The 72089-nt window shown below is 45.1% G+C and overlaps 3 protein-coding genes across 3 annotated transcripts; all 3 read right to left on the bottom strand.

Annotated features, from left to right (window-relative positions):
• Positions 1-5889: 5889 nt before the first annotated feature.
• LOC109731873 (U-box domain-containing protein 45) lies at positions 5890-9177 on the bottom strand. The gene is made up of 3 exons (XM_020291050.4): positions 8225-9177; positions 7206-8124; positions 5890-6409 (listed from the first exon to the last, which is right to left on the bottom strand). The coding sequence occupies exons 1-2, from the start codon at positions 8752-8754 to the stop codon at positions 7218-7220; spliced, it is 1437 nt and encodes a 478-aa protein (XP_020146639.1). The 5' UTR covers positions 8755-9177; the 3' UTR covers positions 5890-6409; positions 7206-7217.
• A 12645-nt stretch (positions 9178-21822) lies between these two features.
• Positions 21823-23018, bottom strand: LOC109731874 (probable CCR4-associated factor 1 homolog 7). The gene has a single exon (XM_020291052.4). It carries the CDS (start codon positions 22740-22742, stop codon positions 21903-21905), a length of 840 nt encoding a protein of 279 aa, XP_020146641.1. The 5' UTR covers positions 22743-23018; the 3' UTR covers positions 21823-21902.
• A 1081-nt stretch (positions 23019-24099) lies between these two features.
• LOC109731856 (uncharacterized) lies at positions 24100-25053 on the bottom strand. Its single transcript, XM_020291034.1, has one exon. The coding sequence runs from the start codon at positions 25051-25053 to the stop codon at positions 24100-24102; it is 954 nt and encodes a 317-aa protein (XP_020146623.1).
• Between the last annotated feature and the right edge of the window lie 47036 nt (positions 25054-72089).

Genomic DNA, 72089 nt, shown 5'->3' on the forward strand with positions numbered 1-72089 from the left:
AGGACAGGTCGGAACAGTCCCATATAACAAGTAAAAGCGTTCTTGAGGACACACAGGGATTTCATCTAGTCACTTTCATCATGTTTGTTTGATTTGCGTTCGTTACTTTGATAATTTGATATGTGGGTGGACAGGTGCTTGGGTGTTATTCTTACTTGAACAAGCCTCACACTTATGATTACCCCCTCTCGCAAGCATCCGCCACTACGAAAGAAGAATTAAGATAAATCTAACCATAGCATGAAACATATGGATACAAATCAGCCCTCTTACGAAATAGCGCATAAATTAGGGTTTAAGCTTCTATCACTCTAGCAACCCATGATCTAATTACTACTCCATTCCCTTAGGCCCAAAGATGGTGAAGGCTCATGTAGTCGACGTTCACATAACACCACTAAGGGAAACAACAACATGCATATCATCAAAATATTGAACGAATACCAAATTCACATGATTACTTAATAGCAAAACATGCCCGTGTGTTGCGATGGGAGGGGAAAAAAGCATCTCTCATACACACATCCGACAACATCAGCAAACAATATTCTTTAAAAAAGTCTTTATTGACACAATTTCAAACAATATGAAAATCAACTATAAGCCACTGGTTTACATAAAACTCGTATCAACAGTTTAATGTGCATCATTGTATAGGGGTTGGTAGTGCACTGTGCGAGACAGAGAAGATGATTATGTATCTGTTTTAACCTTTAGAATATGGTAGTTGACAGGAATCAACATCCCCTAGAGTGTCAATAATAGATTATGTGAGAGCATCAAACTGTCATATCTACTAAATTTGAAAAGGGTAGAAAACATATATAATAGACATTTATTAAATACCCCCACATAGAGAAGATAGTAATTAAGTTTACATCCTAAAGCAATTTAGAAATGATTAACACGCAATATAATAGTATATTTAAAATCTACACATTTTTTGAGCTACTTTCATATATAACATGTTAGATTTGGAGATAGGGTTTGAAAGTTATGATTTTTTGAAAAATGTTTGAATCTACTAAAAACAGAAAGACTAAACATAGAGTAGCCGGGCCAAAATTGCGTGCAGCCCATCTGCCAAGTGATGCTTGCACGAGCAGTTATATACTACGCCCACCAGCATCACCAGAGAGAAAAGGAGAGAAAAAGAGAAAAAGTAGGCAGAAAGGGGGATCAAACCCGGATCTCCAAGGAGCAACGTGGACGCCCTAGCCACTGCGCTACTTATCTCTATGTGAAAGATACAGTGGGTTTCTTTAAATTAACCAAAGCGAACGTGGTTTTTGAAGGAAAAAACTGAATCATTTTTTTAACTTATGGGTGGCATCGTGGGTAATTTAAGGTAACTTTAGGGGCAAATCTTATGACGGAGGACCAGAAACACTTCGTGCTTTATTATTACGGGAGATGACAAGACTTCTCACATGTCCTCAATAACAAAAGTAACTACTCACAAATCATATTCATGTTCAAGATCAGAGGAATGTATTGAATTCCATAATGGATCTGAACATATAATCTTCTGCCAAATAAACCAGCTAGCATCAACTACAATATGTAATGAACACTACTAGCAACCCACAAGTACCAATATGAGGTTTTGATACAAAGATTGAATACAAGAGATGAACTAGGGTTTGAGATGAGATGGTGCTGGTGAAGATGTTGATGAAGATTGGTCCTCCCATGATGAGAGGGTTGTTGGTGATGACGACGGCTTCAATTTCCCCCTTCCGGAGGGAAGTATCTACGGCGTAATCGCTCGCCGGAGAGCAAAAGTGCTCCTGCCCAAGTTCCGCCTCGAGACGGCGGCGTTCTGTCCCGAAACTCCTCTCCTTTTTTTTTCTAGGGCAAATGGGCTTATATACCAGAAGATGTGTGCGCCCTGGTGCCTCGTGGGCACCTTGGTGGCCCCCTCTGGTATTTCTTTCTTCTAGTATTTTTTATATATTCCAAACTAATTCTTCGTGAAATTTCAGCTCATTTGGAGATGTGCAGAATAGGTATTTGTGACATATTTTTTAGGCCCAGAATTTAGCTACCGGCAATCTCCCTTTTTATGTAAATCTTGCAAATTAAGAAAGAAAAGGCATTAGAATGGTAATACAAAGTATTATATTGGCCAAAAACATCATAATAACAATAGAAAAACATGATGTAAAATGAACGTATCAGTGGTTTGTTTGAGAGACATCCTGAGTATATAGATACAAAGGCGTATGATCCGAATTGTCTCTAACAAAAGCATTCACCAATGTAAGAAGATAGTTCTCTGATACGTCCAAGACAAACATAGGTGTAGTTACTATTCAAACAACGTCTCATGTTAACGGATTACCGGTCAAGGATACTTGCGCGCCAAAAATATTTCAGTTTGCTGAAGATGCCAAGGAAAAGGCTTTGGTCGCCACCGTACAAAAACATTGTACAATTCAAAAGATGAATTTATTTGAGCCTTGGCCAACATACATACATGTGTTCCCATGCACACATGTATTGGAGAATCAAACACGACGTACGCATACAAGTGGGCCTTGCCAAATATTAAGCAGAAGCTATCAACCTAGAGAATTACATCAAGGGTTGTTCCGTTCTGTTAGGAACAAGTCCTATTGCTTCCCGTGGACATCAGTCTATCTCTTATTCAAACGGCAAGAGATCAAGATCAGATTTTGGTTTTATCTTTTTGCCACACAAGGAAATAAAAGGCAAGTATAGAGATTTTCCACCGTGGAGATTTTTGTGCTTGAAGCAATTTGATGGGGCCCGCCAAAAGAGACCAACGTGAATAGAGTCCAGATTTTATTGAGCAACTTCTATGACCGGTCTCTTGTTGTCGTTCGTTTTTTATTTCAAGTCAGTTTTCTTTTAGCCGTCTTAGGTACATGTGCAAGTCATGTAAAGCTATAAATAGCCAGGCATAGTCAATGTAAAGTCTAGGTTATATTTTGATAATAAACACGATGTGCTTTTTAGGATAAATACCCGTATCGAGTTTTGGGGAAGCTGCCTAAAAATCCGTAAGTATTAGAGGAAGCTTTAGAAAACCTTTGTGTTGTCACTTCTCTACGGGGAAATTGTTTTGCGCGTGAGTACCGTCGTCGAGATAGGTTTTCTCGTGGTGAGCCGCAAGGTTCAAACGCTCTATTTCGTGTACATCGCGTGCGCGGGCGAGAGGTTACTGATGCTCCTGGTGGTGTGTCGTGAAAGATCAGGCCGTAACAACATATCGGATCTCGCCATCGAGGTTCGGTCCACATCATTCTCCTCCAGGTGAATGAAACATAATATTCTATCCATCTTTTCAAAAGTAGGATTTTGTAAATTATTTCCTGGTGTGAATCATCTACCATTCATTTCGATTTCCCTCAACCCTGCTTGTTCTAGGATGACATTGAACAAGTGTGTTGGGGTATCTGTAGCATCCCGACTTTTGGCCCTTTCTTTTTCTTTTGGATTTGTTTGAATTTTTCTTTGGATTTCTTTTTCTGTGGCTCTGTGATCTGCAAACCTGGGAAGATCCTCTGTTCTCACTCTCCCAAGTGGCTTGTATTCCCCACATTCATCCCAAGACCATGCCATTTCGATCTTAGCCCAACCCAAATATTTATTTCCTGGGAATATTCCTTTTTCTATTAAAGGGATAACCCTGTTTGCCGTAGGTTGTGAAGCAACCTACATTTTTGTCTTGCCATTAATTCCAACAAAACTCTCATAAATTCTTTGGATCATGGCTACCATAGATATGTTAAAACCCTTCTTGCCTAGTTCAAAGATATTTTAAGAATATTCCTTTTCCTATTCTGTCCTAAATGGCACTTGAAGGAGCCCATTGAAGTGAGCTCTTGAAGGAGCACAGAGTCTTCAACAGATAGGAATAGGTGGAGATTTGTTTTCAAGGACAACCTAATCTTAATTTATAAGAGGATACAGTTTTGCGGCAACAATGTAAACCCATGAGAGGTCACCACGAAAACAAAACCTCACCGACCCGAAAGCAAGGAACATGCAACAGAGGATTACAAGCTATTGTTCGCAAGAGAAGAAACATTGGATTTGCATAGGGCCAGGATTCCAGTGTCAGAAATTGTGAGTGTGACAATCCCTTTGCCATATCTTGAGGACTTGTTTACGAAAATCTACTCTCTACTTGTTTCATTTTCTTGAGGAATCTACCTGTTTCATCTTGAGAGAAGCGCATATTTCAACCCTCAACTCTTGTCGCAGTCTAATTTACATTCCCCAACTCCAATACCGTCTACGTCACAACCCCCAACTAGCACCCTTCGTATTGTTAGCAAGCCATGTGAGCAAAAAAAAATCCAAAAGAAAACGGTAAAATGAAAACAATTCCTGGAAAAAAATAAAAATATATTTCTAAAAAATGTAAATATTTTTTTAGAAAAAAGTGTAAAATAAAAAACAATACTAAGGGCGTTGGTTGAACAAATTCTGTAAAATCAAGAAAACAATAGTAAGCATCTGGATTTTTTTCCAGAATTTTGTACATTTTTTTGTAGAAATTTCTAAGAGCAGATCCAATTTTTCTTATTTTCCAGATTTTTTAGAATTTAAAAAAGGTCAGACAACAACCGCAAACTTTTTCCCATTTTTTACATAACTATTATATTTTTAGAAATATATTTGATTTTACTTTTTATTATTATATTTTCGGTTTTTCCCCTAGAAATTGGCAATTTTTTGCTGTCCGGATGGTCAGCGGGTCAAAACCGGTCAACAGGGAGGGGAAGGTTGAATCCGGGCCGGTTTAAAGAGTTTGGGGTTGTAATGTGACATTATTGGTGCTTTTTTAACACAGTGCAATTGAAGTGTCGCATACACTCACCCCTATGAACGAACGTACACACTTTTCCTATGAGCACCTCCGAGAGACTGAGCCGGCATATTATCTTGAGATTGACGAATTCTCCACAGACATCTTCATACTCGACTGGAACATCTCCTCCCACTGAACGCACATCGCCGAAAGGCCTGAAATAAATTTCGAAAAATGCGAGCACCAATGTCAAATTTAGGACTTAGAACTCTTGTGGGCTGGGTATACCATTGTTCCTTAACCATCCAACCATAGGTTGGTTCGCGAGACGTCATTGGAGTTGAGGGTTGTAAATTAGACTAGGGCAAGAGTTGAGAGTGAAATATGCACTTCTCTCTTTCATTTTTTACAATGATCTCTAGTAACCAGACAAGCAACAGTGTGTCTCATTTAAGTAAGTTTTTGTACGTATATACAGTATGTTTATATAAAATAAAATTAGCAGGTGCTAATTGTTTTCATTTGCAAGAGAGAAGAAAATTCCATGTGAGGACAGTTTGGAACAAGAATCGCCTTCCGGAGCACAGCTGGGCACCATACCATAATGTATTAATTTGTCAGTTGCGGCAGCGGCATCTTCTTGATCATCTTAGCTCACCCTTAATCAAGCTTGACGTAATCCTAACACCCACTCCTTTGATCAATCAAGCCCTTAAATCTTAATCAAAACCGCGTGCCACGTGCTGGCCCTTAAACCAATGAAAATGCGGAGTCTGCTGTATAACCACACACTTAACTCGGCCGGTACAGCGAAGGCCAATCTAATAAACTGTTTGCAAATACTCCTACCAGTAGCACTCTACTGGCAATGTCCGTATGTACACACCAGTTTTCCTCACAAATAAATGCCAATACAGTACCTGAACGAGATACGATGCCTGTTCTGAAACTATGTGTACAGTAGTTTGTAAATTGATGTGTACCAAGATTGCCCCATGTGACAGTGACCACCTCAACAATCTGGACCATCTTTGCGGTGGTAGTGGTTAGATTGAGACCAATGTCAATCTGGAAGCAAAGCAGTTGTGCCGAATGAACATGGAGCAAAAGCTGAAACACATGGACCGTGGGAGTTTTTCAGCCTGGCAAAGACCGAATGATGAATGGTCCAACATTAAGATAGTAGCACTGTATCAATCACCCTCCACTGCATCCTCTCTTTTCTACCACCACCTCTAAAACACCTCCCCTCTCCCACTCCAAGAAAAGATCATGTCATGTGCACACACAGGTAAAGATTAAAGAGCAAGCCATGGCTGACGCTGACCACTACTACCAGGCACTAGGTGTAGTATACGACTAATAGTAAATTAACTAGAACTATCACATATACAAAAGCTGGGAAGAAGCGCGGTTAAAACACCAAAAGCAAAAGCGATTAGGAGGAGAAAGAAGAACATCTCGGCGCCCGTCTGCCGATGCATCCGAGCACGTGAGCTCCGTCATGGCAGAGCATAAACAAGCATCGCCCATCACTCCGTCCACAGGCACCAAGAGATGAGATTCCCGGCCTCCAACGCTTGCACCACCATTGCCCACTGTCATGCAACAAAGTCGCCTCTCCTCCTGATACAAGAACAGGGTCAGAGATCGGTTTATTTTAATCTGCTAAAAATGTAATCCAAGCACAGTAGATGGGCAGAAGATGTATCTACTATTCCTTCCATAACACTCCTACTGCTAGTGTAGTGTTGTACGAGTACCAGTATAGTACTCCCGTACCAGCGGTAGTCCAAACGCGAGCGTTATGATGTCCTGACCGGCCGGGAGGACTTTTGGACCAGGGCACGATGGCCGCGCTTGGCCCCAACACTGTTGGGGCGCGCGCGCGCTTACTTTGCCGGAGAGCAACGATGGCCATGGCGTCCCTCGAGGCGAAGCACGACGCCGACCAAAGTGGAGAAGGCTCGGATAGGATTGACCCTGCTTCCAGTTCCACTTCCACCCTGGTTTTCTTAAAACTCCCAACTGGGAAATGGATGACACTCGATTTCTTTATTAAAACCGATCGAGCTTTGCACTTGTGTGCTGTGTTGTGTGGACTAACACTACTACTAGAAGCTCTTAACTTGTACGACCACTATCAGATTAATGCAGAAACTACATTTTGTTTTGGTGGGTCCTGTCATCTGTGACAGCGTGATTAGAAGCAAGGATGGAAATCCCCGTGATTAGATTCCTTGTTTAGTTAGCCGTTGTTGGTCGACTGATCTGGTGGTGGCAGACAAAATGCTACAGTAGAACATTGACATGACAGTGGGGTGATCAACTGACAAAAACAACTAGTGCGACGAACTGTATTTGTTACTGCCATTGTGTGGCACTGAAGCAAGGAATGTGGATGAACTTGTTTTTTTTTTACCTGCGGTGGGGCTTAGAACGGCAGGCTTTTGGAGGTGGAGGAGGAGGTGAGCGCCTTGAGGCCGTCCGGCGGCGCCAGGTCCTGCGGGAGCCGCGCGCGCCGCACGATCCGCCGCATGTTGCTCTGCAGGCTCTGCTGCACCAGCTGCCGCACGGCGCGCTTCTCGTTGCTCATGCAGCAGGCCTCCCCCTCTGCCTCCGCCTCCTCCTCCTCCTGGCACCGCCCTCCGCCGCCGCCGCGCTCCTGCGGCGCCGACACCGTGGCCACGACGCCGGACGCGTCCGCCACCTGCTTGCCCTTGTCGGCGCGCAGGATCTCCAGGATCCTCGACGCGCGCTTCTGCGCCAGCGCCGTGCCCACCAGCGTCAGCTCCAGCAGCGCCGACGTGGCGCCGGCCTCCGCCATGGCCGCGCGGTCGCCGTAGCTCCGGTGCGCCAGCACCATCAGCACGTACGCGGCCTTCTCCTGGCACCCGGCGTCGTCGGACCAGTTGAGCACGTCCACGAGCACCGGCACCGCGTCCGGGGCGCGGCTCACCGCGCGCCGGCCCTCGGGGCAGGCGGCCACGACGTTGCAGAGCGCGGCGAGGGCGCGGTCCGACGCTGACATGCCCCCGATGGCGGCGATCAGCGACGGCGCGAGCCCCGCGGACAGCAGGTGCGGCGCGTTCGCCGGCGCGATGGAGAGGTTGAGCAGCGCGCGCAGGGCGTCGTGCCGGACCTGCTCCGTGGCCGCGGCCTCGAACGCGCGCACGAGGAAGGGCGCGGCCCCGGAGGCGCCGATGATGGGCTTGTTCGCGTCCAGCGCGCTGAGGCAGAGGAAGTTGGCGACGAGCGCCCCCGTCAGAGCGCCGGACGCGCCCTCGGCAATGCGGAGCATCTTGTGCACGGCGCCGGCCTGGACGATCGCGGCCTTGTTCCTGCGAATCAAACCAAACACCTCCTGCAGAATCAGAAGCCGAGCACCCCAGATCTGATCAACAAGAAACAGAGGAGCGCGTGGCGGAACAGAAAACTCACGTGTCATTGCCGATCCCCATGTTGAGGAGCGCGTACAGCGCGGCGGCCAGGAGCTCCTCGCCGCCTCCACCCTGGTCGAGCATGGCGACGAGCGGCGGGATGGCGCCGAGCATCGCGAGCATCTCCCTGGCCATGGCGTCGTCCTTGGCCTTCCTCCGCACGACCGTGGCCGCCTCGACACGCCACGAGACGCCGCCGGCAACGTCTCCCTCTCCATCCTGAAGGGCGGCGACCACGACCTTGAGCTCCTCCAGCGCCGCCGACTTCCTGGCGGCCGCGTCAGCCTCGCCCTCGTCGTCGCCGCACTCGGACGGCTCCGCCCTGAGCAGCTCCGCGAGGCGGTCGGACCGCGGCCTCGGCTGCGACTGCGCGCGCGGCTGGGGCGACCGGAAGGACGTCCGGCCGCGACAAGAACCGCCGCCGCCGCCGCACGTCAGCACCTCAAGAAGCTTCCTCCGCATGGTGGCGGCCGAGAAGACCGGCCAGAGCCGGAAGCCACCCGCATCGGCGTGCACGCACCTGACCACCATCGCTCCTTCCCCTACCGCGGCTTCGACAGCAAGTCACATTGGCCGGAGGAGGGAGGGGGACACTTGGCGAAGGAGGGGGCGCTTCGGTAATGGCGTGCAGCGGAAGCCGTGGCGCGGCGCGGCGTAGTAACAGAGAGGGTTTATACTCCGTCCGTGTGAAAGGCAAGGTGGTCACCGAGGACTGACAGGGCGGGCCCACGCAGCCAGGATAAAAAATGGAGGGAGCAATTAAAAACTGGACGCCATCAATGCTGGATTTACAGTTGGATTTTGCAGTGGGGGGCCATCGAGGAGGTGACTAAAAATTGTGTTAAAAAATGCGGCACCAGGTCATTTGCAGACGAATCGATCTGCGAGCGAGTTAAACTTCAAAGTATTTGATCAGGCTTGGTGTGCAGGATGGTGGAGCAATTAGTTTATCTCTGTTACTCCGAAAGTTCGGCAGCAGTACAAATCTGGGATCTATCGTGGCTCATTTACAGTCTAGGAGTAGTTGCGGAAAGAGTGATGAGGCGTAGTTACTGTGTGCATGCAGTGCCACTTGCTTGACACGCCGCCGCGCACCCATGTCTGCATTGACGCAGCACAAGATTTTGTAGCTCCGCCGACAGAGGAGTCCAAGATACTCCTACTACCAGTCTACTCCCGCTGATTGGCTCTTGTCGGTATCATACGCCCTGATGATACGACCGTATCAGGCGCATTTGCTGATGGGTATTACTCTCTCGGTCCCAAAATACTTGTCCGAGGAATGGATGTATCTAGACATATTTTAGTTCTAGATACATCCATTTTTATACATTTCTGTGACAAGTATTTTCAGACGGAGAGAGGAATATGTATGAGCATTGCAATTCTAGCACGTAGTATGATCAATACTACGTCTATCACGCATGATTTATACATCTATCAGACGCATTTGCTGGTGAGTATATACCATGTGCAGCGGTGCAGCGTCTACCACAATTAACTTAATTTCCACTTTGTTTACTAAATATTCCCTCTGATCCATAATAAGTGTGGTGATAACGAAAGTATGCTTCTAATCTCGAGCTCAAATGCTCCTGTTGTGAACAATAAAATCAAATTTGTTTCAAAAAAATGGTATTTCGGCAAACTTTAAGAAATGTTTGAAGTGCATGCAATTTTTCATCACGAAATCACATTAGAGATAGTCGTGGCAAAAACAAAAAACAGTGCTCGAAATGCGTTTGAAATTAACATTTTCATAGCGTCGATATTGTTTTTTTACCATGCCTTGCACGGATGTGATTTTGTGATGAAATTTTACGTGCACTTAAAACATTCTTTAAAGCTTGCCACATAAAATTTTCAGAATTTTTTATTTTATTTCTATTTTTTAAAATTTACGGTTCATGCAGGAGCATTTGAGCTCGAGTTTAGAAACTCGGCATCCTAGTGATAACACTTATTATGGATTGGTGGGGGTATTCTGATTCAAATATGCATTAAATTGTTGTGTGCAATGATTAAATAAAATGACAATAATGTTAGAATTAATGGGCTTGGCCCATGTGCATATAAAAAATTTCTAAGTAAATCTCAAAGGCCCATGTATAAATGAAAGATGTCGAGGTCCGATATTTAGTCCCATGGTGCTGGGGGAGGTGGTGTGAGACGAACTCATATAGTGGAGCCTTCCGACTCCACTAAGTGATTGGTACGAGCAGAGAAAGAGAACCCCACACGCCCGAGCCCGCCTCGCCTCGTTTCGCTGAGCACAGGCCTGGGGCAAAGGGCGCGGACGTGCGCATGCGTGTGAACGGTTCGTGGCCTTGCAGGAGCACAACTTTCTTTTTGATGTTTTATTGTTGGTTTATTGACAAATAAAATTTGGAGTTAAAACATGACCAATAAGTTTTCAAGTAGGAAACCTAGTAGGTTTGGATTGTAAAACACGACATGAGACCGAGTGGTTTCTCCTACACATATGATTTACCGGACACGACCAAATATACATCAAAATCGAGTTTTTTTACCTCGCCTTGCTATTTGCGTCGCCGTTGTAGTCTTCTCCATCCCAAATATCGGTGTGCATCGCCGAGTGGGAGAGCGTGTGTCGGGAATCTTTCGCTCTTGTGATCCTGCATCGGGAGACAATGAATTAGGTTTTTGGAAAGCACTAAGTGCGACTGGTTACGTTCGTCACCATGGGTCGTCTTCCTTCCAAGTCGGGCGGTGTCGCGCACCGTCGTCTCTGCTGCTGTCTGCTTTGACCGGTCTTCGCTAAATCGTCATCAACAACATCGCCTCTGCAGCCGCCACTATTACTTCATGTACAAACGATCAGCTTGTGCATCGTAATATGATCCAATCTCTAATTATGATTGCTGTTACATGTGTAATGTTGTTGATCATGTTGTTTATTGCATCTACTATGTTTGACATATACATGCTAATTGTTGCTTTAATCATAATTTAAATTATAGAATTAATCATGAAATCCAACAACCAGTGCATGTGACTATCCATGCTTATTTTTTGAGAATGTGGTGCACATGCATGCGCTGTGGTTAGTATAGATTAATGCATCAACAAGTGTGTGTTTTTAGAAAAACAAGCGCGCTAATTGGGGGTGTACTTTGCAAACTACAAAATCTACTTGACCCATCTAACTTGATTGAAGAGATTTTTGTTAGTTGGACCCTTTAGAGCAAGTACAATAAGGTGATGTAAGCGGGTTATAAGGGTTAAGTATTGATTGCTAATGTAGTGTTTGGTTGCAAAGTATTTCAAGAATACTACAATTTTTTTAAATATGGTTTTAAATACTTTGAGGTGTTTGGGTGTAATAAAAAAATTAGTATTATAAACTACAATATCCACAAAACTATAGTATTATTGCAGTATAAAAAAAGGATGGGACCTCTTTTTTTAAAACTGAGAAACACAACAAAGGCTTTGTCTACTGGTGGCCTATTGCAACGTTATATACTTTTGATTTCCAAACATACCACTGTTTCTGCAATACTTAGAAAGACTGTTGGTTTCATAAACTACAGTATTCATTGTCGCCGCTATAAAAAACCGTAGTATCAAAATACTGAGGTTTGAATACGACATTTGCTTCCAAACAGAGCCTAAGTTGTAAGAGAGATAAGAGGAGAGAGAAGAGAAGCGGGTTGTAAATTAAGAGCTATATGTAGCACGGACCTTTATGAGAGTGCGAGGTGAGCAATGATCTTTTTAATAGTTTCATCATTTTTCTTACTCAGATTTATCTAAGTCAAACTTTGTATCAGGTGCATTTGCTGATGGGTATTGTTACACGGATGGCAAATTCTAGCAGGCATGGTTAATACTTATAATGTGACAGTGCATGCTATGTGCTTTTTCTTTGCGGGTGGCATACTATGCGTGTGTCCTTTTGGCCTGCCTGTCGATGGGCGATGGCGTTCGTTGAGCCTAGCTCGGTGCCAAAACTGCAGGGGTACATGCCAGGAGAGCAAAAGAGTTGAGCTAGTACAAAAGTTGGCCAGAAGAGCAAAAAGTTGAGCATTTTGGTGCAGTGCTGGAAAAGAAACACAGCTGATCAGTCAAAGGACAGAAGCCCATAACATAGGCGTACATGCACGTTCGTTCTGTTGGCGAGCTTGTGAATGTTGCTGGAATCACTAAAATTAACCAACCGAAACGCTGAGTAGCTGGCCTGAACTGGACAGCGGCACCAAGGAGGGAGCAGACCGCTGGGCATGTGTTGAACAGCTCAGGGAAAGAGATCTCACGGGGCGTGCATACGTCCTTGCCGGATGCCGCGCTCCTCGGAGAGTCCAGAAGCTCGTGCCGACCAAGCACGACGCCCAGGATCTGAGCTTATGATGAATTCAAGCTTTTCTTTTATTTTCTTTTCTTTTTTTGAAAGAGAGGGAAAGATTTGCCTCATCTCATTTAATAATAAGAGAAGAAACAAAGTCTTCATGTTACATGACCACGGAGGTTCACTTAAAAAAACTAGATGGCGTTGTTTTTAAAGTGAATTTTGAAAAAGCATACGATAAAGTTAAATGGCCTTTCCTTCAACAGGCTTTGCGTATGAAAGGATTTGACACGGCCTGGAGAAACCAGATTGAATCCTTTACGCAAAAAGGGAGTGTGGGGATTAAAGTGAATGACGATATAGGTCACTATTTCCAGACTCACAAAGGGTTAAGGCAAGGAGATCCCATGTCACCGATCCTATTCAACATAGTGGTTGATATGCTGACTATTTTAATAGGACGGGCTAAGGATGCGGGGCAGGTAGGTAGCCTTGTTCCGCATTTAGTTGATGGCGGTATCTCCATCCTTCAGTATGCTGATGATACTATCATCTTTATGGAGTACGACTTGGCGAAAGCGAGAAACATGAAGCTTGTGTTATGCATATTTGAACAATTGTCCGGGCTCAAAATTAACTTCCACAAGAGCGAATTGTTCTGTTTTGGAAGAGCTAATGATGACCAGGAGGCGTATAAGCAATTGTTCGGATGTGAGTTGGGCACGTTACCGTTCACGTATTTAGGTATACCCATTCATCATCGTAAGCTGACTAACAATGAGTGGAAATGCATCGAGGATCGTTTTAAGAAGAAACTGAGCTGTTGGAAAGGGAAGCTCATGTCATATGAAGGGCGATTAATTTTGATTAATTCGGTCCTCACCAGTATGCCTATGTTTCTCCTATCCTTTTTTAGGTCCCGGTGGGTGTCAGGAAGAGGCTAGACTTCTATCGATCTCGATTCTTTTGGCAGAGTGATGAGCTTAAACAAAAGTATAGGCTTGCTAAATGGGATATAATCTGTAGGCCGAAGGACCAAGGGGGTCTAGGTATTGAAAATCTGGAAGTCAAAAACAGATGTCTCCTTAGCAAGTGGCTGTTTAAACTTTCGTCCGAGACGGAGGCTACTTGGGCTCAGATTTTGCGAAATAAGTATCTTCAGTCTAAAACCTTGGCCCAGGTGACAGTGAGGCCGACTGACTCGCCATTTTAGAAAGGATTGATGAGAGTCAAGCCACTCTTTTTCAACAGGACAAGGTTCTTAGTCGGAAATGGAGCTAATACGAGGTTCTGGGAGGATACGTGGCTTGGGGAGACTCCCCTTGCACTTCAATATCCTACTCTGTACAACGTTGTTCTACGTAGAGAAGCTTACGTTGCAACCGTTCTACAATCCACTCCCCTCAATATTAGTTTTCGGAGGACGCTAGTTGGAAATCGTTGGGAGGCCTGGCTTCATCTTGTAAGACGTTTGATGGATGTCCAGCTGTCTCAGCAGCCAGATCAGTTGTATTGGAAACTAACTAAGAATGGCGTGTTCTCGGTCAAATCCATGTATCTGGACGTCATAAACTCTAGCGTCATTCCTTCCTCGAAGCACGTTTGGAAAGTAAAGGTACCTTTGCGAATCAAAGTGTTTATGTGGTTCGTGCATAAATAAGTTATTTTGACTAAGGATAATCTGGCAAAACGCAATTGGGTGGGTTCTGCTAGATGTAGTTTTTGTGACCATAACGAAACTATCAAACACCTCTTTCTTGATTGTCCGCTCGCTAAGATTCTATGGCGGTCGATTAATATTGCTTTTAATATTAATCCGCCTACTTTCATCAACATGTTATTTGGAACGTGGCTTGATGGGGTTGACTCCGATACAGCGAGGCACATTCGTGTTGGCGTTTGTGCTTTATTATGGGCAGTCTGGAACTGCAGAAATGATTTGGTTTTTAACAAATCAACGAACATTCATTTTTTGCAGGTTATCTTCAGGGCCACAGCGTTGATCCGTATGTGGTCGCTACTCACTCCGACGGAGGCCAGGGAGCGTTTGGTTACTGCGTCTATCTGATGGGAGATGGTAGCTCGGGATATTTTCAACCGGTTTGGACGGCGGTCATGTAATAGGATAGGCATGTAGTGCTCCTATTTTTATTTGCCAGCCAGTTGTGGCTTTTCTGTTTAGCTCTTATGAGCGTTTGTTTATTACATATTTCGAGATTTGGAGACTTGTTGCTGGATATATTTTTTAATAATATGAGATGTATGCATCTTTCTGATGCAGAGGCTGGGGTAAAACCCCTTTTTGAAAAAAAAACATGACCACAGAGGTTAAATAAAGAATGAGGGATCATTCTCCCAGTAAAATGTTACCCAATAACCTCGCGCCTGCAAGTAACCATAATTTACCGTAGCTTAAGATCGACTTTCATGGTTCGGGAATGATTTGCCTTGTGATTATTTTATAATCTGTCATGGACACTAGCCAAACGATAGGCGAAAGTTGACTAAAACAGCACTAAAATACAAAGGGAATGGCTAGGAGCTGGTCACTCAAATTTCTCTTTTGGCCAGTCAATTTTGCCCGGATCAATCTGAATTGTTAGATTAAAAAACGAACGTTCCAGATTACGTCTTTTCCCTCCAACAATCTCCTTCCTGGAAAATAGATCGTAGCCTGCAGTGTTCTTCTTTCTCCCGCCGCTTGCTACCATCGGCCAGGCCGCCTACTTCCGCCCTCCGGCCGGTGGCGCTCCCGCGCGCTGGCCTAGCCGCCCCGCCCTCCCATCAACTTCTCGCCGCCGTCGTTTTGCTGCCGCCTCCGGTCATCCCTCTAAACTGGCAAACCCCTTGAAATCCTCAGGCGAACCTGCACCACCCCCACGCCTAAGATAGAGAAGGGGGTAGCTGCTACCCCCTGCACCCTACCCCCCCCCCCCCCCCCCGACAGACAAGATCAAACCTGCCTCGGTGCTCTGTGGCTGTTGATTTCTTCTCCACCAAATCGACCCGAATTCCGTTTTCAGGCGATTGACGTGCATCTAAGCTGAAAAACAAAAACAAGAGGCGTAAAGAGAATTAGCATAATCCTTGGCATGTTGCTTAATTTATCGATGAGACAAATCTTTTACCTCCGTATTGAATAAAATCCTTGGCAATGTCGAAACAGAGCAAAAACCTCTGTTGGGCGTCATTCATTAAGTTTGAGGCTCAGCTCCAAAAACTGCGGAGCTGTCATACTTTCCGTCATCCATCTGTTTGAGCCTCATTCAGTTTGGCAATAAGCTTAGAGATCAACACCCCAAACGTCGTTCAGTTCATAAAATATCGCCGAGGGTCTTTAGACGTGGCGCCGAGCAGGAGTTACTTACATTTGCTTAGTTTGTTGGTACAGTCAAGTCGTTTTTGGGTTAACTTTTCAACAAATCAGTTTTGTCAATTCTCACGCGGTTGCGATTGGGTCAACGAAGATCCCTTCCAAAAGAGTGACCAGGGCGAGCATGCAGAAGAGTACGGCAGAATCAGGTGAGGAGCCAGTGCAGTGCACGGATACCGAAAAGTAAAATGGCTCTGCACTCCCAGGAATCGCCAGTCAGGCTGGCGTTGCCCTCCCGACCACGCAAGCGAGCGAGCGAGCGACCGTAGTCAGCCCTGTACTGTATCCCTCGCTCATTTAGCACCGCCGTACTGGCAGATGCGCGCTTTGACTTCCGAGCCACAGCACATTTGCTGCACGCCCTGCACCGCGAGTGCGAGAGGGTCCACCCTGCCGACCTACCTCACCGCGCAGACCGTACGGGCGCCGCGCACCGACACCGGCGGGCGAGCCCCGGAATGATGCCTCGCGTGCTCATGCACTGACATCCTCAACCGATAAGGCGGGCCGGCGGCGACGACCCATGCCACCGCCGCGTCAAGGAGCAACGCCGGGTGCAGGGGATGGAGGCAGCGCGCGTGTGTCAATCCAAGCGTAAATGGGGCGTCGGTGATCGAGATGAGCCGGGGGCCGCGCGTCGTGGGAGCTTCTGAGATTGTCTGACGCGGCGAACGACGCCACCGCTCGGCTTTGTCGGCGTGTCCTAGCGAAACGGCCCCCCGGCGAGCGGTCAGAGTGTTCGGCCGGCGCCTGCATTGCCATGGTCAAACAGACAAGAACTGAGCACGGCTTTGTTGTTTGAGAAATATTGCAAATCAAACACGTAGCGGCACGAGAGGAACGGCACGCCGGTGAAAAGCCGACAGATCGGGCCGGAACTTCACTGTGGCGGGCCAGAAACAGAGAGCACCACACAGCCGAATTGACAGACAAGATCGTGCTTAGCTCTGGCGGCACCGACAAACAAGACTCTGAACTGGTGCAATTGAGAGACAGTTTTTTTTTTCCTTTTTCAATATTCCTTTGGAGGTGTGATGATCTGAACAGTATGATGAGAAATTACTTTTTGGGAATAGAATGACCATTCGTATGCTTGAAATAAAACGAGGAGGCCAAAAAGCTGGCTGGGCTCGGTTTCAGGGATTTCCGCCCGTTTAACCAAGCACTATTGGCACGACAGGGCTAGCGTCTTCTAGAATTCGCCGATAGCCTTTGCGCGAGACTCTTCGAATCCAAGTAGGAGCATCAACAGCCAGCCGGACGCCTCAAACCAGCCTCATATGCCCGAGCAAGTCGCACAGTCACGATTTTTCGACCCGGACGTACGCCTCAAACAGGTCTCAAACGTCCGGACTGATCGACACCCCTCTAATCCAGCCTAAATATGAGATGAATATGGACGCGCCCGGGCACGTCCGCCACATCGGCCCGGCCATGCCGGCCCACCCGACCCCATATATATTCGTCCTCATCCGCTCGTGGGAGCAAACCCTAGCCATTTTCCTCCACTCCCCTACGCCACCCGAGCTCCTCTTCGGCGGTTTCCGGCCTTCTCCGACATGGCAGGCAGGGGATCAGACACCGACCAGTCCGGATCCGTCAACTGGGTGTCATCCCGACTGCCGAGGATAAGCTCCGGCGACGAGCGAATCCAGCTCGATCTATACTGTGTCTTTGACCAGTACTATCGCAAGAAGGACAACAAGGGCGCGGGGAAGGGCAAGGGTAGCCGTGGATGAACTCCACCACAGCCAAACATGCCAAATTTTGATAATCTGATAAAATGTTTAGTTAGTAGTGATGGAGTAGCCGAATGATGTGTGTATCGACGTAGTTGCATGAGTTTGTAGGCATTTGAAAGGCCAGATTTGCCAAGCCCCACTGTAGATGCTCTAACCATCCCAACAGCAGACTAGCCTGCTGATGGTCAGAGCGTACGTATTTGGCGAGATCGTTGGATAGCAAGGAACCGGCACGTGGCCTCATCACACGCAAAGGTGCCGCCGGGCATGCGCGCTGGAAGCGGAAGCAGCAGGTCCATCTCATCTTCAGCAAAGGCTGCACTACGTTAAACGGAAGATGAAATACACAAGAACTAACTCAGACCAAGAATTTTACGCAGTAAAACGTGGGCTGCAACTTTACAAACTACACGGACATAAACTAACAGGTCTCACATATAGGATGCACCAACCAATTTCAAATGGAACAGGTGATCATACAAACAAATATCCACGTGAGACATTTGCAGCCACAAGGCAAAACCTCCTAAAATGGAATGACACCGACAGGGTTATCATACAGTAGATGCAGGCGCAGCGGTAACTCTCCACGACATGCAGAATCAAGCAGCAAATCTGTTCCCTCGAAAGTAAAACAAAAATCAAGCCATAAAAAAGATTGTAGAATGCCTGGATAGAAACCCCAAAATCACAGTGAAGAATTCGATTCGGATTACCAACATGTATTATATTCTTTCTGCTGAGACAAACTATTGTTGTGAAACAATATCGGTGATTCCAATTCAGGTCTTATTGATTTTGCAGCTGGTTTTTTTAAGAGTCAAATGAACAATAAGAATTCACACAAAGAACACATAAATACATGAATTGTAAAGTTTAAATAGATAAGATGTTCAGGTGCACACTCACATTCACAGTATGTATCAACATATTGACGTCAAGATAACCATCACATTACAAAATACTACTCCCTCCAATCCAAAATAAGTGTCGCAGTTTTGAACTGGGGTTAATTAGGTCCAAAACTGCGACACTTACTGGGGCATCATGGATTGGAGGTAGTACCTCCGTTACTTTTTATAGGACGCTTTTAGAGTCTATGACAGTGTCAAAAAACGTCTTATATTAAGTAAAAAAGACCTCAAGCGAAAATCCACTTGCCAGACAGCAAAAAATGGCTGGTTTATCATGAATGTTGGACAGTAAAGCAGGGCTGTCCTCAGACCTAAACCTCTCATCGAACCATTAAATACATGACACGACAATGCAAGCAAAATTACAAACAGCCACGTACAAGATTTAGTGAACCACATTTTAAAAGACAGAATACTATAGCTGTAATATGCCTGATGTACTAAAAAGAACCGAGAAGCTCCCATGATATTATGGTTCAAAAGGGAGCCACTATTCAGGCACATATACAGTCTGCGGTAAGCAAAAACACTACAACAACAGCAAGAAAAGCGAAGGCAACATGAAAAAAGTAGTGGACAATTCGCGTAGAGAAGTTACCAGGAGAAGAACCATATCTAACTACGAGTAGTAAATAATTAGTGCCTGAGACACACCAGAGTTGTAAAGCAATACTGCTGATTACATTCCAGCTCTGGTGAATTTTGAAGCTATTTCTTTAAGAAAGCAAAAACACCAGATCAAATTAGTGAACAATCAGTATCTGAGAGACACCAGAGTTGCAGAGGAATATTGCTAATACCAGTTCAGCTCTGGTGAACTTTGAAGTTATGTCTTTAAGACAAGCGAAAATACCAGTTTGAATTAGTGAACAACTAGTATCTGAGACACACCAGAGTTGGAAAGCAATATTGCTGATCCCAATTCAGCTCTGGTGAATTTTGATTCCATTTCTTTAAGACAAGCAAAAATACTTACTAGTAAGAGTTTGCATAGAAAATACAGAGACCTGCATTGTAAAATTTAAACAGAGGAGATGTTAAGCTGCAAGCTCTACATTCACAGTATGTACCGATGTGAAATGCTGGGCACAATAAAGCTGTCATGTCAGCATAACCAGCGATTGCAGAATAAGAAACGCATCAAGAGACAGTCAGCCAGCAAATAAGTGACTGGTCTCCCATGGATGGTACACAGTAAAGCTGGGTTGCCCTCAGGCTTAAGCCTCCCATCAAACCATTGAGGGGCGCCTACATAAAACGGTAAAGCCCACAAGAATGAACTGTCTACGATCCAACAATGCCCCGAAGATACAGTCAGCTATATTCAGTATTGTAGCAACAAAGAACTGCAAGCCCCGCTATTCAGGCAAACAATCAACAGTGAAAAAAGAAAATACACCAAGAGCACGAGAGGCAGAGGGGATATGATAAAATTAGTAATCGTCAGAATTGTGAAGTACAAATGCAGAGATTCACACAGAAGTAACCAGGAAAGGAACTTCTCTAACCTATCTCAGAGGTTATGCACTGAGGCAAAATGAGAAAGAACTGAGAAGCCCCGTGTATCAGGCTAACAATCTACAGTAAGGAAAGGCAATAGTACAACAAGAGCAAGAGAAGCAGAAGGAATATGATAAAACTAGTAATCAACAGAATTGTAAAGCACAATGCAAACACAATTCATAGAGGAATGGCCAGGAAAGGACCTTTTCTAACTAATTTTGGAGGTTGCACTGAGGCAAAAGGGCATACACATGTATCACTTGGCTAACTGATATGCACTCTGCATCCATGCATACGATATACGTAAATAATAGGACTGTATTCTACTTCTGTTCTGTCACAGTTAGTTCAAACACGATATTATTTTGATTGGTAGGTATTTCTTGACCAGTTCAATTACTGACGTAATACAGAACAGTATAGATCAGTGTATTGAACTGCTGAGGAAACTACAAACTACATGTAAGCTTTAACAGGAAATGGATGAGAACTCTTCGACTAAACAGTCCACGAATATAGATCAATTCAAAAATGAACAGCCAACACATGGAACTTTTATAACCATAATGACAGAGGTCACTTTCAAAACAAAAATAAATAAAGATGCCCTTGCCTTCAATAAAGTCAAAATAAGAGGCAACAGTTCATTTATAAACATAATTAAAGAGGTTGCTCTCAAAACTACCAAGTGCTATGGCTGAACGAGAGAGGAGAACAAAGAAGAGGATGGGTTGATGGGTGTGACCAGATTACCAGAGAGGGTAGCATCTGAAATCATCCTCTGATCCTCAGGCAGACTACTGACACAATAGACTCGGAATCATGTCTAGGGACAGTTGAGACTCGGAATCATGTCCTGGTACATACATGATGTTGAGACTCGGAATCATGTCTAGGGAAAGTTTCTTGACTTATTGACATTTGACAGTCCTTGCTAAATGCTAAGTAGTGATCTAAACGCTCTTATATTTCTTTACAGAGGGAGTAATTATGAAACTAAACAGAATCCTGACAATATATATGAACAACAGCTGAGCTTATCCTGGTCCATGATACAGAAACTCTGAGCTCATGACTGGGAAAAAAATCTCTGGCCATCTCTGCTTAATCTCCTAATAAATGGTTAAATGATGCCCCTCTTCACATAATACAGTCCTTGGTAAGTTCGACACCAGAAAGAACCCTATTGGTATGGAAGCATGGACCTATATAATACTCCCTCCATTCCAAAATAGATGACTCAACTTTGTACTAACTTTAGTATAAAGTTAGCACAAAGTTGAATCATCTATTTTGGAACGGAGGGAGTACTAGATAGCTTGAACCAACTAGTGATAGAATTGGAGTCCTTGGCTGCCATGGTTAGCCATGCGCCTGCCCATGACGGGAGGTAGGTGATTCCTCAAACAGAACACACAACAGTAAGCAATCAACACTATATACTCCGTCTGTAAAGAAATATAAGAGCATTTAGAAAACTGCTCTAGTGATCCAAATGCTCTTATATTTCTTTACCGAGGGAGTACATGACAAAAGAAGTGTTCTTTTTGCTATCTATCAAGTGTTAAACTCTACAGGTCATGTGAAGAATCAGCATAGGTAGATTTAACCAGTATCTAGAGCACGTTTCATCATTCCATCAACTTCAGCATGCAAAATCAAACAACAAAAACTCAGTCATCTAACCTAAACAAACTCATTGAGGAGTACCACAATTGAGAGAAAAGTGATACCTTTTCGGTGTCAAGCAAGAGGATATAATCAGACATCACGCATTCAGCAGACAGGTTTCTCCTTTCTCTCATAAATAGTTCATCATTTATTTAACTATCCATTACTCAGTGAACAGAGGTGGTTTCCCCGCCCTCTGTGCCTAGACCATACAACACACCGGCATATTTCTCAGTTAATCCGCCGAAGTATGACTCCTTGAGCTTGTTGAAGGAGAGCGCGGTCAGCAGTGAATCGGAGCCTGCCTGATGGCAGATCCCGACCCGCTCGACGTCGAGCAGCTCAGCGAGCTTGTTCAGCCCGCCGTGGAGGCTATTGCAGAATCTCATCAAGTGCTTGATGTCGTAGATCACTGGGAAGTAAATCCTGATGAGGTCGAAGAAGCCGGAGCTGGTGTCCGGCAGGTTGGAGCCGGTGAGCAGCTTGAGCAAGTAGCCGAAGTCGTAGCCGCTGTGGAAGGTGACCCAGTGGATCTCGGCGTTGAGGACGACGCCGGAGGACATGAGCAGCTCGGCGAAGCGGCGCGAGTCGGCCCCCTCGGCGGCGTGGCGGGCGAAGTCGATCCCGCTGCGGCGCAGCAGGTCGATGGAGTCCGCGGCGGCGACGTCGGTGCGCGGGTCGAAGCCCCGGAAGTTGAACTGCCAGACGCAGGGGCGGCCGTCCGGGCCGAGGGCGGGGAGGCCGCCGCGCTCGTCGGAGAAGGTGAGGCCGAGCTGGATGAGCTTGAGCATGTCGACGTTGGCCTTGAGCGTGGCGTAGTTGAAGTCGGCGTTGGACTTGAAGGTGCCGAGCGGGCGGCAGACGACGCCGGGGAACTCGGTGTCCATGGCGACGTAGGGGTAGTCGTCGACGATCTCCCGGATGACGGCGAACTCGGCCTCGAGGTTCTCCGCCCACACCTCGCGGATCTCCACCCCGTCGGGCTTCTCTACGGTCGGCGTCGCCATCGGCTACCGGGCATCAAAGATTCGAGCTTCTCCTCCCCTCTCCTTCCTGGAAGCCTCGGAGCTGGGCAGTGCGGCGGAGCGGAAGGCGGCGGGGCCCACGGGCGAGCGGCGAGGGGCGGTGGCTCCCGTGGGCGGGGAGGTGGGGCGGGGCGGGGCGGGAGGAGGAGATCCAGGGGAGGGGGGAGGGGGGAGGAGCGTGGGATTGGGGATTCGGGGGAAGAAGAGGGGAGGGGGAACGCGACGCGAATGGGGAAAGTGGGTGACGTGCGCCGCCCGGGTCGGATTGGTGCCACGTGGCGGGCCCCGCAAATGGTGGGTCCCGTGGCATGATTGCCGGCCGACAGCTTGAGGAGGGGCGCCTTCTGGGTGGCTGCCCGGTGGGGCTCGCGGGGCCAATTTTTGTGTGGAGGCACGTCAGGTCAGGGCTGGATTGGAACCAGCAAGGAAAACAAGGGAAGTGTGCATGAACAATTTGGTTTTGTTTTGCTTCTTCCCATGAAGAGGGTTTTCTTTGACTTGGGGTTGGTCAATGCAAGTCTTCATTTCTCTACGCTTTTCTTTAGCCTTCTTCTTCTTCCTCTTCACATGAAAAATGTCCGTGGTTTGCAACGAATATATTAACATCAGAGTAAAAATATGTTAACTTAAAAAAGGGTAAAAGTAGGCTGTCGCGGTGAAAGGATACACTATAGCAACGAAACCCGACTCTTGTGAAAAAAAGATTCTATGACGCTAAAAACAGACCGTCGCTGCGAAGAAGTACAACCATGGCAATAAAACATGTTTCCCATGGAAGAAAAATATGTCATGGTAGCAAAAATGGAACGCCATGAGACACACACAAAAAAAGCTCTAGGCCATGTTAATTTAGTTTCCATGTGAGTCATCAACTATCATGAAAATAAGAGCAAGATACATTACATTGAACCAGGATATCAAACCAACGTCAAAGGTGCGGGTTCACACATCATAGCATTTTGCTCCAAATACTGATATTGTTCTTTCATCCTTGTAAGGGCATCTTCAACGGCTATCCGCAAATTTTCTCTCGCATCCGTACGCGGACAGGGGAAGATCAATTCGCGGACACGGATCCGGGAGGACGACATCCAATGCTAGCCGCATACATCCGACCTTCCTCATTATTTTTCAAGTTTGCACTATCAAATAGACGCATGCAAAGGGTGCACACGTACAAATAGCCGCATGTAGCACTAGTTCAAATTTTAAAAAGTTCAAATATTACATCCCAACATTGTTGTCCCTTTTAACCGTCCGTTGATGCTCAATCAGATCTTCCTTCAGCTGCTCGTGAGTTGGCCGATGCCGAATTTGTTGATGCATTTGAATAAACTCTTCAAATGTGGTTGTATTCTGCTTCGCAAGTTGGATAGGATTCCATGTTCTCAAATTTCAGAGCTGCGACAACATCGTCACCCTCATCCTCGACGATCATGTTGTGCATGATCACACAACATGTCATCACCTCCCATAAGGTTTTCGGATCATGTTGTTTAGCAGGTCCACGAACAACTGCAAAACGACCCTGCAGAACTCCAAATGTTCTATGAATATCCTTTCTAGTTGCTTCTTGTCTTTGGGCAAAGTGGGACTTTTTTTGGCCAACTGGGTTTGAGATGGTGCTGACAAAGGTAGTCCATGGAGGATAGATACCATCAACCAGATAGTAGCACATGTTGTACTCATGTCCATTGATATTATACTGACAAGGAGGAGCTTTTCCTTCAGTCAGCCTCGCAAACAATGATGGTTGTTGCGGCACATTGATGTCATTATGAGACCCGGATATGCCAAAGAAAGCGTGCCAAATCCAAAGATCTTGTGATGCAACTGCTTCAAGAATGATGGAGTTCTTAACATGACCCTGATATTGCCCTTGTAAAGCCTTAGGGAAATTCTTCCGTTTCCAATGCATGCAGTCAAGAGATCCAAGCAAACCTAGGCATCCTCTTGCTTCTGAGATTGCCAAGAGCCTCTCGGTGTCTGCCACAGTTGGTTCTCTCAGGTACTGAGGTCCGAACACCTTGACCACAATAGTTGCAAACCTGACCATGGCATCTCCGTGTGTGCTCTCAGACATTTGTAGGTACTCGTCCCATGAATCAACGGTCGTGCCATATGCAAGCATCCGGAGTGCGGCTGTGCACTTATGGCAACCAGAGAAGCCAATCATTCCCACAACGTCCTTCTTCAGGATCAGCATCATAGGACCGAGCGCTATGGTACAAACGATCAAAGACAGTCTTGCGCATCCAAAAACGCCGACGGAAATGGTCAGCGAATAGTGCATCGGGGGCAAACTAGTCGGCCATCAGTGTCAAGTGGTCGCGCGACCTGTTGCGGTTGAGCACTCGATGACCCTTGATTGAGCCCTTGAAATTGAGAACACGCTCATCCACACGCTCTATGTCTTCAAGGACCGTCTGCATCATCGCCGTCTCATCGGAGTACTCCTCCTCGTTCGACGAGCTGTCGGACGACTCAACATACTGCTCGTATATGTACTCCAAATCGAAATCTGTTGCTAGAAAGAAGAAGGGACAACTATTTTTAGCTCCGGCGATTCATTGAACTATTGTCGGGCATGGTGAGAATAGTAGCAGCGAATGGTACCTGGCGGGACGGTCGGAGTATAGGGGTTGAACGTAAACGGAGGAGAAGAGGGGAGAGCCCTGCTCGAGCGTTGGATATGTCGGAGACATAGAGTTTCGGCAGGGGTGTGGCATGGTGGCCGGGGTGGTGGAGCGGCGGCGAAGGCAAGAGAGAAAGAAGGAAGGAGAGAAAATGGGGAGGATGGAGTCGCGGGGTCCGATGAGGGTTTTGGGTGGGCCGGGGTGTCGGATTCCTACGTTTCGCGTGTCCGGACTCCCTCAAAGCTCCCCCATTTTTGTCTCCGGTTTGTGAAGGAAATCGCATCCGGACTGCCCCGCGGACCGATACAGACCCGCGGTGGATGGCTTGCGTGGTCCGGACGCACGCGGGCGGTTTGCGGGTCTACCTTGGAGATGCCCTAACAACAACATCCAATGAGAGGAGTTGTAGCAACGAGTTGCTTGACGCATTGAAGGATGGGGAAATCCAAATTGGATTTCACTCTTTAGATACCATACCGGGGCCCTATTATGCGCTTGTGCACTTTTTGTTGCATGCTACTTCAACACACAACAAGCATTTGTGTAATGAGAATCCACCGACTGACCATATGTACCAGGTTTCTGAGAACGTCTTGTGTAATTCTCATGAACGGGCGTTGGCGACAAAAGAACACATTCAAGTGGCCAGGATGGCTGGAAGCGTGGCCGACTTCCTCCCTTTCATCGGTGCCCATGGTGTCCGGGAAGCAATCATCGGCCGACAGGTCGGTCGCCTCCCCAAACTTGGGCACGCTGACCGTGAACGGGCGAACGACAGTAGGCGCCCTCGTGGGTCCTCCCCATATCCCATGTGTACACATCCCATAGCACCTCCACGAACACCATGTCCCTCATGCACGCACTCCACCCTAACACGCTCCACAAACATATTGGCGCCTGATACGTCTCAAATGTGTATATAATTTTTAATTGTTTAATGTTATTATAATATCATTTTTACAGCATTTTATATTTTTTACTGTGCTATCCTATTAATTCAGTTCCCAGAGTCAGTGGATATTTTCTACATGTTTTTGGTTTTCTAGAAAACCATATCTTCATAGGTAAAAAATTCTAAGGATTTAGTACGGTTTTTCCCGAAGATTCCAGAAAGTGTCGGGACCTGCCGGGGGGCATGTCGGGGTTACGATCCTGACATTGAGTACTAGGGGTACGAAAGACGGGCGGAGCCTAGCTATGGCGCAGATGTAACACTCGGTGTTTACGAGTTCAGGCTCTCTCGGAGGAGGTAACAACCCTACATCTCGTGCCCTGAGGCTTGTTTTCTCTTGGGGGGGGGGGGAGGGGGGTATGATTACAAAGAGTGCTTAACCCTTGTCAAGGAGGAAGAGGGCAGCTTATATAGAGTGCGTCGCGGCCTCTTTACTCCCACGTTACAAGGGTGGTTTAATAGAGATAACTACCGCGGTTACTAGTGTTAATATCCACAACTACGGCAGTTACAGGTAACGGTAGCCATGACTATACTTAAAGTCTGACTTAAGACTACTCGACTGTTGCAGCTCCCACCTCATCCCTTCACCTTCCTTGTCCAAGTGGTGATGGCTGGGCCGATTGGAGGGAAGATGCCCGAGTGCCGTTAGTGCGTTCGAGTGGACTTCTTGTCATACGCATCCGAACGCGTCTATGGTCCGGAGACCTATCCATGATGCTGTGGGGCCCTAGGTGGGCCTTAGCTGTTAGGTCTTTGACCCTACATGTATTAGCTGACCTCATCATTAGCCCCCGAATCGGTTGAGGTTTCGTAGGACAAATGGATTGAGCTTCCCGGTCCGAGTGCTTCACGGGCACTCGGAATATGTTTCTGAATAGTAACCCGTTGTGTGTTGGATGAAAACGCAATGGATTCTGGACTAAAAGGTATTCCGAGTGATCGAACGTTTGTTGATCGCCGAGCAAAACCTAGTGGCATTCATATGTCTCTCGGGAGAGATAGACTTCAGGCCCGAGTGTGGACATGTCATAAAACCCGAGTGACGATGCCAGCGCGTGGTCTGACTCTCTGGGGAGATGACACTCCTTATCCCAGGTGAACGCCAGCGTAGGCCATCTCCGAGTCCAAGTTTATGAGGCATGCGTCTTGGAGCCTAGTGAAAGGGCCAAGTTAACATGTGGAAGGGCGTCAAGATCATCCCATAGCAATCCTGAAGGTGACTCCAGTCGAGTGTTTACGTGTCCGAGTGCACGGATTTCCGCTAAGGGTTGTCAGCCAGACTGACAAGCGTCCTTTAGGAAAGGAGCGGTGGGCAATAAATTGGGTTGATTTGTTACGGAAATTCCGGGATTTGAAATCAGGCGTGCACGCGTGGAAGCGGTTACGCCGCAGCTAGTGGGGAAAGTGGTGGCATGACTCCTCGATCCTCGCCCCGAAAATCCGCCACGTGTTGCACTGTTCCTGCATGTATGGCCGTCACAGGCACCGTGGATCTTGAGATCAGCGGCAGAAAATCAGCGGCCGATTTTTACCCGTGATATAAAAGATTTGGGGGTTAGGGTAATTCCCTCATATCCCATTTCTCCCTCGACTCCTCCACTTCTCTTCGCCACCCGCTTATTCACCCCGTGTGCCAAAGCACTCGAGGCCATGGCGAAGGACTCCACCATGAAGCTAGAGAAGGTGAAGAAAGCAAGAAAGGTCGGGTCGTCGAGCTCGGGCCCATCGGTGGGCCGCGTCACAGCGGATTGGTTCCCCTCGCGCATCACGATGAAGCGGCGGCAAGAGCTCACGGATGACGGTCTCATTCCGACGGACGGATGGAGGCGGTCGGGGTGGGTGAGATCTAAAGGAAATATGCCCTAGAGGCAATAATAAAGTTGTTATTTATATTTCCTTATATCATGATAAATGTTTATTATTCATGCTATAATTGTATTAACCGGAGACATAATACATGTGTGAATACATAGACAAATAAAGTGTCACTAGTATGCCTCTACTTGACTAGCTCGTTGAATCAAAGATGGTTATGTTTCCTAACCATAGACATGAGTTGTCATTTGATTAACGGGGTCACATCATTAGTGAATGATGTGATTGACTTAAACCATTCCGTTAGCTTAGCATTTGATCGTTTAGTATATTGCTATTGCTTTCTTCATGACTTATACATGTTCCTATGACTATGAGATTATGCAACTCCCGAATACCGGAGGAACATTTTGTGTGCTACCAAACGTCACAACGTAACTGGGTGATTATAAAGGTGCTCTACAGGTGTCTCCGATGGTACTTGTTGAGTTGGCATAGATCAAGATTAGGATTTGTCACTCCGATTGTCGAAGAGGTATCTTTGGGCCCTCTCGGTAATGCACACCACTATAAGCCTTGCAAGCAATGCAATTAATGAGTTAGTTGTCGGATGATGTATTACGGAACGAGTAAAGAGACTTGTCGGTAACGAGATTGAACTAGGTATTGAGATACCGACGATCGAATCTCGGGCAAGTAACATACCGATGACAAAGGGAACAATGTATGTTGTTATGCGGTTTGACCGGTAAAGATCATCGTAGAATATGTGGGAGCCAATATGAGCATCCAGGTTCCGCTATTGTTTATTGACCGGAGACGTGTCTCGGTCATGTCTACATAGTTCTCGAACCTGTAGGGTCCGCACACTTAACGTTCGGTGACGATCGGTAATATGAGTTTATGTGTTTTGATGAACCGAAGGTAGTTCGGAGTCCGGATATGATCACGGACATGACGAGGAGTCTCGAAATGGTCGAGGCATAAAGATCGATATATTGGATGACTATGTTTGGACTTCGGAAGGGTTCCGGGTAAGTTCAGACAAATACCGGAGTATCGGGGGGTTACCGGAACCCCCCGGGGAGTGTAATGGGCCTCATGGGCCTTGGTGGAGAAGAGGAGGGGCGGCCAGGGCAGGCCGCCTGCCCCCTCCCCCTCTAGTCCGAATTGGACAAGAAAGGGGGGCGACGCCCCCCTTTTTCCTTCCCCCTCTCTCCTCCTTCCTTCCCTCCTACTCCTACTCTTGGAAGGGGTGGAATCCTACTCCCGGTGGGAGTAGGACTCCCCTTGGGGCGCGCCTAGGAGGGCTGGCCCTCCCCCTCCCCCACTCCTTTATATACGGGGGAGGGGGGCACCCCATAGACACACAAGTTGATCATTGATCTTTTAGCCGTGTGCGGTGCCCCCCTCCACCATAATCCACCTCGGTCACATCGTAGCGGTGCTTAGGCAAAGCCCTGCGTCGATAGCTTCGTCATCACCGTCATCACGCCATTGGGCTGATGGAACTCTCTTCAAAGCTCTATTGGATCGTGAGTTCGTGGGACGTCACCGAGCTGAACGTGTGCAAATCGCGGAGGTGCCATACATTCGGTACTAGGATCGGTCGATCGTGAAGACGTACGACTACATCAACCGCGTTGTCATAACGCTTCCGCTTACGGTCTACGAGGGTACGTGGACGACACTCTCCCCTCTCGTTGCTATGCATCACCATGATCTTGCGTGTGCGTAGGAATTTTTTTGAAATTACTACGTTCCCCAACAGTGGTATCAGAGCCAGTTTTATGCGTAGATGTTATATGCACGAGTAGAACACAAGTGAGTTATGGGCGATACAAGTCATACTGCTTACCAGCATGTCATACTTTGATTCGGCGGTATTGTTGGATGAAGCGGCCCGGACCGACATTACGCGTACGCTTACGCGAGACTGGTTCTACCGACGTGCTTCGCACCCAGGTGGCTGGCGGGTGTCAGTTTCTCCAACTTTAGTTGAGTCGAGTGTGGCTACGCCCGGTCCTTGTGAAGGTTAAAACAACACATACTTGACGAAATATCGTTGTGGTTTTGATGCGTAGGTAAGAACGGTTCTTGCTCAGCCTGTAGCAGCCACGTAAAACTTGCAACAACAAAGTAGAGGACGTCTAACTTGTTTTTGCAAGGCATGTTGTGATGTGATATGGTCAAGACATGATGCTAAATTTTATTGTATGAGATGATCATGTTTTGTAACAGAGTTATCGGCAACTGGCAGGAGCCATATGGTTGTCGCTTTATTGTATGAAATGCAATCGCCATGTAATTGCTTTACTTTATCACTAAGCGGTAGCGATAGTCGTAGAAGCAATAGTTGGCGAGACGACAATGATGCTACGATGGAGATCAAGGTGTCGCGACGGTGACGATGGTGATCATGACGGTGCTTTGGAGATGGAGATCAAAGGCACAAGATGATGATGGCCATATCATATCACTTATATTGATTGCATGTGATGTTTATCTTTTATGCATCTTATTTTGCTTAGATCGACGGTAGCATTATAAGATGATCTCTCACTAAATTTCAAGGTATAAGTGTTCTCCCTGAGTATGCACCTTTGCGAAAGTTCGTCGTGCCGAGACACCACGTGATGATCGGGTGTGATAAACTCTACGTTCACATACAACGGGTGCAAGCCAGTTTTGCACACGCAGAATACTCGGGTTAAACTTGACGAGCCTAGCTTATGCAGATATGGCCTCGGAACACTGAGACCGAAAGGCCGAGCGTGAATCATATAGTAGATATGATCAACATAGTGATGTTCACCATTGAAAACTACTCCATCTCACGTGATGATCGGACATGGTTTAGTTGATATGGATCACGTGATCAGTTAGATGATTAGAGGGATGTCTATCTAAGTGGGAGTTCTTTAGTAATATGATTAATTGAACTTTAATTTATCATGAACTTAGTACCTGATAGTATTTTGCATGTCTATGTTGTTGTAGATAGATGGCCCGTGCTGTTGTTCCGTTGAATTTTAATGCATTCCTTGAGAAAGCAAAGTTGAAAGATGATGGTAGCAATTACACGGACTGGGTCCGTAACTTGAGGATTATCCTCATTGCTGCACAGAAGAATTACGTCCTGGAAGCACCTCTAGGTGCCAAACCCGTTGTAGGAGCAACGCCAGATGTTATGAACGTCTGGCAGAGCAAAGCTGATGACTACTCGATAGTTCAGTGTGTCATGCTTTACGGCTTAGAACCGGGACTTCAACGATGTTTTGAAAGTCATGGAGCATATGAGATGTTCCTAGTTGAAGTTAATATTTCAAGCAAATGCCCGGATTGAGAGATATGAAATCTCCAATAAGTTCTACAGCTGCAAGATGGAGGAGAATAGTTCTGTCAGTGAGCATATACTCAAAATGTCTGGGCATAACAATCACTTGATTCAACTGGGAGTTAATCTTCCAGATGATAGTGTCATTGACAGAATTCTTCAATCACTGCCACCAAGCTACAAGAGCTTCGTGATGAACTATAACATGCAAGGGATGGATAAGACAATTCCCGAGCTCTTCGCAATGCTAAAGGCTGCGGAGGTAGAAATCAAGAAGGAACATCAAGTGTTGATGGTCAACAAGACCACCAGTTTTAAGAAAAAGGGTAAAGGGAAGAAGGGGAACTTCAAGAAGAACGGCAAGCAAGTTGCTGCTCAAGTGAAGAAGCCCAAGTCTGGACCTAAGCCTGAGACTGAGTGCTTCTACTACAAAGGGACTGGTCACTGGAAGCGGAACTGCCCCAAGTATTTGGCGGATAAGAAGGATGGCAAGGTGAACAAAGGTATATGTGATATACATGTTATTGATGTGTACCTTACTAATGCTCGTAGTAGCACCTGGGTATTTGATACTGGTTCTGTTGCTAATATTTGAAACTCAAAACAGGGACTACGGATTAAGCGAAGATTGGCTAAGGACGAGGTGACGATGCGCTTGGGAAATGGTTCCAAAGTCGATGTGATCGCGGTCGGCACGCTACCTCTACATCTACCTTCAGGATTAGTTTTAGACCTGAATAATTGTTATTTGGTGCCAGCGTTGAGCATGAACATTATATCTGGATCTTGTTTGATGCGAGACGGTTATTCATTTAAATCAGAGAATAATGGTTGTTCTATTTATATGAGTAATATCTTTTATGGTCATGCACCCTTGAAGAGTGGTCTATTTTTGATGAATCTCGATAGTAGTGATACACATATTCATAATAATGAAGCCAAATGATGCAGAGTTGATAAGTATAGTGCAACTTATTTGTGGCACTGCCGTTTAGGTCATATTGGTGTAAAGCGCATGAAGAAACTCCATTCTGATGGACTTTTGAAATCACTTGATTATGAATCACTTGGTACTTGGGAACCATGCCTCATGGGCAAGATGACTAAAACACCGTTCTCCGGAACAATAGTGCAACTTATTTGTGGCACTGCCGTTTAGGTCATATTGGTGTAAAGCGCATGAAGAAACTCCATTCTGATGGACTTTTGAAATCACTTGATTATGAATCACTTGGTACTTGGGAACCATGCCTCATGGGCAAGATGACTAAAACACCGTTCTCCGGAACAATGGAGCGTGATACGTCTCTGTCGTATCTATAATTTTTGATTGTTCCATGCCAATATTCTACAACTTTCATATATTTTTGGCAACTTTTTATACTATTTTTGGGGACTAACATATTGATCCAGTGCCCAGTGCCAGTTCCTGTTTGTTGCATGTTTTTGTTTCGCAGAATATCCATATCAAATGGAGTCCAAACGGGATAAAAACGGACGGAGGATATTTTTGGAATATTTGGATAATATGGGAAGAAGAATCAACGCGAGACGGTGCCCGAGGTGGCCACGAGGCAGGGGGCGCGCCTGCCCCCTGGGCGCGCCCCTGACCCTCGTGGGCCACCCGTAAGGCGATTGCTGCTCTTCTTCGGCCGCAAGAAAGCTAATTTTCGGAGAAAAATCTGGGCGAAGGTTTCAATCCAATCGAAGTTACAGATCTCCAAATATATACGAAACGGTGAAAGGGCAGAAGAGAAGAACGCGAAAACAGAGAGAGACAGATCCAATCTCGGAGGGGCTTTCGCCCCTCCCATGCCATGGAGGCCAAGGACCAGAGGGGAAACCCTTCTCCCATCTAGGGAGGAGGTCAAGGAAGAAAAAGAAGAAGGGGGCCCCTCTCCCCCCTCTCTTCCGGTGGCGCCGGAACGCTGCCGTGGCCACCATCATCATCACCGCGATCTTCACCAACACCTCCGCCATCCTCACCAACATCTCCATCACCTCCCCCCCCTCTATCTACAGCGGTCCACTCTCCCGCAACCCGTTGTACCCTCTACTTGAACATGGTGCTTTATGCTTCATATTATTATCCAATGATGTGTTGCCATCCTATGATGTCTGAGTAGATTTTCGTTGTCCTATCGGTGGTTGATGAATTGCTATGATTGATTTAATTTGCTTGTGGTTATGTTGCTGTCCTTTGGTGTCCATCATATGAGCGCGCGCGTGGATCACACCATAGGGTTAGTTGTATGTTGATAGGACTATGTATTGGAGGGCAAGAGTGACAGAAGCTTCAACCTAGCATAGAAATTGATGCATACGGGATTGAAGGGGGACCAATATATCTTAATGCTATGGTTGGGTTTTACCTTAATGAACGTTAGTAGTTGCGGATGCTTGCTAATAGTTCCAATCATAAGTGCATAGAATTCCAAGTAAGGGATGACATGCTAGCAGTGGCCTCTCCCACATGAAACTTGCTATCGGTCTAGTAAAGTAGTCAATTGCTTAAGGGACAATTTCGCAACTCCTACCACCACTTTTCCACACTCGCTATATTAACTTTATTGCTTCTTTATCTAATCAGCCCCTACTTTTTATTTACGCGCTCTTTATATTCTTGCAAACCTATCCAAAAACACCTACAAAGTACTTCTAGTTTCATACTTGTTCTAGGTAAAGCGAACGTTAAGCGTGCGTAGAGTTGTATCGGTGGTCGATAGAACTTGAGGGAATATTTGTTCTACCTTTAGCTCCTCGTTGGGTTCGACACTCTTACTTATCGAAAGAGGCTACAATTGATCCCCTATACTTGTGGGTTATCAAGACCTTTTTCTGGCGCCGTTGACGGGGAGTCATAGCGTGGGGTGAATATTCTCGTGTGTGCTTGTTTGCTTTATCACTAAGTAATTTTTATTTGTTGTTCTAGTTCTTTTCTATCTTTAGTTATGGGTAGGAAACGCAAAATACCAAAAAATTAGTTGTATGTACTGAACCAATGGTTGAAGAACCACTCAAAATCTATCACACTCCTGAAGCTTTTTACTTGGATCATCTTCGATCCCTATGTGCTCGTGCTGAAACCCCAACTAGCTTAGTTGAGGGCAAATCTTTATATGAGCATGCTTGTTATGTGCGACACCGTATATCTGAAAAAGGGAAACATTTACTGGATCAAATTCATCGTTTGCAATGCTATGCTTGGAATTTATGTGAAATATATGATGTTACTTGTTGTTCTGAAAACCCTAAGAAACACCTTCCCTACCAATGTGAGTTTACTGATAATGGGATCGTATCTTCGTATGCTAAGGGTGTTTATAATTACTATGATGTTCAACAAATTGAAGAATTTGTTGCTTTTAAGGGTGCTTATGAAATTTCTTCTTTGATTGAAACATATGATGCTACTCTTTACAAATCTAAATTTTTTGCCATACTTGAATATTGTTATGATAATTATGCTTCTAATGCCTATGTTAAACCATATATTGAGGACTCCTCCGCTGTCCAAGAAGAGACTAATATTTTGCAGGAGTCTATGGAAGAAGAAATTGATGAAACTGTGAGCTCATTGGATGAAAAAGATGATGAGGAGAGCGAAGAACAAAAGGAGGAAGAGCGGATTAGCTACCCGTGCCCACCTTCTAATGAGAGTAACTCTTCAACTCATACATTGTTTAATTTCCCTTCGTGCTTACCGAAGGATGATTACTATGATGATTGTTATGATCCCGTTGATTCTTTTGAAATATCCCTTTTTGATGATGCTTGCTATGCTTGTGGCCAAGATGCCAATATGAATGATGCTTATGGAGATGAACTTGCTATAGTTACTTATGTTAAACATGAAATTGTTGCTATTGCACCCACACATGATAGTCCTATTATCCTTTTGAATTCTCCAAACTACACTATATTGGAGAAGTTTGCACTTATTAAGGATTATATTGATGGGTTGCCTTTTACCGTTGCACATGATGATTTTGATGAATATAATATGCATGTGCTTCCTGCTCCTACTTGCAATTATTATGAGAGAGGAACTATATCTCCACCTCTCTATGTTTCCAACATGATAAAATTGCAAGAAACTGTTTATACTATGCATTGGCCTTTACTATGTGTGCATGAATTGTTCTTTTATGACATGCCAATGCATAGGAAGAGAGTTAGACTTCGTTGTTGCATGATATATGTTACTTTGTGCTCCCTAATAAATCACAAATCATTGTTAATTAAAATTGGCTTTGATATACCTTGGGATCCCGGTGGATCCATTACTTGAGCACTATATGCCCAGCTTAATGGCTTTAAAGAAAGCGCTGCCAGGGAGACAACCCGGAAGTTCTAGAGAGTCATTTATTTCTGTTAAGTGCTTTCATATAGTTTAAAAACAAAAACAAAAATAAAGAGGGGAACCTAAAACTTTTTCAAAAAGAAAAGCGAAAGTGAGAAAAACGAGCATTGTTAAAGTGGGAGCTAGCCTTGAACTTTGTTCATGCTCACGGAAACTTTGTGAATCTTGATTACAGAAACTTTTCAACAAAAATAATTATCCCCTTGTACAATTCCATTGTATTATAAAAATAATGTGCCAAGGTTTGCCTTTAGGATGTTTACAATGCTTGTTGGTTTTTGCGGTGCAGGACAGAAACTTTGGCTGTAGTGCGCGATTTTTAATTTTTTACTGGAACGTCAAACGGTTCTGATTCTTTTTGCACTGTCTTTATAGAAATTTTTTATTTTTCCTAATTTTGGCAGAATTGTTCAAATATCAGAAGTATGGTTAATGTTCAGATTATTACAGACTGTTCTGTTTTAGACAAATTCTGTTTTTGATGCATAGTTTGCTAGTTTTGATGAAACTTTCAATTTCTATCAGTGGATTAAGCCACGAAAAAGCTATATTACAGTAGACACAATGCAAAAACAAAATATGAATTGGTTTACAACAGTAATTAGAGTAGTGATTTGCTTTATTATACTAACGGATCTTACTGAGTTTTCTGTTGAAGTTTTGTGTGGATGAAGTGTTTGATGATCGAGGATGTCTCGATGTGAGGAGAAGAAGGAGAGGCAAGAGCTCAAGCTTGGGGATGACCAAGGAACCCCAAGTAAATATTCAAGGAGACTCAAGCGTCTAAGCTTGGGTATGCCCCGGAAGGCATCCCCTCTTTCCTCAACAAGTATCGGTATGTTTTCGGATTCGTTTCATTCATGCGATATGTGCAATCTTGGAGCGTCTTTTGCATTTAGTTTTCACTTTTCTTTTATGCACCATGCTGGTATGAGATAGTCCTTGGTTTATTTATAGAATTCTCTATACACTTCACTTATATCTTTTGAGTATGGCTTTATAGAATGCTTCATGTGCTTCACTTATATCATTTGAAGTTTGGATTGCCTGTTTCTCTTTACATAGAAAACCGCCATTTGTAGAATGCTCTTTTGCTTCACTCATATTTGTTAGAGCGTGGGCATATCTTTTCTAGAAAGAATTAAACTCTCTTGCTTCACTTATATCTATTTAGAGAGATGACAGGAACTGGTCATTCATATGGTTAGTCATAAAATCCTACATAAAACTTGTAGATCACTGAATATGATATGTTTGATTCCTTGCAATAGTTTTGCGATATAAAGGTAGTGATATTAGAGTCGTGCTAATTGAGTAATTGTGAAATTGAGGAATACTTGTGTTGAGGTTTGCAAGTCCCGTAGCATGCACGTATGGTGAACCGTTATGTAACGAAGTCGGAGCATGAGGTGTTCTTTCATTGCTTTCCTTATGAGTGGCGGTCGGGGACGAGCGATGGTCTTTTCCTACCAATCTATCCCCCTAGGGGCATGCGTAGTAGTACTTTGCTTCGAGGGCTAATAAACTTTGGCAATAAGTATATGAGTTCTTTATGACTAATGTGAGTCCCTGGATTATACGCACTCTCACCCTTCCATCATCGCTAGCCTCTTCGGTACCGTGCATTGCCCTTTCTCACCTCGAGAGTTGGTGCAAACTTCGCCGGTGCATCCAAACCCCGTGATACGATACGCTCTGTCACACGTAAGCCTCCTTATATCTTCCTCAAAACAGCCACCATACCTACCTATCATGGCATTTCCATAGCCATTCCGAGATATATTGCCATGCAACTTCCATCATCATCATATACATGACTTGAGCATTCATTGTCATATTGCTTTGCATGATCGTAAGATAGCTAGCATGATGTTTTCATGGCTTGTCTGTTTTTTTATGTCATTGCTACGCTAGATCATTGCACATCCCGGTACACCGCCGGAGGCATTCATATAGAGTCATATCTTTGTTCTAGTATCGAGTTGTAATATTGAGTTGTAAGTAAATAAAAGTGTGATGATCATCATTATTAGAACATTGTCCCATGTGAGGTTATCAAAATAAAAGAGGCCAAAGAAGCCCAAATAAAAAAAAAGTAGCCAAAGAAGCCCACCAAAAAAAAGAAAAAAATAATAAAAAAAGGAAAAAACAAAAAAAATGAGAGGAAAAGAGAGAAGGGGCAATGTTACTATCCTTTACCACACTTGTGCTTCAGAGTAGCACCATGTTCTTCATATAGAGAGTCTCTTGAGTTATCACTTTCATATACTAGTGGGAATTTTCATTATAGAACTTGGCTTGTATATTCCGATGATGGGCTTCCTCAAATGCCCGAGGTCTTCATTAGCAAGCAAGTTGGATGCACACCCACTTAGTTTCCAGTTTGAGCTTTCATACACTTATAGCTCTTAGTGCAACCGTTGCATGGCAATCCCTACTCCTCACATTGACATCAATTGATGGGCATCTCCATAGCCCGTTGATTAGCCGCGTCAATGTGAGACTTTCTCCTTTTTTGTCTTCTCACACAAACCTCCATCATCATATGCTATTCCACCTATAGTGCTATATCCATGGCTTGCGCTCATGTATTGCGTGAGGGTTGAAAAGGCTGAAGCGCGTTAAAAAGTATGAACCAATTGCTCGGCTTGTCATCGGGGTTGTGCATGATTTGAATGCTTTGTGTGGTGAAGATGGAGCATAGCCAGACTATATGATTTTGTAGGGATGAGCTTTCTTTGGCTATGTTATTTCGATAAGACATAATTGCTTGGTTGGTAATGCTTGAAGTATTATCTTTTTTATGTCAAATGATAGACTATTGCTTTGAATCACTCGTGTCTTAATATTCATGACATGATTAGATACATGATCAAGATTATGCTAGGTAGCATTCCACATCAAAAATTATCTTTGTTATCATTTACCTACTTGAGGACGAGCAGGAATTAAGCTTGGGGATGCTGATACGTCTCCGTCGTATCTATAATTTTTGATTGTTCCATGCCAATATTCTACAACTTTCATATATTTTTGGCAACTTTTTATACTATTTTTGGGGACTAACATATTGATCCAGTGCCCAGTGCCAGTTCCTGTTTGTTGCATGTTTTTGTTTCGCAGAATATCCATATCAAACGGAGTCCAAACGAGATAAAAACGGACGGAGAATATTTTTGGAATATTTGGAGAATATGGGAAGAAGAATCAACGCGAGACGGTGCCCGAGGTGGCCACGAGGCAGGGGGGCGCGCCCCTGACCCTCGTGGGCCACCCGTAAGGCGATTGCTGCTCTTCTTTGGCCGCAAGAAAGCTAATTTTTGGAGAAAAATCTGGGTGAAGGTTTCAATCCAATCGGAGTTACGGATCTCCATATATATACGAAACGGTGAAAGGGCAGAAGAGAAGAACGCAGAAACAGAGAGAGACAGATCCAATCTCGGAGGGGCTTTCGCCCCTCCCATGCCATGGAGGCCAAGGACCAGGGGGAAACCCTTCTCCCATCTAGGGAGGAGGTCAAGGAAGAAGAAGAAGAAGGGGGCCCCTCTCACCCTCTCTTCCGGTGGCGCCGGAACGCAGCCGTGGCCACCATCATCATCACCGCGATATTCACCAACACCTCCGCCATCCTCACCAACATCTCCATCACCTTCCCCCCTCTATCTACAGCGGTCCACTCTCCTGCAACCCACTGTACCCTCTACTTGAACATGGTGCTTTATGCTTCATATTATTATCCAATGATGTGTTGCCATCCTATGATGTCTGAGTAGATTTTCGTTGTCCTATCGGTGGTTGATGAATTGCTATGATTGATTTAATTTGCTTGTGGTTATGTTGCTGTCCTTTGGTGCCCATCATATGAGCGCGCGCGTGGATCACACCATAGGGTTAGTTGTATGTTGATAGGACTATGTATTGGAGGGCAAGAGTGACAGAAGCTTCAACCTAGCATAGAAATTGATGCATACGGGATTGAAGGGGGACCAATATATCTTAATGCTATGGTTGGTTTTTACCTTAATGAACGTTAGTAGTTGCGGATGCTTGCTAATAGTTCCAATCATAAGTGGATAGAATTCCAAGTAAGGGATGACATGCTAGCAGTGGCCTCTCCAACATGAAACTTGCTATCGGTCTAGTAAAGTAGTCAATTGCTTAAGGGACAATTTCGCAACTCCTACCACCACTTTTCCACACTCGCTATATTAACTTTATTGCTTATTTATCTAATCAGCCCCTACTTTTAATTACGCGCTCTTTATATTCTTGCAAACCTATCCAAAAACACCTACAAAGTACTTCTAGTTTCATACTTGTTCTAGGTAAAGCGAACGTTAAGCGTGCGTAGAGTTGTATCGGTGGTCGATAGAACTTGAGGGAATATTTGTTCTACCTTTAGCTCCTCGTTGGGTTCGACACTCTTACTTATCAAAAGAGGCTACAATTGATCCCCTATACTTGTGGGTTATCAGAGCGAGCAACAGATTTGTTGGAAATCATACATACTGATGTATGTGGTCCGATGAATGTTGAGGCTCGCGGCGGGTATCATTATTTTCTCACCTTCACACATGATTTGAGCAGATATAGGTATATCTACTTGATGAAACATAAGTCTGAAACATTTGAAAAGTTCAAAGAATTTCAGAGTGAAGTGGAAAATCATCGTAACAAGAAAGTAAAGTTTCTGCGATCTGATCGTGGAGGAGAATATTTGAGTTACGAGTTTGGTCTTCATTGAAACAATGCGGAATAGTTTCGCAACTCACACCACCCGAAACACCATAGCGTAATGGTGTGTCCGAACGTCGTAATCGTACTTTACTAGATATGGTGCAATCTATGACGTCTCTTACTGATTTACCGCTATCATTTTGGGGTTATGCTTTAGAGACGGCTGCATTCACGTTAAATAGGGCACCATCTAAATCCGCTGAGACGAAACCTTATGAACTGTGGTTTGGCAAGAAACCAAAGATGTCGTTTCTTAAAGTTTGGGGCTGCAATGCTTATGTGAAAAAACTTCAACCTGATAAGCTCGAACCCAAATCGGAGAAATGTGTCTTCATAGGATACCCAAAGGAGACTGTTGGGTACACCTTCTATCACAGATCCGATGGCAAGACATTCATTGCTAAGAATGGATCCTTTCTAGAGAAGGAGTTTCTCTCGAAAGAAGTGAGTGGGAGGAAAGTAGAACTTGATGAGGTAACTATACCTGCTCCCTTATTGGAAAGTAGTTCATCACAGAAATCTGTTCCTGTGATTCCTACACCAATTAGTGAGGAAGCTAATGATGATGATCATGTAACTTCAGATCAAGTTACTACCGAGCCTCGTAGGTCAACCAGAGTAAGATCCGCACCAGAGTGGTACGGTAATCCTGTTCTGGAGGTCATGTTACTTGACCATGACGAACCTACGAACTATGAGGAAGCGATGATGAGCCCAGATTCCGCGAAATGGCTTGAGGCCATGAAATCTGAGATGGGATCCATGTATGAGAACAAAGTGTGGACTTTGGTTGACTTGCCCGATGATTGGCAAGCCATCGAGAATAAATGGATCTTCAAGAAGAAGACTGACGCTGATGGTAATGTTACTGTCTACAAAGCTCGACTTGTTGCAAAAGGTTTTCGACAAGTTCAAGGAGTTGACTACGATGAGACTTTCTCACCTGTAGCGATGCTTAAGTCCGTCCGAATCATGTTAGAAATTACCGCATTTTATGATTATGAAATTTGGCAAATGGATGTAAAGACTGCATTCCTGAATGGATTTCTGGAAGAAGAGTTGTATGTGATGCAACCTGAAGGTTTTATCGATCCAAAGGGTGCTAACAAAGTGTGCAACCTCCAGCGATCCATCTATGGAGTTGTGCAAGCATCTCAGAGTTGGAATAAACGTTTTGATAGTGTGATCAAAGCATATGGTTTTATACAGACTTTTGGAGAAGCCTGTATTTACAAGAAAGTGAGTGGGAGCTCTGTAGCATTTCTAATATTATATGTGGATGACATATTGTTGATTGGAAATGATATAGAATTTCTGGATAGCATAAAAGGATACTTGAATAAGAGTTTTTCAATGAAAGACCTCGGTGAAGCTGCTTATATATTGGGCATCAAGATCTATAGAGATAGATCAAGACGCTTAATTGGACTTTCACAAAGCACATACCTTGATAAAGTTTTGAAGAAGTTCAAAATGGATCAAGCAAAGAAAGGGTTCTTGCCTGTGTTACAAGGTGTGAAGTTGAGTCAGACTCAATGCCCGACCACTGCAGAAGATAGAGAGAAAATGAAAGGTGTTCCCTATGCTTCAGCCATAGGCTCTATCATGTATGCAATGATGTGTACCAGACCTGATGTGTGCCTTGCTATTAGTTTAGCAGGGAGGTACCAAAGTAAGCCAGGAGTGGATCACTGGACAGCGGTCAAGAACATCCTGAAATACCTGAAAATGACTAAGGATATGTTTCTCGTTTATGGAGGTGACAAAGAGCTCGTCGTAAATGGTTACGTCGATGCAAGCTTTGACACTGATCCGGATGACTCTAAGTCACAAACCGGATACGTGTTTATATTGAACTGTGGAGCTGTCAGTTGGTGCAATTCTAAACAAAGCGTCGCGGCGGGATCTACATGTGAAGCGGAGTACATAGCTGCTTCGGAAGCAGCAAATGAAGGAGTCTGGATGAAGGAGTTCATATCCGATCTAGGTGTCATACCTAGTGCATCGGGTCCAATGAAAATCTTTTGTGACAATACTGGTGCAATTGCCTTGGCAAAGGAATCCAGATTTCACAACAGAACCAAGCACATCAAGAGACGCTTGAATTCCATCCGCGATCAAGCCAAGGAAGGAGACATAGAGATTTGCAAGATACATACGGATCTGAATGTTGCAGACATGTTGACTAAGCCTCTCTCGCGAGCAAAACATGATCAGCACCAAGACTCCATCGGTGTTAGAATCATTACTGTGTAATCTAGATTATTGACTCTAGTGCAAGTGGGAGACTAAAGGAAATATGCCCTAGAGGAAATAATAAAGTTGTTATTTATATTTCCTTATATCATGATAAATGTTTATTATTCATGCTAGAATTGTATTAACCGGAAACATAATACATGTGTGAATACATAGAAAAATAAAGTGTCACTAGTATGCCTCTACTTGACTAGCTCGTTGAATCAAAGATGGTTATGTTTCCTAACCATAGACATGAGTTGTGATTTGATTAATGGGGTCACATCATTAGTGAATGATGTGATTGAATTAACCCATTCCGTTAGCTTAGCATTTGATCGTTTAGTATATTGCTATCGCTTTCTTCATGACTTATACATGTTCCTATGACTATGAGATTATGCAACTCCCGAATACCGGAGGAACACTTTGTGTGCTACCAAACGTCACAACGTATCTGGGTGATTATAAAGGTGCTCTACAGGTGTCTCCGATGGTACTTGTTGAGTTGGCATAGATCAAGATTAGGATTTGTCACTCCGATATTCGGAGAGGTATCTCTGGGCCCTCTCGGTAATGCACATCATTATAAGCCTTGCAAGCAATGCAACTAATGAGTTAGTTGCGGGATGATGTATTACGGAACGAGTAAAGAGACTTGTCGGTAACGAGATTGAACTAGGTATTGAGATACTGACGATCGAATCTCGGGCAAGTAACATACCGATGACAAAGGGAACAACATATGTTGTTATGCAGTTTGATCAGTAAAGATCTTCATAGAATATGTGGGAGCCAATATGAGCATCCAGGTTCCGCTATTGGTTATTGACCGGAGACGTGTCTCGGTCATGCCTACATAGTTCTCGAACCCGTAGGGTCCGCACGCTTAACGTTCGGTGATGATCGGTAATATGAGTTTATGTATTTTGATGAACCGAAGGTAGTTCGGAGTCCCGGATATGATCACGGACATGACGAGGAGTCTCGAAATGGTCAAGGCAGAAAGATCGATATGTTGGATGACTATGTTTGGACTTCAGAAGGGTTCCGGGTAAGTTCAGACAAATACCGGAGTACCGGGGGGTTACCGGAACCCCCCGGGGAGTGTAATGGGCCTCATGGGCCTTGGTGGAGAAGAGGAGGGGCGGCCAGGGCAGGCCGCCTGCCCCTCCCCCTCTAGTCCGAATTGGACAAGGAAGGGGGGGGGGCGGGCCCCTTTTTCCTTCCCCCTCTCTCCTCCTTCCTTCCCTCCTACTCCTACTCTTGGAAGGGGTGGAATCCTATTCCCGGTGGGAGTAGGACTCCCCTTGGGGCGCACCTAGGAGGGCCGGCCCTCCCCCCTCCTCCACTCCTTTATATACGGGGGAGGGGGCACCCCATAGACACACAAGTTGATCATTGATCTTTTAGCCGTGTGCGGTGCCCCCCTCCACCGTAATCCACCTCGGTCATATAGTAGCGGTGCTTAGGCGAAGCCCTGCGTCAGTAGCTTCATCATCACCATCATCACGCCGTCATGCTGACGGAACTCTCCCTCGAAGCTCTACTGGATCGTGAGTTCGTGGGACGTCACCAAGCTGAACGTGTGCAGATCGCGGAGGTGTCGTACGTTCGGTACTAAGATCGGTCGATCGTGAAGACATACGACTACATCAACCGTGTTGTCATAACGCTTCCGCTTACGGTCTACGAGGGTACGTGGACGACACTCTCCCCTCTCGTTGCTATGCATCACCATGATCTTGCGTGTGGGTAGGATTTTTTTGAAATTACTACGTTCCCCAACAAGATCAAGTCGGCGCCGCAGGGGGAACGAGCGTGTCCTCCTGATCACCCACGTCGAGCGAGGCTTCTTGATGCCCCCCACCCCTTCTTTCATGCTTTCTGGATTACTTCGGGGCTCAGCTTCACCACCTTCCACCGAATGCCATCATCTACTTGCCTGCCTTTGTCTCTCTGTGCGACAACTACATTAGTTGCTACCCCCGCTGGGGTTTGTTCAAGCACATCTTCACTTGTCGGTCTAGGACCGTGAAGAAAGACTTGTCGGATGGTGAGAAGACCCATGTGACCCAGTTGTGTAGGGGGCTCTGTTGGGGAACGTAGTATTTCAAAAACTTTCCTACAATCACACAAATCTATCTAGGAGAAGCATAGCAACGAGCGGGGAGAGTGTGTCCATGTACCCTCGTAGACCGAAAGCGGAAGCGTTTAGTAACGCGGTTGATGTATTCGAACGTCTTCGCGATCCAACCGATGCAAGCACCGAACGTACGGCACCTCCGCGTTCAGCACACGTTCAGCTCGATGACGTCCCTCGTACTCTTGATCCAGTTGAGGCCGAGGGAGAGTTCCGTCAGCACGACGGCGTGGCGACTGTGATGATGAAGTTATCGGCGCAGGGCTTCGCCTAAGCACTACGACGATATGACGGAGGTGTGTAACTGTGGAGGGGGGCACCGCACACGGCTAAGAGATTGTCTGTTGTGCTATTGGGGTGCCCCCTGGCCACGTATATAAAGGAGGGAGGGAGAGAGGAGGCCGGCCAGGTAGGGCACGCCAGGGGGGAGTCCTACTTGGACTCCTAGTCCAAGTAGGATTTGCCCCCCTTTCCTTTCTTCCACCGGAGGGAAAGGGAAGGGAGAGAGAGGGGGAAGGAAAGGGGGGGCCGGCCCCCTCCCCTAGTCCAATTCGGTTTGGGCAAGGGGAGGGCGCGCCCCTCTCTTGTGGGCATTTCCTAAACGGCGCTCTAAGCGCCCGTTATAGGGTTAGCCGAGCCCATTTTTCCCTTTTTCCCAGAAAAATATTGCTGCAAAAAATACGTCCTGAGATGGGATCGATCCCGCGCCGCAGAGGTTACCTAAAAAGGCGATAACCAACTAACCCTCTTGACATTATTTGGTCAGTTGCACACTCTTCCCTTATTTGTTCCTCACCTTTGTTTTTTTTTCGTTTGTTCTTTCTTTTTTCTTTTTCTTTATTTTATCAAACTAACAAGTTTTTCTTCAAAATTGCTGAACGTTTTGTCAATTTTGTGAACCTTTTTTCAAATTCGTGATTTTTTTAAATTGATGTTTTTTTAATTCGAAGAACTTTTTTCAAATAACATGAACATTTTTTAAATTCAATAAACTTTTTTTCAAAATCGATGAACTTTTTTCAAATTTGATGAACTTTTTTTTCAAATTCAATGAACTTTTTTCAAATTCAATGAACTTTCTTTAAAAATCGATGAAGTTTTTTTTCAAATTCTATGAATTTTTTAAAAAATTGATGAACTCTTTTTCAAATTCGATGAACTTTTTAAAAATTCAATGAACTTTCTTTCAAAATCGATGAACTTTTTTTATTTTTCCAAATTCGATGAACTTTTCTTAAATTTGATGAACTCTTTTTCAAGATTGATGAATTTTTTAATATTTGATGAACTTTTTTCAAAATCTATGAACCTTTTTTCCATTTTGTGAACTTTTTTAAAATTTGTGAGCTTTTTTCTAAAGATTTCCGAACTATTTTTCAAACCGGTGAACCTTTTTCAAAATCGATAGACATTTTTCTCAAAATCGTGAACTTTTTTTATAATCAAATGAATTTTTCTGTAATTCATTAAATTTTTCGAAAATGTTTTAAAAAATTTAAAGATGAAATCGCTACAGTAAATGTTTTACATGTGTAATATATTTCGCTGATACAAATGTATGTCAAAAGTTCGCCGTGGAATTGATCACTAGCTCGTTGCAGGTTGGGTGGTTAGCCCTACTCGTTCGCCCTTCTATAGGCGCGAGTTCGATCCTCACACATAACCAATATTGGTGTGATTTTTTCGCTTTTGCGCGCTACACATGACCCGAGCTGTATGGATTGAATTTTGCTGGGCCAGCCCAGTGACATCGCCTTCGGGCACCAGTACGACGAACCGGCGCTGAGAGCGCCGGTTAGGAGCTCGCTCTCTTGTGGACCTTTCTCCTCTCCTCCAATAAGGCCCACTAGGCCCAATACTTCTCCCGGAGGTTTCGGTAACCTCCCGGTACTCCGAAAAAATGCCCAAACCACTCGGAACCATTCCGATGTCCAAATGCAACCTTCCAATATATGAATCTTTATGTCTCGACCATTTAGAGACTCCTCGTCATGTCCGTGATCTTATCCGGGACTCTGAACAAACTTCAGTACATCAAATCACATAACTCCTAATACAAATCGTCATCGAACGTTAAGCGTGCAGACCCTACGGGTTCGAGAACTATGTAGACATGATCGAGCCACATCTCCGGTCAATAACCAATAGCGGAACTTGGATGCTCATATTGGCTCCTACATATTCTACAAAGATCTTTATCGGTCAAACCGCATAACAACATATGTTGTTCCCTTTGTCATCGGTATGTTACTTGCCCGAGATTCGATCGTCGGTATCCTCATACCTGGTTCAATCTCGTTATCGGCAAGTCTCTTTACTCGTTCTGTAATGCATCATCCCATAACTAACTCATTAGTCACATTGCTTGCAAGGCTTATAGTGATGTGCATTACCGAGAGGGCCGAGAGATACCTCTCCGATACACGGAGTGACAAATCCTAATCTTGATCTATGCCAACCCAACAAACACCTTCGAAGACACTTGTAGAGCATCTTTATAATCACCCAGTTACGTTGTGATGTTTGATAGCACACAAGGTGTTCCTCCGGTATTCGGGAGTTGCATAATCTCATAGTCAGAGGAACATGTATAAGTCATGAAGAAAGCAATAGCAATAAAACTAAACGATCATTGTGCTAAGCTAACGGATGGGTCTTGTCCATCACATCATTCTCTAATGATGTGCCCCGTTCATCAAATGACAACACATGTCGATGGCTAGGAAACTTAACCATCTTTGATTAACGAGCTAGTCAAGTAGAGGCATACTAGGGACACTTTGTTTTGTCTATGTATTCACACATGTATCAAGTTTCCGGTTAATACAATTCTAGCATGAATAATAAACATTTATCATGATATAAGGAAATATAAATAACAACTTTATTATTGCCTCTAGGGCATATATCCTTCAGGACTGGCATACATGTCCAGGGGCGAAGCGCGTTCCCGAAAATGAGCTTTCCCGACTCTGTGAAGGGATGACGAGATAGTTGGTTGTATCGCAAGGATGTCCCGAGTGAGGGATCTCCGAATGGCCTACCTTCGTACTCGGGAGCACGAGTCACCGTTCCTCCATCCCTCAAGGTGACCAAGGAGGAGAAGGTGGATGTGGGCAATTTGACCAATGCCCTGGTCAGGGTCATGAACGCCGGGGTCAACGGGATGGGTCTGCTAGAGACCTTCCTCGCCTGGCGGATCCAGCCACTGCAGGACATGTCGCGTCTGATGTGGATGTAAGAGGGTCTGAATGACCCTACCCGAGGGCACCCAGAGGAGTTCAACAAGAAGACCATGGCGAGTAAGATTGAGGCCATCACGTCGGCCCGCAATAATCAACGCGGGTCCAGGCAAGTACCTCCGTACAACAAGGATGCCCCGCCAGTTGAGGTAACTCTATCTTTGATCAGTCGGGTTGTCTAGAGGTTTCTTTCTCTCCATTGAATTCTGAACTTGTTAACTTCTCTTTCTCTTCTTCCTCAGAGATTCCAACAGATGATCTCCCAAGTGCTAGTGGTCAACCGATCCTCGGAGGACGTGACGAGTGACAAAGAGCGTCAATATTTGGAGGCAAGTGACGAGGACGACGAGGAGAGTGACGAGGAGGAGAGCACCAGGGAGGGTGAGGAGGCCGGGTCCTTACCATCATCCAATGGTCCCAGAGAGTCACGCACCAAGGCGCACCACGACCCAAGTTGTCAAGCAGGGGGTGCTCCACAACCGACTGTCTGCGGTCGCACCACGCGCAGCTCGAAGCGTGGACGATCGGAGGCGGAGAGCTCCACCGAGAAGCAACCCAAGCAAATCACCGTCAAGCTCCGGAAGGCTGCTGTGCCAAGGATCAAGGTGGTGGTACCGGGGGCTTCTACGTAAGTGTTGAAGATCGTGCACCTTCTTTGTATATTTACACTCATCTGACGGCCGAGTGTTTTTGCAATTGCAGCAACGAGACGTCGACGACATCATTGGATCCGAATGCCCCCAAGTAGGGTTAGGGTGAGGGTGATGCGGTGGACGTTGCCACCTCCAAAGGTACGGACATGCTGATTGATCCGAATTTCTAGGTCCCATCCGATTAACTTATGTATTGATACTTCTATCCGTGCGTTTGTGTGGCGCTGACTGAGGTCATCCAGCTGGATGACGATGATAAGGCTGACCCGCCTAACCCGGAGGCCAAGGGGCAGCGACTAATGTCGATGTGGTCATGCAGGAGGCCCATCCCAGCTGAGTGGAGCGCAACTCTCCTGCTAAGGCCACCGTGAAGCCCGTCGGACCGAGTCCTCTGGCCTAGGGCAGCTCTGCGCCCATGAAGACCACAGTGCCAACACCAAGGCCTACGCCCGCACCACAGCCGACTTCTATCACCGCCTTCCTCTTGTATAGGGTCCCAGAAGACCAGGTGGGGGTGAGTAAGGAGGCTCTCATCCAAGTGAATTTGATGAATGAGCGACTGAAGGAGACGCACGACGCCAGCGAGGCGCTACAGACCAACGTCCAAGTAAGTACCACTGTGAATACGATTTCCAATCGAAGTTTCAGAGTCTTTGGATTTTTCGCTGTCTTCTGAATGGGTAGATGTCTTCTTGTCAGTGGGTTTGCACAGGGCACACACACTAGGTGTTTTTATTCTAGTGGGGGCACGCTGAGTGCACCCACTGGGTGTAGTCCCTGAGACTGCCGTCGACTGGAAGCAGTCGGCGGGAGTCTTTAGAACTTAGTTTTTTTATTACCGATTTCACTCGGATTTAGCCAAGCGTTTTCGAGTCCTTTCGGTTCCAGTGGGAGCACCCTGAGTGCACCCACTGGGTGTAGTCTCCGAGACTACCGTCGACTGGAAGCAGTTGGCGGGAGTCTTAGAGTATTTGATGTTCTTGCTCTGAGCATGACCGCATGTTGTTTTTTTGTGAACCATCCGAGTGGATATCCTTTAGTGGGGGCACGCTGAGTGCACCCACTGGGTGTAGTCCCCGAGGCTGTTGTTGATTGCGGGCAATCGACGATAGTCTTTAGAATTGTACCTGTTGCGTAGCACTCGGCGTGCGTCACCGCACTCGGCTGACCGAGTGGGTTGCTTGGTAATATGAAGACCAGTGTGTTGTTGTCCTCGATCTTCTTCATTGCCGACTCAGTGGCTAGCTGCTAATTAAAGACCAGTGTGTTGTTGTCCTCGATCTTCTTTGCCGACTCAGTGGCAAGCTGAAGCTTAATGATCTGATACTAGTCCAGTTTGTTTCTTCCGACTGACTGTCTTCTTTTCTCGTAACAGAGATCTTGTGAGCTTGGAGCCAAGTATGTCGCCCTGGAGAAGGAGGTATTGCCACTCCGAGTGGACCTCGAGGCCGAGAAGCACAAGAGCGATCGCCTTGAGAAGGAGAAGAAAGCCTTGGGAGGTGAATTTCAATGTCCGACTACTTGTCAATTCCCGTTTTTTCCTTGATCCGAGTCAATTCTCTTTAACAGATGTTCTTAGCGAGAACGCTCAACTGGTAAAGAGGCTCATGACTTCTATTTCTTTAGAAACCATGAAATGGGCCCTGGAGGACAAGGACAAGACGCTGGCGCAGAAGGAGGCCAGGATCAAGACCAAGACCCCCAACGAGAAGCTGGCGTCAGTCGACAAACTTGAGGAGGAGAACAAGACCTTGAAGGCCGTTGCTGAGGCGGCAAAAGGTGAAGCCTCCGGGTGGGAGAAGAAGTGGAAGGACTAGGCTGGCGTCTTCGAGCAGGAGAAGAAAACCTTGGAAGAGAGAGTCACCCAGCTCCTTGAGAAGAAGGCAGCACTCGAGCAGTACATTGAAGACTTCTGCACAGAGATGAACGAGAAACTTGTTGGTAAGCCTTTTTTCACGAGTGAATCCTTCTTGCCTTTGAGTTTTTGTAATCATTGATTTTGGAGCTGTTTCCCTCTCGGTAGAGTATTGTACCGACGTAGAGCTGGAGACCACGAGGACCGAGAGGGATCTGAACCCCACTAGGCAGCTCATCAGGGATCAGACGGCTCTGGCTGTCCTTCACCTGGATGAGCGCCTGGACAATGCCATGGGGTACATTGTCCGTCTCAGGTCCGCGATGGCGAAAATCGACAAGGAGCTAGTTCGCAGCTAAGCCCCTGAGTGTGGAGCGTGTCCGCACTCGGAATGTGTTTTAACTTAGGCGAAAGCTGGTTCGCAGCTAAGCCCCCGAGTGTGGAGCATGCCCGCACTCGAATAGTTTTCAACTTAGGCAGAATCTGGCTCACAGCTAAGCCCCCGAGTGTGGAGTATGTCTGCACTCGGATAGTTTTCAACTTAGGCGAAATCTAGTTTGCAACTAAGCCCCCGAGTGTGGAGCATGTCCGCACTCGAATAGTTTTTAACTTAGGCAAAATTTGGTTCGCAATTAAGCCCCCGAGTGTGGAGCATGTCCGCACTCGGATAGTTTTTAACTTAGGTGAAATCTGGTTCACTAGCTAAGCCCCCGAGTGTGGAGCATGTCCGCACTCGGATAGTTTTTAACTTAGGTGAAATCTGGTTCACAGCTAAGCCGACTCACCTGCTGGGAGTGCATGTGCTAGTTTTTGAACGTTCTTAGTCGTCGGAGTGAGAACACGACACTAGGCCAAATTAGACAATATACAGGAAAAGTAAGACTTTTATTCATCTAATTTCACTCAGAAAGCTATTACAATGAGGATTTTATCCTAGGTGTAAAACTTGTAGAGCAAATCCGCGTTCCAAGCTTTGGGCTCCTCTATATCCTTGTTGAAGTTGTAGAGTCGATAGGCTTCGTTGTTCAGAACCTTTGATATCATGAAAGGCCCTAGCCATGGAGGCGCCAGCTTGTGAGGCTTCTGTTGCGTGATTCGGAGGACCAGATCTCCTTCCTGGGAGGCACGCCCTCTGGCATGTCTGTCGTGATAACGACATAGATCTTGCTGGTGTACAGTCTACCTGATGAGTGCTAACTTGCGCTCTTTGTCGGTGTCAAAATCGGCAGGTCTCGGGTAGGGGGTCCCAAATTGTGAGTCTTCGGATCGATGGTTAACAGGAGACAGGGGACACGATGTTTACCCAGGTTCGAGCCCTCTTAATGGAGGTAATACCCTACTTCCTGCTTGATTGATCTTGATGAATATAGAGATTACAAGAGTTGATCTACCTCGAGATTATATGTTGTGGTCTAAGACCTAAGGGTATGATGAATAATGTCATAATGATCTAGCATATCCCTATCGACTAGCCCGACCTCGGCTTATATAATGTACCAGAGGCCTAGGATAACAAGAGTCCTAGTCGAATACATCGGTGGAGAGGAGTCCTTGTCTTGATCACCAAGTCTTGTGGAATCTTCCTCGTGTATGCATCGGCTGTAAGAACTGGCCCATGAGTAAACGACCATGGGGGTCCTCAGCCCAATTCAACTGATCGGGAGACGATGTGGTGAGTACCCCCTAGTCCAGGACACCGTCAGTAGCCCCCTGAACCGGTCTTCAAGTTGGGGATGCTCCTCGGTTCTTCCGAACTGTTCTTCGTCTTCGATCGTCGGTCTTGAAAACTGGTTCAACAAATCTTCCCATCTTCTATCTTGAGGATTGCTGAGCTAAATCTGAAGATTTCACACGTCGGGTATCTGAGGAGCCCTTTAAGTCTTCGGCCTTTATCAATGCCTTGTCATTTTTATGCCACACCTCGGGTTTGAAGTTTTTCCTGGTTGAGGGTATCCCCTTTCGCGACCGAGCTCCAACACCGGATTGCATCCGAGTTGTCCTTTGGCAGCTGAGCTCCAATGCCGAACCGTATCCAAGCTCTAACACCAGACCATGTCCGAGCTCCAATGCCGGACTATGTCCAAGTTCCAACGTCGGATTGTATCCGAGCTCCAACGTCGGACTGTATCCGAGGTGCCATAGATCACCTTGGTTCAAAAAAGTTGAAGGAGTTTACCCGAGCTTAATGCCGGAAATGCCCTCTATGGAGCCAACCACTTGCATCCGAGATATATCCCTAAATGCTTTCGAGGTGGTTCAGCACCTCAGTCATGGGCTGATTGTTTGCGGATTTTATTTCCGATGCGTGTAAATTTATTTGCTCTCAATATGTATAACCAGTAGCCCTCAAGGTGTGTGTCGGTCTAAAACCCGAGATGTACCTGAAGGAAAACATTAAACCGCTGATCCTAGTAGCCCCTGAGACTCAGGTCGATTCTCGAAATCAGCCTGAGGATCAACTCCTAGCTCGGCAGCATACATAGGAATAGAAACATAGTGTAATATATTAGAGGTAATGGTGATCGGCGGACGGGCCCTTGAGAGAGGGTTTTGAGACGCCGCCGTAATGTATTAGCTTGATGCCGGATAAATGCCAGTTGGTACCTATTGTTGTCCGAAGACGAGTTTGCCCATAGTTCGGTCAAGCCGAACACTGGTGATACGTCTCCAACGTATCTATAATTTTTTATTGTTCCATGCTATATTATATTCTGTTTTCGACATTAATGGGCTTTATTATACACTTTTATATTATTTTTGGGACTAACCTATTAACCGGAGGCCCAGCCCAGAATTGCTGTTTTTTGCCTATTTCAGAGTTTCGCAGAAAAAGAATATCAAACGGAGTCCAAACGGAATGAAACCTTCGGGAACGTGATTTTCGGAACGAACGCGATCCATAGGACTTGGACCCTACGTCAAGAAAGCTACCAGGAAGGCACGAGGTAGGGGGGCACGCCTACCCCCTGGGCGCGCCCTCCACCCTCCTGGGGCCCACGTTGCTCCACCGACGTACTTCTTCCTCCTATATATACCTACGTACCCCCAAACTACCAGATACGGAGCCAAAAACCTAATTCCACCGCCGCAACCTTCTGTACCCGTGAGATCCCATCTTGGGGCCTTTTCTGGAGCTCCGCCGGAGGGGGCATTGATCACGGAGGGCTTCTACATCAACACCATAGCCTCTCCGATGATGTGTGAGTAGTTTACCTCAGACCTTCGGGTCCATAGTTATTAGCTAGATGGCTTCTTCTCTCTTTTTGGATCTCAATACAATGTTCTCCCCCTCTCTCGTGGAGATCTATTCGATGTAATCTTATTTTGCGGTGTTTTTGTTGAGACCGATGAATTGTGGGTTTATGATCAAGTTTATCTATGAACAATATTTGGATCGTCTCTGAATTCTTTTATGTATGATTGGTTATCTTTGCAAGTCTCTTTGAATCATCAGTTTGGTTTGGCCTACTAGATTGATCTTTCTTGCAATGGGAGAAGTGCTTAGCTTTGGGTTCAATCTTGCGGTGTCCTTTCCCAGCGACAGTAGGGGCAGCAAGGCACGTATTGTATTTTTGCCATCGAGGATAACAAGATGGGGTTTATATCATATTGCATGAGTTTATCCCTCTACATCATGTCATCTTACTTAAAGCGTTACTCTGTTCTTTTGAACTTAATACTCTAGATGCATGCTGGATAGCGGTCGATGTGTGGAGTAATAGTAGTAGATGCAGGCAGGAGTCGGTCTACTTGTCGCGGACGTGATGCCTATATACATGATCATACCTAGATATTCTCATAACTATGCTCAATTCTGTCAATTGCTCAACAGTAATTTGTTTACCCACCGTAATACTTATGCTCTCGAGAGAAGCCACTAGTGAAACCTATGACCCCCGGGTCTATTTTCCATCATATTTAATCTTCCAACACTTAGCTATTTCTATTGCTTTTTATTTTACTTTGCATCTTTATTTCTCTTTATCATAAAAATACCAAAAATATTATCTTATCATATCTACCAGATCTCACTTTCATAAGTGATCGTGAAGGGATTGACAACCCCTTTATTGCGTTGGTTGCGAGGATTTTATTTGTTTGTGTAGGTGCGAGGGACTCATGCGTGGCCTCCTACTGGATTGATACCTTGGTTCTCAAAAACTGAGGGAAATACTTACGCTGCTTTACTGCATCACCCTTTCCTCTTCAAGGGAAAACCAACGCAGTGCTCAGGAGGTAGCAAGAAGGATTTCTGGCGCCGTTGCCGGGGAGGCTTACACGAAGTCAAGTCAAGATTTGACTCCCGACAACGAGCCATTTCTGGCGCCGTTGCCGGGGAGTCTACGCAAAAGTCAACATACCAAGTACCCATCACAAACCCTTATCTCCCGCATTACATTATTTGCCATTTGCCTCTCGTTTTCCTCTCCCCCACTTCACCCTTGCCGTTTTATTCGCTCTCTCTCTCTCTCTTTTCCGTTCGCCTCTTTTTCGCTTGCTTCTTGTTTGCTCGTGTGTTCGATTGCTTGCTTGTCACGATGGCTCAAGATAATACTAAATTGTGTGACTTTACCAATACCAACAACAATGATTTTCTTAGCACTCCGATTGCTCCTCTTACCGATACTGAATCTTGTGAAATTAATGCCGCTTTGTTGAATCTTGTCATGAAAGATCAATTCGCCGGCCTTCATAGTGAAGATGCCGCTACCCATCTAAACAACTTCGTTGATTTGTGTGATATGCAAAAGAAGAAAGATGTGGACAATGATATTGTTAAATTAAAGCTATTTCCTTTTTCGCTTAGAGATCGTGCTAAAGCTTGGTTTTCGTGTTTGCCTAAAAATAGTATTGATTCTTGGAATAACTGCAAAGATGCTTTTATCTCTAAGTATTTTCCTCCCGCTAAGATCATCTCTCTTAGAAATGATATTATGAATTTTAAGCAACTTGATCATGAACATGTTGCACAAGCTTGGGAGAGGGTGAAATTAATGATACGTAATTGCCCTACTCATGGTTTGAATTTGTGGATGATTATACAAAATTTTTATGCCGGATTGAATTTCGCTTCTAGAAATCTTTTAGATTCGACCGCGGGAGGCACTTTTATGGAAATCACTTTAGGAGAAGCTACTAAACTCCTAGATAATATTATGGTTAATTATTCTCAATGGCACACCGAAAGATCCACTAATAAAGAAGTGCATGCGATAGAAGAAATTAATGTTTTGAGTGGAAAGATGGATGAACTTATGAAATTATTTGCTAATAAAAGTGTTTCTTCTGATCCTAATGATTTGCCTTTGTCTACTTTGATTGAGAATAATAATGAATCTATGGATGTGAATTTTGTTGGTAGGAATAATTTTGGTAACAACGCGTATAGAGGAAACTTTAATCCTAGGCCGTACCCTACTAATTCCTCTAATAATTATGGTAATTCCTACAACAATTCTTATGGAAATTTGATACTAGTGTTAAAGAATTTATGAATTCGCAAAAGAATTTCAATGCTTTGCTTGAAGAAAAATTGCTTAAAGTGGATGAATTGGCTAGGAACGTTGATAGAATTTCTCTTGATGTTGATTCTTTGAAACTTAGATCTATTCCTCCTAAGCATGATATCAATGAGTCTCTCAAAGCCATGAGAATTTCCATTGATGAGTGCAAAGAAAGAACCGCTAGGATGCGTGCTAAGAAAGATTGCTTTGTGAAAGCGTGTTCTTCTAGTTTTTATGAAAAAAAGATGAAGATCTAAAAGTTATTGATGTGTCCCCTATTAAATCTTTGTTTTGCAATATTAATCTTGATAATGATGGGACTGAATATGATCCACCTTTACCTAGAAGGCGTTCCAAAAATTTGGAGTTTTTAGATCTTGATGCAAAAATTGGTAAAAGTGGGATTGAAGAGATCAAAACTCTAGATATTAATGAACCCACTATTTTAGATTTCAAGGAATTTAATTATGATAATTGCTCTTTGATAGATTGTATTTCCTTGTTGCAATCCGTGCTAAATTCTCCACATGCTTATAGTGAAAATAAAGCCTTTACTAAACATATTGTTGATGCTTTGATGCAATCTTATGAAGAAAAACTTGAGTTGGAAGTTTCTGTCCCTAGAAAACTTTATGATGAGTGGGAACCTACTATTAAAATTAAAATCAAAGATCATGAGTGCTATGCTTTGTGTGATTTGGGTGCTAGTGTTTCCACGATCCCAAAAACTTTGTGCGATTTGCTAGGTTTCCGTGATTTTGATGATTGCTCTTTAAACTTGCACCTTGCGGATTCCACCATTAAGAAACCTATGGGAATAATTAATGATGTTCTTATTGTTGCAAATAGGAATTATGTACCCGTGGATTTTATTGTTCTTGATATAGATGGCAATCCTTCATGTCCTATTATTCTTGGTAGACCTTTCCTAGAACGATTGGTGCAATTATTGATATGAAGGAAGGGAATATTAGATTCCAATTTCCATTAAGGAAAGGCATGGAACACTTCCCTAAAAAGAAAATAAAATTACCTTATGAATCTATTATGAGAGCCACTTATGGATTGCCTACCAAAGATGGCAATACCTAGATCTATCCTTGCTATTTTGCCTAGCTAGGGGCGTTAAATTGGGAGGCAACCCAATTTTTTTTTTTTGCTTCTGTTTAGGAATAAATATTTGATCTAGACTCTGGTTAGATGTGTTTTTATGTTTTAATTAGTGTTTGTGCCAAGTTTAACCTATAGGATCTTCTTGGATGATAGTTATTTGATCTTGCTGAAAATTCCAGAAACTTTCTGTTCACGAAAATAATTGTTAAAAATCACCAGAACGTGATAAAATATTGATTCCAATTTCTGCTGATCAATAAACAAATTGTCTAGGTCTTCCTATTTTGGATGAATTTTTGGAGTTCCAGAAGTTTGCGTTAGTTACAGATTACTGCAGACTGTTCTGTTTTTGATAGATTCTGTTTTTCGTGTGTTGTTTGCTTATTTTGATGCATCTATGGCTAGTAAAATAGTTTATAAACCATAGAGAAGTTGGAATACAGGAGATTTAACACCAATATAAATAAATAATGAGTTAATTACAGTACCTTGAAGTGGTGTTTTGTTTTCTTTCGCTAACGGAGCTCACGAGATTTTCTGCTGAGTTTTGTGTTGTGAAGTTTTCAAGTTTTGGGTGAAAGATTTGATGGATTATGGAACAATGAGTGGCAAGAGCCTAAGCTTGGGGGTTCCCATGGCACCCCAAGATAATCTAAGGACACCAAAAAGCCAAAGCTTGGGGATGCCCCGGAAGGCATCCCCTCTTTTGTCTACTTCCATCGGTAACTTTACTTGGAGCTATATTTTTATTCACCACATGATATGTGTTTTGCTTCGAGCGTCTTGTATTATTTGAGTATTTATTTGTTAGTTTGCCACAATCATCCTTGCTGTACACACCTTTTGAGAGAGACACACATGATTCGGAAATTGTTAGAATACTCTGTGTGCTTCACTTATATCTTTTGAGTTATATAGTTTTTGCTCTGGTGCTTCACTTATATCTTTTAGAGCACGATGGTGGTTTTGTTTTATAGAAACTATTGTTCTCTCATGCTTCACTTAGATTATTTTGAGAGTCCTACAAAACAGCACGGTAATTTGCTTTAATTATGATAGGCATTCAAGATTAGTAAAAAAAAATCTTATGAGTGTGTTGAATATTATGAGAAGTTTGATACTTGATAATTGTTTTGAGATATGGAGATGGTGATATTAGAGTCATGCTAGTTGAGTAGTTTTGAATTTGAGAAATACTTGTGTTAAAGTTTGTGATTCCCGCAGCATCCACGTATGGTGAACCGTTATGTGATGAAGTCGGAGCATGATTTATTTATTGATTGTCTTCCTTATGAGTGGCGGTCGGGGACGAGCGATGGTCTTTTCCTACCAATCTATCTCCCTAGGAGCATGCGCGTAATACTTTGCTTCGATAACTTGTAGATTTTTGCAATAAGTATATGAGTTCTTTATGACTAATATTGAGTCCATGGATTATACACACTTTCTTCCTTCCACCATTGCTAGCCTCTCCAATATCGCGCACTTTTCGCCGGTATCATACACCCACCATATACCTTCCTCAAAACAGCCACCATACCTACCTACCATGGCATTTCCATAGCCATTCCGAGATATATTGCCATGCAACTTACCACCGTTCAGTTTATTATGACACGCTCCATCATTATCATATTGCTTTGCATGATCATGTAGTTGACATTGTATTTGTGGCAAAGCCACCGTTCATAATTCTTTCATACATGTCACTCTTGATTCATTGCATATCCCGGCATACCGCCGGAGGCACTCACATAGAGTCATATTTTGTTCCAAGTATTGAGTTGTAATTGTTAAGTTGTAAGTAAATAAAAGTGTGATGATCATCATTTATTTAGAGCATTGTCCCAAGTGAGGAAAGGATGATGGAGACTATGATTCCCCCACAAGTCGGGATGAGACTCTGGACTAAATAAAAAAAAGAGGCCAAAAAGAGGAGAAAAGGCCCAAATAAAAAAAATGAGAGAAAAAGAGAGAAGGGACAATGTTACTATCCTTTTACCACAGTTGTGCTTCAAAGTAGCACCATGATCTTCATGATAGAGAGTCTCCTATGATATCACTTTCATATACTAGTGGGAAATTTTTCATTATAGAACTTGGCTTGTATATTCCAATGATGGGCTTACTCAAAATGCCCTAGGTCTTCGTGAGCAAGCGAGTTGGATGCACACCCACTTAGTTTCCTTTGATGAGCTTTCATATACTTATAGCTCTAGTGCATCCGTTGCATGGCAATCCCTACGCACTCACATTGATATCTATTAATGGGCATCTCCATAGGCCGTTGATACGCCTAGTTGATGTGAGACTATCTTCTCCACAACCACCATTCTATTCCACATATAGTGCTATGTCCATGGCTCACGCTCATGTATTGCGTGAAGATTGAAAAACTTTGAGAATATCAAAAGTATGAAACAATTGCTTGGCTTGTCATCGGGGTTGTGCATGATTTAAATACTTTGTGTGGTGAAGATAGAGCATAGCCGGACTATATGATTTTGTAGGGATAACTTTCCTTGGCCATGTTATTTTGAGAAGACATAATTGCTTAGTTAGTATGCTTGAAGTATTATTATTTTTATGTCAATATTAAACTTTTGTCTTGAATCTTTCGGATCTGAATATTCATACCACAATTAAGAGAATTATATTGAAATTATGCCAACTAGCATTCCACATCAAAAATTCTGTTTTTATCATTTACCTACTCGAGGACGAGCAGGAATTAAGCTTGGGGATGCTTGATACGTCTCCAACGTATCTATAATTTTTGATTGTTCCATGCTATATTATATTCTGTTTTGGACATTAATGGGCTTTATTATACACTTTTATATTATTTTTGGGACTAACCTATTAACCGGAGGCCCAGCCCAGAATTGCTGTTTTTTTTGCCTATTTCAGAGTTTCGCAGAAAAAGAATATCAAACGGAGTCCAAACGGAATGAAACCTTCGGGAACGTGATTTTCGGAACGAACGTGATCCAGAGGACTTGGACCCTACGTCAAGAAAGCTACCAGGAAGGCACGAGGTAGGGGGGCGTGCCTACCCCCCTGGGCGCGCCCTCCACCCTCGTGGGGCCCATGTTGCTCCACCGACGTACTTCTTCCTCCTATATATACCTACGTACCCCCAAACTATCAGATACGGAGCCAAAAACCTAATTCCACCGCCGCAACCTTCTGTACCCGTGAGATCCCATCTTGGGGCCTTTTCCGGAGCTCCGCCGGAGGGGGCATTGATCACGGAGGGCTTCTACATCAACACCATAGCCTCTCCGGTGATGTGTGAGTAGTTTACCTCAGACCTTCGGGTCCATAGTTATTAGCTAGATGGCTTCTTCTCTCTTTTTGGATCTCAATACAATGTTCTCCCCCTCTCTCGTGGAGATCTATTCGATGTAATCTTCTTTTGCGGTGTGTTTGTTGAGACCGATGAATTGTGGGTTTATGATCAAGTTTATCTATGAACAATATTTGAATCTTCTCTGAATTCTTTTATGTATGATTGGTTATCTTTGCAAGTCTCTTCGAATTATCAGTTTGGTTTGGCCTACTAGATTGATCATTCTTGCAATGGGACAAGTGCTTAGCTTTGGGTTCAATCTTGCGGTGTCCTTTCCCAGTGACAGTAGGGGCAGCAAGGCACGTATTGTATTGTTGCCATTGAGGATAATAAGATGGGGTTTATATCATATTGCATGAGTTTATCCCTCTACATCATGTCATCTTACTTAAAGTGTTACTCTGTTCTTTTGAACTTAATACTCTAGATGCATGCTGGATAGCGGTCGATGTGTGGAGTAATAGTAGTAGATGCAGGCAGGAGTCGGTCTACTTGTCGCAGACGTGATGCCTATATACATGATCATACCAAGATATTCTCATAACTATGCTCAATTCTGTCAATTGCTCAACAGTAATTTGTTTACCCACCGTAATACTTATGCTCTCGAGAGAAGCCACTAGTGAAACCTATGGCCCCCGGGTCTATTTTCCATCATATTTAATCTTCCAACACTTAGCTATTTCTATTGCTTTTTATTTTACTTTGCATCTTTATTTCTCTTTATCATAAAAATACCAAAAATATTATCTTATCATATCTATCAGATCTCAGTTTCGTAAGTGACCGTGAAGGGATTAACAACCCCTTTATTGCGTTGGTTGCGAGGATTTTATTTGTTTGTGTAGGTGCGAGGGACTCATGCGTGGCCTCCTACTGGATTGATACCTTGGTTCTCAAAAACTGAGGGAAATACTTACGCTGCTTTACTGCATCACCCTTTCCTCTTCAAGGGAAAACCAACGCAGTGCTCAAGAGGTAGCAACTGGTCATTAGGAGTTTTCTGCATTGAATAGGCAATGCAGTAGCCCCCGAGCCACTGGTCGGGTGGAAACACCAGGTCAGGGGATCGATGTGCCCCTTTAATATTTGTAAATGATAAGCGCGAAGCCCAGTAGCCCCCGAGCCTTAATGTGGGCACGGGTGGCCAAATTAAGGATCGATATCCGTTTGACAGAAAACTTTGTTGTGTTTAACACAAACTTCTCAGAAAGAGAATAAAAATCTCATAAAGGAGTTAGAGCTAACGAAAACTGAGCTCGCGAAGGTCGGCCTCAAGGGGCTTAATAGATAGGAAATCAATGCCAATAAGGAACTATGAGGGCGTTATGTCAGCTGCTCGGTTGTCTCAAAGAGACTGTGCCATTGACTCTTTAAAAGATTGGCTGTGAAAAAATTGATTTTGCTCACAATTTATGTGTAATGATTCTATGTACCCAAGTACTTTACATCATTAATGCTCGGATCTGCATTGTACAAAACTTTGTTGACCGACCATCGGCTTCAACCTCCTCGGCCAGTAGCCAGGGAGTATTTGTCCCACTTTATAAAGCCTTTACAAGGGCAAAGTTTTACGACAAACAAGGCAATCCGGCCATATGGTTTTATAAACAAAGCTATGCGGAGATATATGTTATATAACTGTTTAACATAAGAAATGTCTTCCAAAGAAAATAGTCCTGATATCGGTTCCTTTCTTTGGGTTCTCATGCTAAGCATGATCATGAAACCTCACCTCCGATCAATGTGGGAGAAAAATATTGAGGATTTAGTTTGGGGAAAGTTCCAGATCTATGTGGTCTTTAGCGAACCTAAATTTTCACTTCCGTCATTGCCGACCAATTATATTCTTTAAGATGGCTAGCTTTCGGCTTCTCCCAGTCCGAGGTACTAACACGGATGACCCGGAAGTAACAATCATAGAGGTGCTCCCTTTACCTCCTAGCTGAACAATCGGGACCGTATGGGTAATCACAGGAGCCAGGCACCCAGCTTGGCCAAAATCTTAAGTCAAATTGATGCATATTTATGGCTATATAACGATGATTATGGAAGGCAACGATTTGTATATTGAATACAAAGGCTGATGATATATGTTTATTTTGACTCCATTGCGACCGTTTATCATTTGAAAGTGGCCCATCATCGGCCTACCCCTTTGTAGATGCTACGCAGGGTGTTTCCGCAGTAACAAGACAACCCTTAGCCAACGTCTCGGTGCCCGGAGGCGGTTGCTTTAGCGGAAACAAGGCAATCAGATATGCGGGCTTTATAACTTTCACTTAGTCATAGGAGCTTAAAATTGGGAGGCCAGTTACTAGCCCCCGGTTAGTGTTCGGTGTTAGCCGAGGTTAAGCCGTTAACACTTCGGCTAATGTTATGAACGTCCGTCGTTTAACACGGGGTGACCTCCATCGATCTTATAGTTTAACAAAGTCATCGGATCGCTGACCAGTTTACGCTTATTGCGACAGTCACTTTTCAGCTTTCTCCACTGAGGCGCTTAACCATGAGAGCTGGAAGCACAATCGCAGTGGTTCTCCCTTTGCACACCTAGCCGAACAAAGCGGAACGTAGGAGGCAAGCACAGGAGCCGGGCAACCCAACTATTGACCGAAGATACAATTCGAAACCGATGCATATATAGCAATATCCGAGAATGTTTTTGCCGAGGACTCTATGGTGTACCTTGGTTTTTGGTGGGTTCGGCTGTAGTCCAACCCCCCGTTAATATTGCCAATGCTTTAAAGGCGTCTGGCATTGCACTGCTCAGAAACTAGTCCCGATCTGGCTTGTGTTTTGCCAATGCTGAGGTGTAGTTCGGCAGGAAAGATACCGAGCTCTTGGTTGAAAAAGATCTCCCGAGCTGAATTATTATGCAGGGCACCTCAGTCATGAGGATGTCCCGCTTCCTGAAAGAAAAACATACAAATAGCTAAAAAGTGGCATAAGCTTGAAAAGCAAAAAAACTTATGTAAAAGCTTGACGTGCGAACGGAATCAAGATTTTTGTGCCAATCCGAACATAGGTCTTTTAAAAAAATTGTGCTTCCGTCATGCTTTACCATGACACATCTGATCTCGAAACTTCAAGCAGGTTAGCCTTTAGCTTCAACCTCCTTATCCCGAAGGCGGAGTGCTTCTCCGAGGCTAGTTTAGCAAACTAAACTCGAACGGCTTTAAAGAGAAACCAGGCTATTCGGCTATTGACCACACACTCGAGTCGAAAAAAGAGCGGTAGAAAAAGACTTTGCAACGACCAAGAAGAAAACACATTTACTATAAAACGGCTCATATAATTTGAAGAGCCCCCAATTAACTTGGGTAAAGAAAATTGTTTTTAACAAACACCGTTTGTAATAAACATTGTTTTAGCAAAATTCTTTTTTAACACAAATATAATGTTTGGTCGAACCGAACAAAATTAAACACTAAAAAGAAACTTGAGCATGAAAACGACTTAGCTGGTTAATGTGCTCATCGTTGGTGACGCGGCCCAAGCTTACGGCGGGACGAGGTCCCAGCCACCAAACCGGCCCCGAGGTGGCCGAGCGAAGAGCTCAGCAATCCGAAGAGGTGAAGCCCCCAGTCTAGCCGAGGTGTGGCGGATGATGTCGGAGTCTCCGGCTGAGTAGGTTGATGAAGCGAACGGCGCGGGGTTGCCAACAGAGGGCAGCACACCAAGGCAACGACACTATTGTGTCGACGAAGGTGGGACGACGACGTCGGCATGCCGAGGTGACAGCGCGGCCCGGTCTGAACCAATCGCCTGCACACATAAAATAGTGCAAGCCAGAAATAATAACAATAATATGCTTAAAAAATTCTTTTGCTTAATTAATTTAAGTGAAGTAAATAATGAAAGAAATATGGCATGAATGCCGAGGTGACGGAGCAGGTCGGTAAGGTGATGTTGCAGCCACCATGCCAGCCGATGTGTCGAAGCTGGTCGGCCGGTGACGCCGAAGTCACCGGAGCATGTTGATGAAGAAATAGCGGAGCCCCGGTCCAGCCGAGGTGTCGAAGCCTCCATGTTAGCCGATGAGTCGAAGTAGGTCGGCGTGATGGAGATCGGCTTGAAGAAGCAACAGCGTGACCATGCCGATGCAGGTCGTAACTCGTGACGTGGTCAATGCCGGCTTTATGAAGTGACCGTGCGGCGATGTCGGTGTGCCCGCTCCGTGTAATCCATGGGGCGGCGATGTTGGTGATGATTTATTCTTCGCGATGCCGAACTCTTGTTCGGCTCGCTGAGATGATGATCCAAAGAAGTTGAGCTCAGCTCAACAAAGCGACGACGTGTCTAGCGCAGGTCGGCAGCCGAGGAGCAATGTTACCGGACTGGTTTGACTCCAGCATGATGGTGAAGAGTACCTCAAAGAAGGCTTACAATTTTATGGGCATGTGTTAGAACAACGCACAATACCCTAGAAGAAAATTCCTTTAAAAATGTTGTCCAATATCACGTTCATAAAGAAACATGAATTCGGGTTGGATCCGTATTCGCGCAGAAAACAGATCAGAAAATTGGTCCACTCATCGGAAGGTTCCCGGAGTTTGAACCGTCGGATCGAGCTGAAATTTTGAGGGGTGGTAGATATGGAATTCCGCAGCAGATGAACGGTTGGGATCTTTCAAAGGACCTCCGAGCTGGGCTCTGGAGACCACGCCCTAAACTCGTCCAGATTCCCGTCCAGATTTGACAGGGCTCCAGTATATCGTAGATTGCCGGAGATTCCTCCATCGGAACCGACGAAATTTTGCATGGTTGTTGTAGACTTAATTCCGCACAATTCCACCGAAGCAATCGTGAAAACGACACTCGAGGAGGCAGTGGCGGCGGATACAAGTTCGCTGTCCAGAAAAACAACATGGTCGCTCAAGGGCAATGTTGACGTTGAGCCCCCGGGCTCCATGAATGATTCCTCCATGATCTTGAGAGAGATCAGAGTTGATGTTGATGAAGGTCATCATCCTAACATGACGGTCTGATGCGGAGTGCAGTCCTCGGTCGAGCCAAGGTGACCAGTCGAGCTAGTGACGAAGATGCCGTCGTCGTAGTTAATCTGCAGAGGAGCCATTGATCCTTCGTTGATCTCACAACGGAACTCTCAATGAAAGCACCACTGTCGGTGTCAAAACCGGCAGATCTCGGGTAGGGGGTCCCAAGCTGTGAGTCTACGGATCGATGGGTAACAGGAGACAGGGGACACGATGTTTACCCAGGTTTGGGCCCTCTTAATGGAGGTAATACCCTACTTCCTCCTTGATTGATCTTGATGAATGTAGAGATTACAAGTGTTGATCTACCTTGAGGTCATATATTGTGGTCTAAGACCTAAGGGTATGATGAATAATGTCATAATGATCTAGCATATCCCTATCGACTAGCCCGGCCTCGGCTTATATAATGTACCAGAGGCCTAGGATAACAAGAGTCCTAGTCAAATACGTCGGTGGAGAGGAGTCCTTGTATTGATCACCAAGTCTTGTGGAATCCTCTTCGTGTATGCATCGGCTGTCCGAACTGGCCCATGAGTAAACAACCATGAGGGTCCTCGGCCCAGTCCAACTGATCGGGAGACGACGTGGTGAGTACCCCCTAGTCCAGGACACCGTCACTCTTCCTCAAGGAGGTCGAGGCCATCCTATCACACTTCTTTAGCTTTCGCCTCCGAGTACATATTTACTCGGGGGGAAGAAGCAAGTCACTCGGCAAGACTGCTTCTGACCCGTACACCATGAAGAACGGAGTGTGATTTGTGGATTGATTCGGGGTTGTTCGTAGGCCCCAGAGGACCGACGCCAGCTCGGTAACCCAGGCTCCCACGGCGTGTGTAAGGTCGCGCATAAGGTGTGGCTTCAACCCTTGGAGTATCAACCCATTTGTCCGTTCTGCCTGGCCATTCGACTGCGGGTGAACCACGAATGCATAATTGACCTGAGTGCCCTGAGAGTAGCAGAATTCGTGGAATTCATCCGATTCGAAGTTTGACCCATTGTCCGTGATGATGCTATGGGGAACTCAAAATCTGAAGATTATCTCTTTGATGAACTTTATCGCAGTCAGTGAGTCCAGCTTCTTTATGGGTTTCGCCTCGATCCACTTGGTGAACTTGTCTACCGCCACCAGCAAATGTGGAGTCCTTTATGTGTGTCATGTTGCACAATTCAGCAAAATTATGTAAATGCATACCTGCATCCTCAGAAGGAGAGCCTCCAAATTGGTCCAGTTGAACCATGGAAAACTAAGTTTGGTTTGTTCTCATATTCTGCAGCTGCAACATCGGGTTATGCTATTGGTTCACACATGAAATTGTTGCTAGGAGTAAAAAAACTGCCAAGATTACAAGCCATAGTAACTTTTTGGATTTTTCTACTGACAAAACTTGCAACAAAATAAAGCTTAAACTAATACTAAAAAAGTAAAGAAAAAACTAAAAATTAACTTTAACAAAAACTCTGAACACAGAGACTTGGAATACTAAATCCTCCCCGACAATGGCGCCAGAAAAGGGCTTAATATCTCCTTTTTATTGATCCGATATTGGAACAAGAAAGGGTATCCCGCACCTATCCCCAGAGGTGACCCTGGGTATCGAACCCACGAGAGGAAGACTCCCTTGAAGTGATGGCCTCTAGCATGCTTTTGTCAAAGTCTAAAATTCAGCTTTTGACCGGATCGACAAGCAAATAGTGATTACAACCATGTATTGGTGTTGGGATCAAAAAATATATTAGTTTGTGCTCGGGAAGTCACCCATCAAGAGGTGCTTGCTTCGTTCAGAATGGGAGATATGTCCAAATAACATCTTGACCGGCACAAGTCCTGCATCAAGAATCAGTTGTCTTACCAAAGGCCCTATCCATCTCATAGGGTTGCCCTGATAATTAAGATAATAATATTAGACAAAAGCTTTGGGTGTTCAATGACTACACCTCATGAATCTCCAAGGATATGATCCATGTTACCCTACTAAACCTTACCGTCACCGGTGTTCGGTATAACACTTCACGGTCCCCTTGCTCCTAACCTCACCGATGCTCGATCTCGATGATCCTTAGTACCTACAAGGATGAAGATCGTGGACAAGACAAGAGATAGTTCACGATGCAATTTTATTTTACACATACAAGACATTGTGTCAAAGACGTCCATTGATCCCTTCACCAAATACCTGGGGCTGCAAGGCCCGTGCCTCACCAATACCTTAGCGTACTACTCACTCATGGAGATCAGATCACAAGAAGAAATCATTGAAGAACGCATCTTGAGATTGATTTATTGCAATATGTCTTGCAATGGATGTCTTGTGTGATGCACGATTACAAGTATGACTAGATGAGAGATGGCTATGGTGGTGGAGATGGCTATGGAGGTGAAAATGGCGGCGACTAGGGTTTGTAGATGAAGATGATGAATGGGTTGTGGCTGCGATCGATGCTCCTCCTCTGCTTGTTTTGTTGACATTTCGATGCGGTCCCCTTAATAAAAGTTGTTCAGTTGGACGACTGCCTCAGTTTGCACGCCAAACGACCACTCATGCGAGCGCATGCAGTCGCATGGAATTCCGTCTTTTGCTCTGGTGGCCTTCTGACGCCTCCTGATGATTTATTTCTTCTCCATTTTCCTCCCTTTCCTTTTTCCCACGTGATATCTTCCCTTTTCGGACCATTTCCTGTGGGAAATATTAAAGAGAGGATTTGTGGAATCCTTTGCATTCATTAGTCATTAGTGGAAAAATCGGAGCGAATATCTCTCTTTTAATGAAATGTATCAGTTTAAACAAGGTTGAAATGAGTGTAAAAATATCACTCATCATAATGCGGACGCGCTTTGAGGAGCCCGAAAGATCCTGTCGAGCTGTACGTCGGGTCGCTTCTTCGCCCGCCTGGCAGTCCGCTGTGAAGGTCGCTATCTGCACCTCTATCCAGAGGGAGCGCTCCGTGTTTCCATTAATGGTGATGGCACCATGTGGCCTCGGCATTTTGAGCTTCAGGTAAGCATTGTGCGGCACCGCATTGAAGCGGGCGAACACAATACGTCTGAGCAACACAATAGTTCCATTGCATTGGGATTCCACGTCGGGTATGACACCCTTGAATGTGGTGTTATTGGCTATGATTCATGACGAATTGATGCCCATTTTTCTTGACCATATTGGCGTAAATCAGGTTTAGACTGCTTCCACCGTCCATAAGGATGCGGGTTAGGTGGAACCCACAATGGGGTCTAGGACTAGAGTAGCCGACTCGGCATGATGTATACTGGTCGGATGGTCATTCTTATCGAAGGTGATCGGGCAAGCCGACCACGGGTTGTATTTCCGGGCTATAGGCTCTAAGGCATAGACATCCTGAAGTGCACGTTTCCATTTCTTATTGGGAATGTGCATGACGTAGATCATGTTCACGTCCTCGACATCAGAAGGAAACTACTTTCGGCCACCACTGTTTGGCCTGCAGGAATCATCCTTATCATCGCTCTGAGGCTGGCCCTTGCCCGGCTCCTCGACTACTCTTTTGCCAGCCTGCTTAAACACCAAACAGTTTTGATTGGTGTGGTTGGCGAGCTTATCCGAGGTGCCATGAATCTGGCAAGACCTGTCGAGTATTTTATCCAAGGCGCTTGAGCCGTCCTTGTTCCCTATAAAGGGTCTCTTTTTTGGTCCACCGCATGAGCTGCTGAACCCTGCATTTACTACGGGGTCCTCGACATTGATGTCGTTGTTCTTGTTCTGGCGCTTGTTTTTGTTATGCCTAGATCCGCCGTTCCCGTCGCGTGCTTCTGAGGTGTCGGGGTCGCTCCTATGAGAGGTACGAGCCAACCAACTATCCTCGCCTGCGCAAAAGCGGGTCACTGGAGAGGTGAGAGCCGCCATGGTTCTCAAATTATCCTGCCTGAGCTGTTGGGCAAGCCATTCATCCAGGATGCTATGCTTGAATGCCACAATTGCCTCGGCATCGGGACAATTGATGATCTGGTTCTTTTTAGTTAAGAACCGATTCCAGAATTTCTGAGCCAATTCGTCCTCCTTCTGGACTATGTGGTAGAGGTCATCGGCATCCGGGGGCCGAACATAGGTGCCCTGGAAGTTTGCCCTTAAGGCCTCGTCGAGCTCCTCCCAGCTTCCAATAGAATTTCCAGGGAGGTTGTGGAGCCAATGCCTTGTCGGTCCTTTAAGCTTGATCAGTAGATATTTTATGGCGTGGAGGTCATCACCTCGGGCCATGTGAATATGTAGAAGGAAGTCTCCTATTCAGACAACCGAGTCAGTTGTCCCATCGTATTGATTGATGTTAATGGGTTTAAACCACTCTGGGAACTGGTGCTCCATGACCTCGTTTGTGAAAAATACTGGATGTGCGGGCCCTCGATATCAAGCCACGTCTTGTCGGCCGTTGGCCATCGCCCTAGGCCGACTATGTTCCTGAGCTCTTTCGTGCCTATCTAACCAAGCATCGTAGCCCTCCAAACCGGCAGGTGCACGGTCCCGTGATCCCTAAATGGATCGAGTAGGGGCCTTATTGGCTTGTATTTTATTGCGCAGATAAAAGGTTTGGGATGTTCGAACGCACTCTTGCCATGGGGGTAGGCTTTAGAAGGGGGTTGCTTGGGTGCCCCTATTGGCCGATCTCACCCTCTAGGAGGACAGTCAGCCCGGCCTGTGTGGCCATATGTTAGCAACTCATTATCCGCTGCCTCATCATCGCAGTCGGGCAGCAGCCGCCATTTCTGGAACATTTGACGGCTGCACTTCGGGCCTCGAGGTCTGCTTCGACCGCCAGGATTGTTATCCATTTGTCAGCCAGAGATTTTTCGTGAGTGTACAACTCTTGCTGCTTCTTTTTCAGGCTTCACGCAGTTGTGATTAGCTACCGTTGAAACCATACCAGCTCGACTGGGTTTATGGGCACCACAAAGTCTTTGGTTCTGAGGCTAACCTCGTCCTTGGACTCAGGGAGGTAATCCCAGTCTGACCCGTCATCAAAGGTTCCCATGTCCTCAGGTCTTCCTCTGCGGGCGTTCCTGCGAGCCCATTCTGTTGGGCGGGTGAGTCTTTCCTCACCCAGGTTGTCAGCGGCGTCGGAGGCAACACCCTTATCGGCGGCACCTGAGGTGTTGGTTGAACTTCTACTTCTGTTGTGACTCTTCGGTCGCCTCTTCGAGCGATGATGCTTAGGGTTTTCCTTAGGTTTCTCACTAGAATCATCCTTGGGAGTGTCGACCATGTAGACATCGTAGGTGGACATTGCGGCCCAATTCCTTGTACGGGATATGACCGCGGACAGGTTTGTTCCATTGTCTCCATCGACATCCTCATCCATTGTACGGGATATGTCCGAGCCATAATCAAGCGTATCAGTCAGGTCAAAATTTCTCGACCTGAGTGGTGGGCGGGATGATAATTTCCCGACCGTCGGCTTAACATTTGATCTGATCATAAACAACGGATGTGATTGCCAGGTTTTGAATTCGATCCAGCACCTCGTTTATTTGCGAGAGCTCCTTGGTGTCGATGACCTGGCTATAAGCCTGGCTGATCTGAAACAGTTTGTTTGGGCCTCTTTACGCAGACTCATCATCACGATCGCTCTGGGTCGACCCTAGGTCGGAAAGCGGAGAAGCTGCCTCAGAGACTGCCGCCGAATCCGAAGACAAGTTCGGTTTTAGGCCATCATATGGGGAGGCAGGGGTTAGATCGTACATAGTCAGCATCGGATCTATCTCCGGGGTTGGCTCCGTTGAGAGGTCGGATTCAAGGATTAGGTCGAAACCTGTTCCAGAGTTCTAGTTCCAAAGGGATCTTCGAATTGATATGAGATTCGTTTGAAAAGACTAGATCACCTCGGGCGTCCATGATGTATTCCAGGCTTCCGAACATGACGACCCGGTTTGGGGAGCAGTTCTCGACACGGCCCGAACGGCCGGCCGGATCCGCATGCAACACGATGCTGCAAAAGGCGAAAAGTTGGTCGGGGACAAAGATGTCACCACAACCAATACTGATGGGAATATGTGAGAGAGCCATTGATCCTTGGTGATCTAAGAGTGAGCTCTCAATGAGAGCACCAATTTCGGTGTCAAAATTGGCAGACCTCGTGTGGGGGGCCTGAGCCTTGAAATCGGTTCAATGGGTAACAAGAGACAGGAGACACGATGGTTTTACCCATGTTTGGGCCCTCTTAAAGGAGGTAATACCCTACGTCCTTCTCTTGCTTATATCATGGATGTATAAAAAGTATAGAGTTGATCTACCTCGAGATCATGAGTTGTCATCTAAATGTTGGGAAACATAGTAGAAAACAAATTTTTTCGCCCTACGATCACCCAAGAACATTATGAAGATGCATAACAGGTTTGGATCAATGATTGTTACCGACTC

Source organism: Aegilops tauschii, chromosome 5 (assembly GCF_002575655.3).
Source record: "Aegilops tauschii subsp. strangulata cultivar AL8/78 chromosome 5, Aet v6.0, whole genome shotgun sequence".
Classification (NCBI taxonomy): Eukaryota; Viridiplantae; Streptophyta; class Magnoliopsida; order Poales; family Poaceae; genus Aegilops; species Aegilops tauschii.

Excerpts from the sequence above, each read along its gene's own strand:
- LOC109731873 (XM_020291050.4), bottom strand. The coding sequence starts at position 8,754 with ATGGTGGTCAGGTGCGTGCACGCCGATGCGGGTGGCTTCCGGCTCTGG. Across the intron at positions 8,125-8,224 it reads ATGGGGATCGGCAATGACAC|GAACAAGGCCGCGATCGTCC; the intron begins GTGAGTTTTCTG and ends TTTGATTCGCAG.
- LOC109731856 (XM_020291034.1), bottom strand. The coding sequence starts at position 25,053 with ATGCACTATTCGCTGACCATTTCCGTCGGCGTTTTTGGATGCGCAAGA.
- LOC109731874 (XM_020291052.4), bottom strand. The coding sequence starts at position 22,742 with ATGGCGACGCCGACCGTAGAGAAGCCCGACGGGGTGGAGATCCGCGAG.